This window comes from Centroberyx affinis, unplaced genomic scaffold (assembly GCF_046629955.1).
Source record: "Centroberyx affinis isolate AG114_WGS23_722 - 3 ecotype Tasmania unplaced genomic scaffold, CSIRO-AGI_Caff_v1 ptg001908l_1, whole genome shotgun sequence".
In the NCBI taxonomy this organism is placed as follows: Eukaryota; Metazoa; Chordata; class Actinopteri; order Beryciformes; family Berycidae; genus Centroberyx; species Centroberyx affinis.
Window position 1 is genome coordinate 10,432 of NW_027280271.1, and position 65,033 is coordinate 75,464.

The 65,033-nt window shown below is 40.6% G+C and overlaps 3 pseudogenes; all 3 read left to right on the top strand.

The window, feature by feature from the left end:
- Nucleotides 1-19,407: 19,407 nt before the first annotated feature.
- On the top strand, nt 19,408-26,556 carry LOC139653277 (uncharacterized; annotated as a pseudogene).
- A 21,916-nt stretch (nt 26,557-48,472) lies between these two features.
- On the top strand, nt 48,473-52,562 carry LOC139653278 (uncharacterized; annotated as a pseudogene).
- Nucleotides 52,563-55,769: 3,207 nt separating this feature from the next.
- On the top strand, nt 55,770-58,747 carry LOC139653279 (uncharacterized; annotated as a pseudogene).
- Nucleotides 58,748-65,033: the final 6,286 nt, after the last annotated feature.

Genomic DNA, 65,033 nt, shown 5'->3' on the forward strand with positions numbered 1-65,033 from the left:
GAATCCAAACGCCACTATCTCTGTTAACAAAAGGTGTTTTATAGCCTGTGTGATTGTAAAATGTTAAGTTGCTCATTTAATTTTATATTTCCAAGAATGTGTGGCTGAGGATATTTAATATGAAATCATCTTTCTTAAAACAGAGTCTTCCTCAATCAATATTGAGCCACGTCATCCAATAAAGCAGTCCGTTGTGTGTGTGTGTGAAGAGGGGGACTCCATGAACCAGGTGCACACAAAATCTTAATCAGTTTGAAATAAATTCTGTAATTATTTTTGTAAAAATTCTGTTCAAAACGTCTTATATCGCCGCAGGTGGGTTTAAAACACAACAGACACAGTAGCTGTGGGTTAGACTGACATTTTTTTTATACAGCTAAATTCTTGATGTCAAGGTTTATGTTTAAACATTTCAGCATAGAAAATACAATATTTTTAAAGATCCCCTCCAGACATGTTGTAAGATGTATAAATGTTGTGAACATATATATAAATACTCTGCTTGGAATAATAATATGTGTCTCATTATCATTATCATTATCATCATCATACATATGGGTTTTCTACACAAAAAGTCCAATTACCTTAAAATGTCATCTACTCCTTGTCCCTCTTTGAAAAATCCATAATCTATGAATATGCAAATATTTTTAATTTCAAAGGTTTTCCTGCTGGACACCAGATGTCTCCTACTTCACTATAAAGTCCATTCTCAGTGTATGTGCACTGGAGGCTTCAAGTTTCCACGTCACACTTGTGTAAGTTGAATACTGGACCAGGATTGGCTCCAAAGTAGTTGTGATTTCACAAATCATGCTCTTTAGGCCCACCATTTAAAATCAGAGAAGTTTTCCACCTTCAGCAGATTAATGAGAAAACAGCCTTCTAGTGTCAAACTCTGCACATACATCATTCTGCACAATGAAGCTCAAACATCCAACTGAAGGAAAAAGAAGAAAAACACATTTTTGAGTGGAGGGGGACTTTAAGGACCAGGCCAACACTCGGGCAAGATACTGAACCCCAAATTGCTCCCGATTTTCCTCAACTCCTCACCAAGAGATGCCTTCTGAAGCTGATTTCCAAGAACATATGGAGAGGCTGTTGAACCCCCCTGCTGGTGAGGGAGAAAACCCACTGCATATGGAGGGCTATAATGTGAACATGCCACTGCCCTATCACAACAGCAGAAGTTTAACATGTGATTGACCACCAGCTAAAAGGAAAAGGAAAGGGCCCTGATGGGGTAAGCCTAGGCGTGTTCAAACTTCTGCCAGGTGAATGGTTAATATTTTTATGCACACTTGTAAACTTCATCTTTGTGACTGGCTATCCAATGAGCTAGGCCCCTGCTAGATTGATCATGTTATTCAAGAAAAGTAACCCCCTTGATTGTGATAATTACCGGGGGATAAGTGTGATCAACAGTGCAGTAAATTGTATGACTATGTGCTGAACAGACTGATGGCCTGGTATAAGCCATTCCAGGAGCAGGAAGGAGCCCAACCCAAAAGAGGCTGCATTGAACACATTGTGGCACTTAGGCTTATAATGGGATATTGTGTCAGAAAGAAGGTTCAACTGTACATTACTTTTATAGACTTATCCAAAGCCTATGACAGGGTCCCAAGAGGAAAACTGTTCAAAATCTTAAAAAGCTTGGGGTGTGGAGTTACTATGATTTTGGCTCTGGTGTCAATGTACAGTGTAACAACAAGTATCCTGGGCTCTACCACAATAACATCGTCCATCGGGGTGAGGCAAGGATCCCCCACATCCTGCTTCCTGTTTGTGATGTTTGTTATCAGAAAGATTAAACAACAATGTGGACGATGGATTCCTGAAATGGCTCCATGTTCTAATGCTGATGGATGACACTGTTATCCTGGCAACATCAAGAGAAAGGCTGACTGAGAAACTGAAATATTTGGAGGAATACTGTGATGAACATGGCATGCTTATTAATGAAGGTAAAACAAAGTTTATGGCCATTTTGGGATCTGATGAAGACAGGCAGCCTATTCAGCTTGGTTCGTTTATAGCGAGGCATTGTGACAGTTATACATATCTTGGAGCCATCTTCACTGCTGATGGAAATGCCCAAACCTCACTTGCCCTACATGTAAAAGAGAAGACAAAGCACTTAAACAAATTAATCATCTTCTTATCGACGAACTATGATGCCCTGTTTTGTGTCAAACTAAAGGTTTTTGAGGCTGCTTTCTCATCAGCTATTTTGTATGGGTGTGAGGCTTGGTTAAAAGTGCCCTTAAAGTCTGTTGAAACTCTCTACATGACTGGAGTGAAATCCCTACTTGGGGTGAGGTCTACTACGTCTAACAACCTGCCTGTTGGAGGCAGGACTCCCGTCAGTGCAAGCATTAGTGAGAGAAATGCAAGACAGGTTTTTGACCAAGATGAAGCAGCGTCATGGCATGCTTGATGACCCCTTGTGGTATGTTCTTGAAATAACTAGAAAAGAGAACCAAGTCATGAACTCAAATTTATCTGAGACAATGGAGAAACAAGATTATATTGAGAGTGATCGTGGGGAGATGATTGAGAAATTACGATCTAAAGAGGGAAGAAGATACAAGACCTACCAAGCCATCAACCCAGATATATCTGTCCATCCACTTTATACCAGCAATACACTGTACATTGAAGACCATTTGAGAGTAACTTTCACATGGTTCCGGTTGTCCTCTCACAGACTGTGAGTGGAAATGGGAAGGTGGAGCCGTACACCACCTGAACAACGTGTGTGCTGCTATAAGACTGGCATAAAAAATGAAGAACACATACTCGTGTGCCCTCGCACACAGGATATCCGTGCAAAATATGAACATGACTCCACTGAACTGAGCTCAGTCTTTGTGGACACTGATAAAAGAACTTTAGTTATGTTACACGCTTGCCTTACACTATTGGAGCATCAGCAAGTTTCTATAGACTGAGTGATGGGATTTTGTGTTGTTAATTGTATTACCTTATAATATTTTAACTTATGGGTTTATTGTATATATGTTTTTTTTGTGTGTATTATTTGGACCCAAATGTTTTATCTTTTTGTGTCAATAAAATACAAAATCCACTGTCGGTATGTTTTACACAACCACAGCGCGCTGGTTAGGCTAATAAAACGAAAGCTGTCTGTATGTAGCCTAACTGTTTATCTTAGTTTCCAACTAATCTTAAAATCTGGCAAATTCTTGTAAACTTAGCTACTGGCTGAGACGGCAGCCTCTCCTCCCAAACCAGCCCCTCCTCCCTCTACCAGCAGCAGAGGGAGGAGGATGAATGACTGATAGTGACTGATGTCTGTTCTTCATTCTTTCTAAACTTCACTCAGTATTTTGATGTCAGGAATATTATTTATTTTATTGACATTTTAGATTTGTTTCCAGTGAGATATTATTGAGTTTATATAGTGACTTTATTGTTGCTGCTCTAGAAACAATATTTACCGGTAGTTATATTTAATATACAAATCAATTAATCCCAACTAATCCTGTTCTGAATTTATTCTTTTTTTAAAATAATATTTAAAAAAAAAGAAATTCTTTAATAATGAAAAAGAACCGATAAGAGTATCGATAAAGAAATGGATCAATAAGGAGTATAGATAAAAATAGTAGTATCGATAAAATCCTAACGATACCCATCCCTAATTATGATAATGCAGCCAATACACATAATTCACAAGGACTGCAACAGCAAACTACAAATATAACATGAAGAAAGTCAAGAAAATGTATGCCTCTGTTCATCCCAGTATTAAGATAAACCTGTTTTTAATTCAGATTGTATTGGCTGTATTACATATTGTATGTCGTGAGATGACAAATTAGTAGGCAGATTTACTTAATGGTTAGGGTGGATTTTGGTGTTTCGTGATAGACGTAGCTCTCCTATTGACTGTGTCCTGCCAGTGTAGCTCCCATGAAAAAAATAGTGAAGACCACTGGTCTAGCATGTGTCTGTTATATCAGTAACACTATCAGACTATCATTAAGACTTCATATGGCAACATCATACAGAAGACAATATAATGTATCGTTTATCTTCCAAAATCTGATTTGTTGTTGTCATCACAGCACAGAGTCTACCATGCACTTTGCACTGTATGTTACACCTATGTTCACAGCTCCATGTTAAAATGATGATTGGATGTTACTACTTATACTAACAGTTAACTGAATTTTGTGAATTTCTAAAGCACACAAATACAACACTTTGCTTACCATCTCCTTGCGCTTCCCAAGGCAGAATTACATCCTCAGAGAGACTGCATGCTGCTTCTGTGTCAATTTTCTCTTCACATGCAGCGACGGTGTTGTAGTGCATTATCCTCTCTCTGAGATTCTTCTTGAGCTCACTCAGTCTCCTCCGTTTGCGTTGCCTTGTTTGGTTGCTGTCTGTAAGGTTACAAAAATATTATTAGAAAAAACAACAAAAAAACTTAAATTGTTGAGTGACATAATAGCAAATACCATTTTGTCAATAGAGATCATGCTTCTTTCTTCGGAGGGAATAAATCATCTCATCGATTTCTCTCTGGAGTTCTTCCTGGCTACTATGAGCTCCATGTCTCTCTTGGAAAAATGAAACAAGCAAAGTTGACCATTAAAAAAAAATAGTATCATTGTAAAGCATGTAGCCAAATGTATGGCAAGAGAGTACAACATTTATACACCAGCGACCATATTAAATACCAGTGGCTGCCCATTGCTTGACATCCCACACCCACCGCTCCGTGTCCTCCAGAGAGATGTTGAGCTCCTGCTTGAGACTCAAGATTGGCTGCTTCCATTTCTGCTCTGTGTAGTCTATTTAGAATGTTTAAAAAAGAAAAAAAAAAAACCTAGATAAGCCCCAAGGTGTAATCTCAAAAGGTAGTTAACATGGGCAATTCTGTATTAGAATACTTTAGTTAAAGATATAGGACAACTATTAGTTACAAAAACATTTTAAATTCAGATGAGCACATTTCCTGCCCGTCCTAGTGCATTTTAATATGGCTAAAGTACTTGATAGTGTCAGACAAAATAATAAAAAAGGACAATATCAGTTAGTTTTTCTTAAATCATGATTGAAAAAACTAAATGACAACAAACAAAACAGCCAAGCACAAATTTATATCATTCATATTAAACTGTAGTGAGCAAAGCAGATGTCCTATTGATAATTTTTGTTCACAAGTATGTTAGATTTTATTTCAAACATGCATACAAGGCTGCAAGTGGTCAACCATTTCACCAGTTTGTTGAGAGGGTTGTTTGTCCACATGTCCTTATATTAGAAAAAGACTGAATTCTTTAATGTACAGTTGCTGACTAAACAACATGAGAATGCTAAAACCCTTTCCCTCAGGCTGGCAAGTACCAACTCAGTGTCCAATTTTTAGGATTCAGCAGAATTAATATTGTTACTATTTAGAAAATAGAATGAATAAATATGTAGTTCATTTTTAAATAAAAAAAACAAAACAAATTACTGTCTTTGCTGATCAGTGCCATGGCAGCAACAAAACAATACAACTTTAAAATATTAGCGACAATTAACATCTGAAATATACATTTATTTTTACTAGTATCTGGTATCTTTTTATCTTTGGCATATTTTTATTCAAGTATCTATCTACTGTTGAAAAATATAATGTTCGCTAAATAATTTTCATTAATCAACATGTGTCTAATGCCGGTATTCAAAACTACAAGAAGTAACCATAAAATGACAAATGTAACATACAGTATAGACTTCTTACTTTGACAAATCTCTTTGCCAGTGTCTTGTGGAGACTCTCCACCTTCCTATGGTTCCATCCCATGGCAAGCACAGTTATCATATCTGCTCTGCCTGTAAAAAACAAAACAAAAATTATCAAATTAAAATCAATTTTACAATCTGGTTCTGTGTCAAAGCATACAATTTTTTTTTTAACCAACCTGACTTGGTTATGTATTTTGTAGTCATAGCTGCCCTCATAGAGGAAGTTATTGACCTGTTCCACCTCCTCGCCAACAGTATTTCCTGCACCATCCTGACTTCTGCCACCCCACCTCACCTGCTCCAAAACATAAACAATAAGATCAAGATATTTAGCATTAGAATCATATTTCTTAGGCTGTGCATCCTCAGTTAACTTTAGTGTCATGAGCAAATTCATAAAGTCTAAAATGTTCTGAGGTAGAATTTTGCTCTTTACCACAATGCCTGCAAAGCTATCATAACTGTTGTTGGTTGAAGCTTTAACCTCTGTTCAATGAGTATTTTTATATTATAGATATAAATAATAGATCCATTTCATGGGTTTTGGAAGTCTATCCTGCAGACGGCCCTGCTGTTTTTGTAACAGTTTGCTCACCAACTGTAACCCTTACAAGAACCTTTACAAGTACATAACAGCGTTGCATATAATATACTAAATGATTTCACTAATGTGGACTACCGTTTCTGAAACACCTGTACTTGAAGAGATGAAAAGCAAGCTCAATGTTTCCTGTGCAAGAGACTGTGGGGATATGTAAAAAACATCTTGTGACACAAACATTTAACTTGCACACTGTACCTCACATTTGCCAGTGTGAGCCTTGGCATGCATTACAGAGAGAAAAGGCTTCATCACTGTAAGTGGTTGGAGCTCAGGCAACTTCTCTGCCATCTTCTCTAAATATGGCCAGTACCTGTAATGGGAAAACCACTTAGTATTTGGGGTGCATGATGGCATAATGGTAAGGAGACAAACCACGACCTAGGAAGTCGTGAAATGTTCTCCTTTTGAATTTGTGGAACTGTATATTATGATTTGTCATGTGGCCATCCTGGCTGTTGTTGCTGTCTAGTGTCTTGTAAGCCCATATGGGCTGGGCACCATAAATGGTGCAGGACACTCAAATAAACACATCAATCAATCAATCAATCAATCATGTACTTATTGTATGTACTTTAAATAGCCTACATCTTTCTTACAGGTAAATGATCTGAATACTTCGTCCACCACGGCAATTAATGTATAACCAATCCATTTATAAAAACCTACATTTAAATTGCATGTTGAGCCATCTCGTACACTTTTGAGGCAATTGAGTGGTAATGGAGTTAAAGAATAGTTTAAACAGAAAAACAACATTTTCTAAGTATCATTTTTTTAGATAAGGGGTGTCAGGTTTGTAAATAATGAGTTACACATACAGTAGCTAAAAAGGACATGACATAGGCTATCACATCATCTCACCTGGATTAGCCCCATACAGCAAAACTGCACAAGGCTTTTGTCCAAAAATCCTCCATCAAATATACCGTTATCTTTGAGGTCTGTCAATAGGGCTATCCAGAACTCCATACACTGCTTTTGTAGAGATCCCCACCAGGATTCTATTCTTTGGTTGGCTGTGCTAGCCCCCTCCAAATAACTGTCAATTCTTTGAGCATGGTTGGACCGAAGAAGACACTAAAAGTCCCGCACATGTCCATCGTTGTTGGTAGTAAAGGCATTGAGCCAGATGATTTTTCTGGAAAAGCCATCAGTAGAGCCATTAACACAAATGCCGAAAGGTTTGAGTTTATCATAAGTGTCAATATGCCAGATGAAATTTGGTCCTTTTGAGAAGTAATTCCACCTCTGGAGACGTCTCCTTTTCCTCAGTGAAACCCCTCTGGGATCCAGCTCTTTCATAATCAAGCGGACATCCTCTTTTCTTACTCGTAGGCCATACTCTACATTTAGAATACATCCATCTGTATCCGTGCAGTTGTCCTGAGTACAGTAACTGGTCACGAATGAAACCGACAGCATCCTGCAGATTACCGTACTGCTTTCTTCTGGAGAGACCTCTTGATCTAAGAATTCGTTTAAGTTTACTTTCACTAATTACATAACCATGCCTATTGAGCAGTAGTACTATATCAGCATACTTAATGCCCAGTTCAAAGTAAAATTCAATGAGCTGATCCATACCAGGGCGTTGCGCTGGGAGCAGCTGAGCGGAAATAGACATATGGCTCAGAAGGAATGGAAGAAGAAAAGTATTGCGAGGTAACGCAAAAGTATTGTGAGAGAACGTAAAATTTATTGCCAGAGAAGGCAAAACATATTGCGAAGGAACACAAAATATTGCGAGGTAACGCAAAACATATTGCGAGGAAACGCAAAAAAAAAATCTTGCCGTGACCCTTAGATTACAGACATTCTTTGTGAGACGTATCCGAAGATGTCTGAACCGGAGGGGGCCTGGATGCTTCACAAAGCCATGGGTAAAAAGCAAGAGATTGAACTTGACTTTTTTTTTCAAAGCAAAGAAAATGTATTGATTTTTTTTAGTTATAAAGTTGTCATTTTTGAAAAGTATGATCCTTCCAACAAGGGATAGAACAGAAATATTTGTTTAATATTTAAACCCAAACAGGAGGATCAGGTCAACGGAAACTCAACCTGTTGTCACCTGAAGAAGAAGGATACACGGAGGCCAGTCTTGTGAAGACCTGGGGATGCAAGGGTTGTCTATACATTATGCCCATCTAGCACACACTGGACATTTCTCTGCTGCCCTTCACAGCTCTGGATTTCCTGGCCGTGTCAAAAGCCTGGTGTGTGTCATGCCAGGAGTATGTGCCGCTGCAGTTCCTCGGTCTCCATGTCAAGACATGTACCCAGTCTAAAGTCAATGATGAGGTATGGCTTGCTGACAGGAAACCATAACATATTGATGTTCTTTCTCCCTGTTCGATGTACAGGTTGGTGTCATCAACATGTCATCTCTTAAATTCCACAGCAACTATTGGATGGTGGGACCATGTTAGCAGTGTCCCCATCAGCTTACCCCAAACTTGCTAATAAGACACTTTTGTTTGTAACTATTGTTCTTTGTAATTCCTCAGTCTTGATGTTTAATTTTATAGACCCACTTTGATGACATTATCAACTTTGATGATGACATTATCAACTTGGATGATGATAAAGTGGTAAGCTATCAAAACAAATCTTACTCTTGAATCTAGAGATCATACATAGCATTTCATATTATTGAGCCATAGATTTATGATTTTATTTCCAAAATATATGATGTGAACAACGCAATGACGTTACAGGCGTCCACTGATGTGCAGCCAGACCCGGCACCAGCGGAGTACCGACGAGGGGGCGTTTGAATACCGACAGTGGGCGATGACGTAACGCAAAGTATTCCCAGCTAGAAAAACATATGCAACCCGATTGTCTTATCTTAGATACACCAATTCAGCGGTTTTACCGTGATTACAGACAAGTTACAATGACACCGCCATCAAGTAATTCACTGTGCCTGCTTTACTAATATTGCGACCCGCCATTGATTAACAGATGCATAATAATACGCTAGGTTAGAACAGCCTATACCGGTGACATAAACAATAACAATACAAATAATGAAATAACCAGCCCTTACCTTTACTCAATAGAGCTGCAGTCTTCTTCTATTCGATGAGTGGAACCTCCTCAGCAGTATCTCCTTCCATTCGTCTTTGAATTTTCTACTGAGGTCATTCTCAAATGCCAGCTGGATCAGATGGGCTTTCCGTCTATGCAACATGCTGCGTCTGTGCTCAGAAAATACGTTCTTCAACGTGGAGAAAGAGTTCTCGCACATAGCAGTTGATGCCCCAAATGTCAGTGCATGTTTGAACGCAGTCAGCACCACTGGCATGGCACTGAAAACGCTGGAGTAATTTGAAACAAGTTGGCCCAATGTCACTTTCTCGTCGTCCTGGCCTGTGCACCGAGTTTTCAAAAACTCATGTGCAACAGTGAACTGTGACTCAACCATTTCGGTCTTCGTTAAATCCAGTAGTGGTTTCACTTTGCCGGCATCCAAAAAATTCTCACTGCCAGGGTCCAATGCATCCAAAGCTGCCATGTACTTGCTATTACGTTCGCTGAAACGCACGGCCATTTCACCGAGAATAGAGTCGATAATGCCAAAAAACAGCCGCTTGCACTCCTGTTCAATGTTCACTTCACGCTGACCAAGACTCTCAGTCATCACGTAGTCTTGTAGAGACTTGCTGGCCTGTCGCTGCCGCTTTAGGGGAGCAGGAACCGCATCATCTGCACCTACACTGTCAGCCCACAGTTTCTCAAATTCAGCATCCAATCGTAGATTTTCAATGCAAGAGGAGGCGCTTTGAATGAGCCGAATTGCAGTGATTAGATCCGTTTGTTCGGCTTGCAGCATCCTATTAGGTGGGTCCATCAGCTCCAGTACTTTGTACATCACACAGGCAAGAAATCTGAAGCTCCGTTCTGTGATGGCCTTGTGAAGTCCAACAGCTTCAATTTTCACATCGGCACTTGTTCTTGCGGTTTCGATTTCTTTCAGGAAGTCCACAAGCGTGGTGTGTGATTTCAGCACCACGGACACCGTGTCAAGATGTCCAGTCCACCGTTGATCCAGTAGCCTTTTAAGCTTCTCTCCATTATACTGTGCAGCTACAGTGGGCTTTCTCAGAAATTTATAAAGTGAATTGCACACGTCAAAAAAATCCCCAACCGCGCTCTCTGATGAAATAGCATGCACGACCACCAAATGTAATTGATGGTTAAAACAATGAATGTAGGGCACTTCTCTGTTTAACTTATTTTGAATAAGTTTCTGCATGCCTCCTTCTCTTCCAGACATGACGCTGGCCCCGTCATAACACTGACTTATTATTTTGTTTGTGTCGAGACCAACATTTGACAGCTCTTCAAGCACCAAGTTAGTGAGTGACAGGGCATCACACTTTTTTGTGGTCTGCATCGACAACAGCCTCTCTTGCACTGTGCAGTTCTGGTCTACATAACGAACAACTACAGAGACATTCTCACTGCCTGTTGGGTCCTTAGTTCCATCCACCTTGATTGTAAACCATGACTCCCCGACATCTTTAACGATTTGCTCTGTCACGATCGTACTCATCAGTTCAATGATATTATTTTGAATATCATGTGATGTGTATGTAGCGTTTTTTGGAATTGTACTGAAAGCCTGCGCTAGCTCTTGGTTTTGTCTCACGGTGTAATCAAATAGTGACAGAAACAGTCCACTGCCCACTTCACCTCTGTTATCAACTGAATCAATGGCACCCCTCAATGGCAGTTCGTTTGAGACAAGGAATTCAATAATGTCTACAATTGCAGACACGTACAGGCGGTTTCGAGAAAGCTGATCGGAATTAACCAGGGTTGAAATCTCCTTGCCTGTGGAACATCGCAATTGCTTCTCTTTCCAAATAGCCACGCATACTTGATGATCTTTACTGTTAGCATGTCTGCTAAATCCCTTTGCCTTATCAGTAGCATGCTTCCAATTGCTAAAACCAGTTCTTGTGAAAACTGAGTCACTCCCTCCAAATTTCCTGCAGGGAAAGCAAAAGGCAGAATCTGCTTGCTCTGAGTATTCAAGCCAGTCCCTCTCGTTGTACCAATTAACCGAAAACGATCGCTTACAGTCATTCTTATGCTGTTGTTTCTTTGGAAACTGCTTGAGACGAACCTGGACTGGCTTGTCATCGCCGAGGTCATCTGCCACACTAGACTGCTGCGAGTGCGACGCCGTCGGCGTCGGCGGGTCCTTGCTGCTGGCAGGGAGCTGCGAGTGAGAAGGCGGGTCCTTGCTGCTGGCAGGGTGCTGCGAGTGCGACGGCTTCGGCGGTGACAGAGTGGTGACAGAGAGCGACTGGAGCGGGCCTGTGTTGTGGAGCCCAGGACCAGAGGTAGTTGTTGCAGTAGGAGGTTCTTTCTTTTTAATCCATTTCCGAATGTCCATGTTGAAATTGGGGGGAAAATAGCTAGCTAGCCAATCTTCATCATTGTCTGTAGTTCTTCTCCGTGCGCGGGAGTTAACGTCAAAGTCAACGTAACGCAACGTAACTTGCATCTTGACTGAGGGGGCGGGACAGTCTGGGTGAGGGGGCGTCGCCTCACGCCCCCTCGTGGCGCCGGGCCTGTGTGCAGCCATCATATTTGGAGAGTAAGGTGAGCAGACTGCAGTGCTACATCAAAGGGCTTCTGTTTCTTTTTAAAATATATTATTGGATTTATTCAGTAGGTGGATTGTTTTCATGGATTGCTTGTCCTTTGTTTCTTTGTGCTGTGTTTAACATGTAAGACGTAGGTATTTAAGAAAGAATGAACCAGTGACATGTTTAGGGCTGGACCCGAATATTCGACTATTCGGATATTCATTTGTTGGGTAGGTATTCGGTTTTCAATGTTGGGATTCGGATATTTGTTTTTTTAAATGTAATTTTATATGTAATCCGTAAGCCGGTTGCCATTGACGCTGCAAAGCAGTTTCTTTTTTTTTTTTACTTGCATTCAAACGTCAGTCACATTTCCTGATCTCCATGGCGGCACAGAGAAAAAACTACGACCTGAAATTCAAGCTGTCAGTTTCAAATTTGCTGAACAAAACTCAGGAGAAGCAGCAGCAAGACATTTCTCCATTGATCTTTTTTCTGCTTTCATCCTTTCTAAGGTAGGCTACCGGTATTTTGATACGGGGCTCTCTCTCTCTCTCTCTCTCTCTCTCTCTCTCTCTCTCTCTCTCTCTGTGCTTTAGAACGTAACCGCTGTGAAACAATCAGAAAATAACGTTTTATTTCTCTGATTCACCGGCTTTCTCGCTACTACCGCTCCCTCTCTTCATCCACTTTCTAGCTCGCTCGACCATCTCTCTCTCTCTCTCTCTCTCTCTGTCTGTCTCTCTGGCTATTAATTGAAGTTTTATGTATGTTAAGTATGTTTTCAGCGCTGTTTTTGTGAGGAGGAACTGTGTCTGTGTGAACTTTGTCGGGTGAACTGTTACCCGAGTATGGAAGCCAAGCAGTTTGAGAGTGTGTGCCCCCCCCCCCCCACACTGCGGCCGAAGCTTCGAATATTCGCTGTTGAATACTACTGAAGCTCCGAAGCCCAAAAAATGGTATTCGGGACAGCCCTAGACATGTTTTACATGATCTATACTCATCAAAGAGCACAATGTTACATCAGACCTCTGAAACAGTACTTCTACATTTCCTTTTTGTTGTTTTAAATGGATATTTAACACAGTTATTTCTTATTTTCATAGGTTGCATGTCCATTGTGCAGTCATCTATTTATAAAGGATGATGATCTATATACATGCCAGTGTCTGCAGGGAGAGGTAAAAGCATTTCTAACTAATGTTATAATAAGTTAAGTTTCTTGTTAGTGTCTTTCATGTATTCTGTATCCACTTCATTCAAATTCTCAACCCCTTTGTAGGTTCACCTTATCTTTCCCCCTTTTACCAAGGCTGTCTTAGATTTGGACAGCTGATGGATTCAGGTTATCTGTTTATGGAAATTTAAAAAATTATTAACAAAGTTATTGTTACATCTTTACAGCAACACAAATGAGGGACATGCCGATATTAGTGAGGACACCAATGAGCGCTTCAGCAGGTATGCAGTAGAATAGAGTTTTTAATGTGATTGGATAATGATGCTTGCCTTGGTCTGTGGACCTGAATTGTCAATAATATTGTTTTGATATGGTTGTGTAGCTTATCAGACATCGTGATGTCACTTGAAAAGAAAGTTGACACATCCCGGACAATCACCATCAATGTGACAAGGGAGGACCTGTTTCAAAGGGGGCTTAAACAGTGGGCCAGGCAAAAACAGGCCTCCCCAAAGAATCTCCTCCGGGTCTCTTTCATTGGAGAAAATGGAATAGACCAAGACGCTCTTCGTAAAGAGTTCCTTACTGGTATGTGTTCCCCACCAAGGCCAATACAAATGATGAAATGCAAATTTAAGAAATTACCAATGTGAATAATATCTTGCATTTGACAGAAGCTGCTCTTTCTTCTTTACAGAAATGGTGTGTGGAATTGAGACATTTCTTTGAAGGAGATGGAGAAAGGGGCAAAAACCTTAAATACAGTATCTGTGACTACCAGGACAACAATTTCAAGTATGTGCCACAGTGTGTCATACATAATATAAGACATTGTATTGTTAAGTAGTAACAGTCCAAAAAGATTACAACAATGCCATTTTGTTCAAAATTGTTTGCATCTTTGTCACAAAAGGACTTGTGGGGAGATTTTTGCCACAAGTGTGGTGCAGGGGGTCATGCACCAAACTTTCTCACAAGATGGTGCTACCATTTCTTGTCCCATGGGGAGATGGACAAGGATGGTGTGTCTGATGAAGTGACTGATCTGGATATTAAAAACCTGATGCAAGAGGTATTGAAACAGTTTCATACATACATACTTTTTTCCATGTCATGCCCTAGCCCTAGGAAAAAACATCTAAAATAACATACCCAAAATGAATCAGGAATTGCTCCTTAACCATAAGGCTTATATGCATATTTCTGGTCTCCTTTGATAGGTAAGAATCTAAGGAATATGAATCCATTGTAAGTAAACCTATTACCATCCAGAGTAAATGGATATGCAATAAAGGAAAAAATAAGATTTTACATTGAAATAGTAATAAACACAATGAATATTGATCAATATTCATATATGACTGAACAGCTCTGTGCTATACAGGCAGATTAATGGAGAATGCAAGGGTCCTCAGTGCCAAGCAACCTATCATCAGTTTCGTCTGAGTCAGAGGAACAGAATGGTATAAGGCTCATTGGTGTCAGTACTTCGATACAGCCACCAGATGGCGATGAAGAGCCAGAGCTCCCACCATAGAGCTCCAGTCTGTCTGGACTAAAATGGCTGGGGAATCCCCCCGATGATCGCTGTGACTCCTGGTTGGTCCAAACTTACGGTAGAAACGTAAGCAACTGAAATCTGCCATTTTTGGCGAAAATAGCATAAGCCTTGGTGAAATATTTTGACAAGAACATAGATTTATGTCAGTGTGACTAAAATGTGAAGTTTGACTGCTACGTTTCCCCGGAAGTAGCGGATGTTCTATCGTTCCAATCGTGGTGTGTTTAGGGTCATTGGAAAGCTCCGAATTTCTAGTTTCCAGCGATACCAAGCATGTTGTTGTGGACTGACGAGAAAATTATCCCCGATCTTTTGATCACAACTTGCTCTTATATTTACGAAGTTTATATTTGTATGACTTTATTGTTAAAATACTTTGTAATAAGACATAGTTTGGACAACATACAATTGGTTTACAGATTCTGAAAGCTGAAGACCCCATGTTTTCAAAACAGAATTCATATATCCCACTACTATAATTGTAGAGCAGTTTGTGTGTTTGTGTGTCCCACCATGGAGAAGAGGACAGGAGAGGAGACAAGGAGAGGAGATAGGAGACAAGGAGGTTATAAATTCTAGTTCTATAAATAGACCATCTTCCATCATGATTTTTCTTAACTAGGGGAGTGGGGTGGACCCGGTACCGGGTCCGTCGGGCTTAACAAATCCTATACTTCATTACTTGTCTAGATAAATCGAAGTGAATCAAATCACTATTTATCTGTCTAAAGCCCTGTTGATGATTAAATGTATAGTATACAATACTTAATCACTTCACCTTCTATCTATCCTGGTAAACAATTATTAGAATGATTTGGCTATACTATTAGGTATTAATTTTGTCCAAAGTTATGTATTTGGAATTTGGAATGTTAAAAGTTACTGTAGCCTATATCTTCTTTTTTTACATTTAGAAACCTTAAATGGCCAACTTATAAAAACTTATTTTATATTTTTTGTTTCTTTATGTGTGTGATACATTCTCTTTAGAGTAAGAGATGACCAAGGAGTGGAAAATGTTGGCATAGCGCAAATGCATGTTCACTATCAGGGGCTATGGAAGGGGAAGTTTCCTGTAAGGAAAGAGTGTGCACAATCAAAGGTATATATTTTTTTATAATATTCGGTGGAAGAAAATCATGTCAGATGTTGCCTTCCACAGAGTCATACTTTGTGAAAGTTAAAATATACTGTACAAACTTGAGGGTAATTTGATGTTTTCTTTTAACAGAATAGAGCGTTTGTGGTGAGACGCTTGGAGGGTTGTTTCAAACGTGCACTACGAGACTCTTCACAGCCTTGAAGGTGTTCTAGATCCTTCTGATAGCATCCACCTGTTCTGTGCCCATCATGTATTTCTTCCATGCCTGCAGAGGGATCTCGATGTCTTCAGGGTGGGTTGGGATAATCACCCTCTAAGAAAAGAGTAAAATCTGTCCCCACAACAACTGTGGACAATGGGACTCCTCCAGAATGTTATTGATGCTCCAGACTTGGCAGAGGTACTAATTAAAAGTTTTTTTAAGCAAACATGGTATTGACTGTTATAGTTTTGGCCAGTGTTCCTATATCATAGAATAACAATGCTCACACCATTTCATTTGAAAGATTTTAGACAGAAGCATTGTGCTTAAAACAGATTTACAACACTGTAAAGGAAGCCCTCAAAACTTATACCGTGAAAAAACTTGGAAGTACAACTGTATTTTTCACTGTATATTACACTAGTAATTAAAATTTGGGGTAGGAAAATTTCATGTTAATTTTTTAGTATTATTATTATTTAATGTCATTTATAAAAACAGATGTTTTAAAGTGGTTTCCAATCACCAGCAAATTAAAGAAATAAGAAATAATTAAATAATAATAATAAAGAGATAACAGAGCTAATTTTATTCAAATTCAAATTGCAGAGAACTTAAAAAAAGATGCTTAGAGGAAAGGGGAAAAAAAGGGGAAATAATTATATAAGATCTAATTATAATTTTATAGTTTAAAAGAACTAAGAACTCAGGTCACTGGGGAGGGGTGGGAGGGGGTCAAAAAGACGGATGGGAGGGCGGGGGTAAAGCGGGTTATGTTGTAATCAGTATCATAGGAGGGCTAAATAGAGGTTTGATAATAAATTGCGATCAAATTATATTTGAAATTTTGGCTAGGGCATAGCACACCAATGTGCTTATCTTGGGTTCTTCTTTTGCTGTATTATTCACATCATTTATTTTTGTATTTCATTTCATCTCACTATGTGAATGTAAATGTATGTAGCCTACATTTATAATGCATATGTGATTACCTTAGTATATAGATGTAGATGTGTTATGCAATGGCAACAAAATATTTCAGTTACTTGATTATGATATGTAATGTCTCCTCCATAATGAAAGCAAAAAAGAAAAAAAATGTGGTCACAAAAAACAAACAAAGATGCTTACTAATATCAAGGTGATGCTTAAAACTATTAAAATTCAATATATGCACAGCATATAACTACATTAAATATGCATTATGTATAAAGTTAGACCTCTAAATAGCCTCTTTTGATAGGTGAACTGTTCAAAAGCGGAACAAGGCTTGTATTTCTTTGGCCACATTAAAAAAAAACAAAAGTAAATACATAATTACTATGCTGATGCAAGTATGAACATAGTATCAGTTCTGTTCACATGTTGATCTACTTAAAATCTGCTTGCCTTTATAGTTTTACTTTATGTGCCCTGATTTCAAAATGACAAATTATTAATTTTGAAATCTGCTTTTTTTAAATGTAGGAAATCGAGGATGTAGATCTTGATTTCAACACTGCCAGTGAGCTAGATGCGACCAGTTCTGGAGTGATTCTTCCACCCGTTGGATGTCCCCTCTGTGAGCAGGATATGGCAGGCCTTAGGACCACTATTGATGTTACAAGACCATCTGAGTCCACGGCTGAGACATTTATTTAGCTGTTTTGAACTATGTACTAAATCATGTACCCTAGATGCAAACATTATATGTGTTTGAAGGGTTTAACCAGTTTAACACCAACAAGTTTACAATGAATATGTTTTAAATGTTTATTTGTTGTGACTGACAACAGTGAAGCCACATGGTAAAAAAAAAATCTCAAACTGCTTCTCAGTTCTGGGTAGCAAAATGTTGGTGAGACAACATGATGACAATTAGCCAGCCATCTAGAAATGATGTAAGGAAATTAATAAATCTTATTAAATCTTGTTGCAAGATTTACTTCCAAAGGTCAACATTTGATTGTCTTTTATAAATGTTCAACAGTACTGCCATCAAACAATACAATGTTTTTATGTTTACTTGACTAATTTCTCTTTCCAAATATGGCAAGATCTTGCAACGCAGTATTACTAAGAAATGTGTTTCTTTAATCAGAACATAGGGTAGTAAAACAGTAGCAGTTGGTGCTAAACATTTATCAACTAAACATTTAGGTTGTAGTTTAACCTTGAAAAACAGAGGCAGTTAATGGCAATTGTTTAGTATGGGAGGCCGTTTAGGCCATAAATCATTCTTACTCTCACACACACTACTATTTTCTTTTAAATACATTATCAATCTGTCACACACATCCTATCACACTCTCTCACATACACTATCATACCTTCTTAACTGTGTGTGTGAGAGAGAATGATAGTGTGCGAGAGAGTATGATGGTGTATCTGAGAGAGAATGATAATGTGAATGACAGAGAATGATACTGTGTATGAGAGAGAATGATAATGTGAATGACAGAAAATGATACTGTGTATGAGAGAGAATGATAGCGTGTGAGAGAGAGTATGATGGCGTATGTGAGAGAATGATAGTGAGAGAGTATGATGGTGTATGTGATAGAGAATGATAGTGTGTGAGAGAGAGTATGATGGTGTATGCGAGAGAATGATAAAGTGTGAGAGTATGATGGTGTATGTGAGAGAGTGATAGTGTGAGAGAGAGTATGATGGTGTATGCGAGAGAGAATGATAAAGTGAGAGAGAGTATGATGGTGTATGCGAGAGAATGATAGTGTATGAGAGAGAGTATGATGGTGTATGCGAGAGAGAATGATAGTGTGTGAGAGAGTATGATGGTGTATGCGAGAGAATGATAGTGTATGAGAGAGAGAGTATGATGGTGCATGTGAGAGAGAATGATAATGTGAATGACAGGATAGTGTGTATGAGAGAGAATGATAATGTGAATGACAGAATGATACTGTGTATGAGAGAGAATTATGTGTATGACAGAGAATGGTAATGTGAATGATAGAGAATGATACTGTATATGAGAGAGAATGATAATGTGAATGACAGAGAATGACACTATATGACAGAATGATAATGTGAATGACAGAACGATACTGTGTATGAGAATGATAGTGTGCATGAGAGAGAATGTGTATGACAGAATGATATATGAATGACAGAGAATGATAATGTGAATGACAGAGAATGATAGTGTGCATGAGAGAGAATGATAATGTGTATGACAGAGAATGATAGTGTGCAAGAGAGATTATGATGGTGTGTGTGTGAGAGTATGATGGTGTGTGTAAGACAGTTTGATTGAAACGGAAGGTAGTTTGATTGCACAGGAAGGCAGTTTAAATTCTCAGTTCCTGATTGGCTTACAGCCTTGTCACACACAAGGCCCGCCCCCTCCCAATTACACCAGCATGACTTGAGCAAGTGGCAAAATGGACAGGGAACGACTCAATGAAGCTATTGGCCTATTAAGTAATATTTTAAATTCTCCAAATACAGCAACAACAATGTCAAATTTGTTAAACCAAAGACAGCAACCATCAGCGGGAACCACATCTACAGTTGATGACGAAATGCGTCGAATGTTTACGGTTCCATCGGGTGCAGCAGCTAGCGGGACTTCTGCAGGAGCTAGCCAAGAGATGCGCCCCCGATACCAAACTCAGCAGTATTTTGGGACATGGGCTTCAAAGCCAAGGAAGAGGTGAATCAACAGTCTCGTGCTTTCTTCTCAAGTTATTACATTTATATTACACTTAAATATATCATTAATGATCTAATGGCGTCCCCTTGTTATTGCATCTACTGCTAGCTACGTACTAGCAATACTGCTAGCTGCCTACTAGCAGCCTAGCTGCTGTCCGTTGTCATCGCCGTTAATCACGGTAGTCAGAGTCACAGCTCTTATGCCATTCATATTCAGAACCTTGCCAAAATTGATGGTTCTACAATACAAATTAAATACAGTGGATGCACATTTTAAGTCTTGAAATGATTATAGACACTTCTGCATAGTCTTGGTAACGTTGGTAAATTACACAGAGAACACGATATAAAAACTGGCTTTGATGCTTCTTTTGCAAATGTCAGATCATAGAATTTTACCAATACTGGTTATAGTAATCGACCGCTATCTTGGGGCGGTCAAGATCAGTGTCTAACGTTACTTATTAAACCAAAAAACGTAAATTGAGATATGTAAATCCCACCGATGTGTAAATAATTTGTGTAATACACAGCTTGAGCTATAACTATACAGATAACGATAAATTATAACGATACATTGTTGGCCAAACATTCACACTACTTATTTTGGCGCTGAATATTCAGAGCAAAATGGGGGATGATTACTATACAGACGTGCTTTTATTTTACTAGCTCTCTAAAGTAAATTAACGACACCCGAATGATTTGGGTTCACGAATTGTTGCAAAAGAGAGAGAAGCTGGCAGAATCAATGCTCTTTTATAGGCACTGTCTTTACATTATTGTGCTTTGTTTATATGAGAGCAAATGATAGTCCCCAAGTGAAGCTATTCATTTCTTTACCAGTAGGTGACTCAACACCACACTACTGCGGATCAAAGAGTAAAGTATCCTGTAACCCATGTTGAGAGCAAAACCTGTAACGTTACTATACGGCTAAACGGGTTTTCAGTAGACTGAAGGGGAAACACATGTTGCTGTCTCCCTGTCAGAGACATTAAAAATATATGATAATGGCGCAATTTCCTCGGCAGGTAAGGACATGATGCTGTTTTACACTATTTTAGTTGGCGAGTTAACTAGCTTGTAATGTAAACAAACATTGCTAAATCCCAAGAGCTCTTCCGACCGCGACCGGTATGGCACGTTTCTTTTCAATATTTTTAGAGGTGATGGTCTTTGTCAAGTGCCGGTGTTCCGGTTGCTCTGGATTCTGTAATCAGTTCCTCAGCAAGCAACGCCATCACTGCAGTGAGCTACTGAATTCTACCACCTGCTTCCTTTGTAGAACTTTATTTTGATTTGTTGAAAATGTTTTATCATTGTCTGTAGATCCAAAAAATCGCTCTGAACCAAGAATATAATCATATCGTTTTGGATGTTTTTATAGTAACAGTTGTAGTGTGAACACAGACATTCTATTTACTGAGAAGATTTAAATCTTTTTATAATTATAGTTATCTTTATAGTTATCGTTCCAGGTGTGAATGGGCCTTTACAGCAGATTTTAACTGGGAAGTTTGCATCCCTCAATATACATTTGTTTGTTTAGACACGGACATCGCGGACATTGTGTAGCCTATTTATTTTTCTAACTACACGCTTGTGATAGTGCTTAAACTTAAAAGACTATACCCTGTTTTGGAGTGTCTTTTGCTAATGTTCTGTATTGTTCCTCTCTTTACATTAGCTACTCCCTGTCTACATGTTGCCCATATTATTAAGTGTGCCAGGAAGCACAACATTTATCCCACTCGTTAAGTAGCTAACGATTAAAAGATGGGAAATGCATTGATTGTGTTTAATAATTTTCAGGTCTACCACCCAGCATCACCCTGCCTTCAACAAGGATGTCATCCTGTTACCCCATCCATCATGGGGATCAGTGTGCAAGCACAAAACCAAAAGGAAGCTCCATGAAAGTGGCTATATTTTGAGTGGCTTTGAAATAAGGAAAATATGGGACTCCAGAACTGTCATCCAAGAAATAAGAGACGCATTCAAGGATAAAATTCCAGAGGATGTCAGGTATTATGTTGTCCAAATATTATAGGCCAAAGTATAAGATAGTTAATGGTTTGATTGCTGCCTTTTGATATAAATTAATAGACCCATTTCATAGCACGGTGAACACAGCTGCAGCTAATATAATTGCTAATAGGAAAGTTCTAAAATCTTTCTAGAAATGGCACTGGCTTGCTAGAATGTAAACAATATAAAAACGTCACTACAAAGTTCACAAAATATAATTTGGATGGAGAGCTTGTGAGCTTGTCTCATTTGTGATTACTACAGCAGAATAAAATGGAGCTAATATCGCGATTCATTTTTCTGCCCCACTATACGTATTGTCACATTTTTGTATTGTGATACGTTGAATTTTGATAAATTGTCCCATCTCTCTAATTGTTGCTTGTGCATACCTAAATCAAACTGACCTATTATTAATTTTGTTAGCTGCAGCTGTGTTTACCCTGCTATGTCAGTGAAAAGGGTCCATCAGTGGTATGGAATGTTAGTAGCAACAGTGTATTTTACTGATTCTTTTAAATTTATTTAAGATGTATTGGAGTCGTACAAATTGCATATTATATAAACTACCAATAAATGTGCATTGCTAAAGTCCTACTGTGGAAACACTCACTGCTGTTTATTTCCCCTGTTATGTTTGTTTGTTTGTTTTTTTAAGTGTGGAGCTTTTGATGCCATGTGGGAACAAATTGGTTTCGCCAAAGTTCCGTGAAGGCCAGGAGCTGAATGGCTTTATGATTCATAAAGTGTTCAGATCAAAGTCCATGTACATTAGGCCATCAAGGTCTCTTCTGGTACAGGTAAGTCATTTAAATACTGTTATGAAGAGCAGTGTTTCAGTGGTGTTTTTGTACTTGCCTTGCAACTTACAGTTTTTAGTTCATGAGCTAGCTTTGTTCTGTGTCCCTTTGTTTTTTTTCTTTTCTTGTTTTTTTAAGTTTGACTCTTCAGATTCAGATGAGAGTTGTGTGGAGGTAGACACCACATCAACATCCAGTGACCATAGAACTGCCATTGCCAGTCAGACCACTGCATCACAAGAAGCCACCAGTGATCGTATGACTACAAGGGCCAGGCGTGACAGGATCACAGCAACACAGGAAGTTTCCACTTGTCATATGACCAGAAGGGCCAGGGCGAACCAGACCGCTGCATCACAGCAGGCTGCCAGTGACACCATGACCAGGGCGAACCAGACCGCTGCATCACAGCAGGCCTCCAGTGACACCATGACCAGGGCAGACCAGACCGCTGCATCACAGCAGGCCTCCAGTGACACCATGACCAGGGCGAACCAGACCGCTGCATCACAGCAGGCCTCCAGTGACACCATGACCTGGGCAGACCAGACCGCTGCATCACAACAGGCCTCCAGTGATCGCTTGGACAGCATTGCCACAGTGAGCAAAACCCCATCAAACTACAATGATGACTATACTGCCTACCTTTCGATCTTGGACACAGTATTAGTTGTTTCTTCAGATGAGGAGGAATTGAACCATGCAATAATGGCCAGTCTTGAGAGTCAAACCTAAGTAATGCATCTCTAAGGGGTGGGTGGTAAAACATTGTTGCAAGAGTTGCAGTGAGTAAATGCAGATATGACATGATTGATTGAAGAGAAGTCATGCATAGGGCAAAGCATATAAGCACCTTTGGGGAAATATTGGGCCTATGATGCTGATGTTACTGATGTGCTTTACATGGCTAACATTTTACGCTGATGTTAGTTAGCTGCTGTTGGGTTTTAAATTGTGAAAACTGATGACCTATTCCTGTGTTATTGTAGTTGTGTGTAGATAGCAAAAATTTGACCAGTGGAACAGCTACATGGCATTATTCCCATCGTAATGAATGTTTCCATGTATTTTGTTTTATTAGGACAGCTGACTGCTCAGGCACAGTATCAGCACGTGAATTGCTTCTCAATGTTGCATCACAAATTGACAGCAACCAAAGATGCAAATTCAACATAAATAGGTTTTCAGTCTTGGACGGTGCCATACGGGGCTTCAAACGACTGTCCTACAATCCAAATCACATGATGAGCATCAAGTTTTCGGATGATATGGGAAAGGATGAAGAGGCTGTGGACCTGGGTGGGCCTAGGCGAGAATTTTTAAGATTGCTTATGGAAGCCCTGGCACAGTCACCAATGTTTGAAGGAAGGGAGGACAAAAAGAATTTGGCTCTGGACAGTACAGGTAAGTACGTTGATAGATCTGTGTATGTATCTATTTATTATATTGAAAATGTTGTCAAACTTATTTTCTAGGGGTAATTTGCTTTTAAATGTATATGCTTTGTCACAGATTGCACATCCCTTTTAACCTGTGCTTTGTGTTGTGTTTTCTCCAGCTTTACGAGAAGACCGGTATTTCATCGCTGGCCGGGCCATTGCTGTGAGCCTTGTTCACGGTGGTCCTTCACCAGGATTCCTCTCTCCAACTCTCTATTCTTGTCTAGTTGGTGGCAAAGACTCCGCAAAGCCTATCCTGGAAGACATTGCTGACTTTGAGCTGTACGAAAAAGTTAAAAAGGTAATAATGTTCTATTCTGTTGATCTGTAGTGCATTTGACCTTCATTTTTATACATGTGTTTGCATGGGCATGTTGGTTACAGCTCAGTTATAAGTAATTTGGTTATATTGTTTGGCGTTGTAATAATACAGAATTGTGTAGAGCCAGTAAATAGAATGTTGTCACTGTATAATTAAAGACCATGCTTGACACTCATTGACACTCCATCCTGCTACTTCATGTTCTGCATATACAGGGGGTGTACATATATGAAACACCTTACAATATAATACAATCCAAATACAATAGCCCTGCAATAAATACTAGCTTTGTGGAGCCCATAATGTTCAGGGTTTTTTAGAGACTGTGTCACAGAGGTGTTGATTTAACTCTATGGTCATTTTTGAGGCCATAGTCTGTGGTATTTAGCAAATATCCCTTTAAGTGTCCTTCAGTCAATGTTGATGAGGGTCTAGTTTTGACCACTCTCCTCTATGTAATTGTGATTTAGTTACTTCAAAGTTAATGTCCTTTTTCATGTGGTGTTTATTTTGTCCACCCCTTGTAAATCTCAATTACAAAGGCAGTTACACAAGTGAGTCTTTAAGTTCTCCAAAAAAAGTCTCAAAAATCATGCCAAACAGGCACACTGAATTGGCAAAGAGGAGAGTGGTCACAAGTAGACCCTCACCAAAGAGGTTGAATCAACACCTCTGTGACAGTCTCACAAAAGCTGAACATTATGAGCTTTACAAAGCTGGCATTTACTGCAGGCCTATTGTATTGTATTGTATTATATTATAAGGTGTTAGTTATTTTGTACACCCCCTGTATGCACACACCTATTCGTACCTTTTCTTTTGATGTTGGTAGTCTTTTTTGAGTGAAGACTCACTGACTGACCGAATCATGCTAGGCACTACAAATCAATTCTTTCTTTCTTTCTTTCTTTTTTTCATGTGTACTGTTGTTAGGTGTCAGAGTGTACTTCCCTGGACGACCTGCTACTGTCCACGGAACCACTGCAGGATTACCTGGCAAATGCAGGTTGTCTGAGGCCACTGACCTGCATAGAGGACAAAGACCTGCTGGTTCAGGATGTCCTCATGTTTCAAGTGGTCCACAGAGTCTGGGGGACTTTTGAAAGGTTTGTCTTTCTAATACTATGTATTAGAAAGACAAACCTTGTCTACTTTGTAGACAACAATTTGTGTGTTTTTCTTAATTGTATCATTGATACCTATAAATTTTAGTCTCTAAAATTTAGTATGTGTTTTAGACACGCAGAAAAGCTGTAAGGATACTATCTTACCATGTTTTTATCCTATGCTTTTGAGGGAACGCCATGGCCGACATGACAAAGTTGTTGAGGTATCAGTAAAGTATAACTAACCATATTACAAATACAAAAAAAAAAATACATACAAAAAAACAGCTGACCCCCCCCCCACAACGGATTATTGGATTATTAAATTTGAAGTCTAATGCATATATTTTTTTTTGTCTTTTTTATGCTTGTATTTTTTATAGATTTAGAGATGGGTTGAAGTCACTTGCTGTTCTGGATGCGATCCAAATGCACCCGGAGAGCTTCAGGCCTTTAATGTGCCATGAACCATCTCCACTGACGGCTGACCTGATGGATCATCTTTTCCATATCTGGCTCTCTGAGGAGGGGAGCAACAAGAGTTGGTGCTTCCATGTCTTGGTGTTTTCTTGCTTTAGGTTGTTTTTAAGGTGAGAGGTGTTGACTCCCAGCTGTGCTCGCTGCAATTTGCTCCGTGTATCATTTTTGTGTCACTCAGATGGTTATTATTCCAAGCGAGGGTCGCACTCTGTCATGTAGTGTTTCATGTAGTTTTCATGTAGTCAGGCTATCAGGCCTTTACAACACACTGATGAAGGCCACATGGCCAACAACGTTCTATGTATTGGCATAATGTGAACGATTAAAACTATATGAAGCGCTACATGACTGAGTTGCTCTGTTAGTGCTAGTCCAGCTAGAATGTTTTTTTGGATGTTGTATATAATTTAATATAAAAAATCTTTGTTGTGTTTTTTTATCAGAGGAAGAAGGACCATCAAAGCTAGGGAAAATCCTAGCCTTTGCCACTGGTGCAAGTGTCATCCCACCAATTGGCTTCTCCCCTCAGCCCTCCATTGATTTCCTGCATGAAGACTCCTCCAGCACCAAACGCCATTTGCCTATGGCCAACACATGCATCAACTGCCTCAAGTTACCATTGCTTGCCACATATATGGACTTCAGAGAGAGCATGGACTTTACATTAGGGAACACACAGGGCTTTGGTAGAGAATAACTTGGGAACATGCTGTTTGTTGAATTGTAATGTATCTTGTGAATTGTATCTTGTTGGAGGTTAATGTGATCAGACAGACCTATAGGATGCACTGAGAGCATATGAGCTCGTCTCTTGGCAAAAAATACTAAATTCTGCTATGCCTTTCATGAGATATTAATTATTGTGGGAATAAGAATGGAGCACATGACACAAAGGGCTTTGTTCAATCAGATCAAGCATAAACAAAAGGTTTAATTAACTATTAATGCCTGCTGTAAATCATAACGGAAATCTGAGGTGTGTCCATTAATTAAACTCATGCAGTCAACAACAAAACTATAATTACGGTAACCGGCAGCCCTTTAAACTCTAGGCAAATATATATACTGTAGACAAAACAGATGAAGCTCATCTGTAGAATCTAATATACCCTGGTTCTCCATGAAGGTGAACAAGTTACTGAAGTGGAATGACACCACCCGAATCAATTCTGCCCACAACCGTTCTATCCTCTGGTTATGAACACTGCGGCCTGTGATAACACTTCGCCGGTTTAACCCCCTTCTCTCTAACATATAGCGAGCAACCCCTGTGTTCTCCATGCCGTGGTCACAGCGTACTCTTGAGGGAAGGCCAAAGCTTTGTATACCACTGCAAAATAGTTCCAAGACACTGGAAGCTCTGTTGTTGTTCAGGCACTGTAGGTATATGATGGTCCTGCTATAGCCGTCAACACATCCATGAAATACCATCCTCCATCTCACGAGTTTATGGTTTCCGTCTATATGCCTGTAAGGAGAAAAAAAACCTGGTCAGTGCAGCAGGGGTGTATAGGAATACCACTCCAGCAACACTCCAAGTGCATCCCTTATCGCTCAACTATCAGCTATCCAACCTCAAATTGAAATCAGGGGTGGCAAGTGAGTAATTATAAGTAGCCTACTCTTGTTACTGTAATAATTGAGTAGCTTTTACATGTATTTGTACTTCTTTGAGTACATTCTAAAATCAGTAATTCTAATTCACTCAAGTAGCCTAGATTTTCCCAGGACGTCCTACAATGCACTTCTGGCGTGCTGAGCGTGACGTCACCGGGGGTTCCCCGGGATTTCCCAGTGATGCCCCCCCTTCCAGGGACTGGGCAGGGTTGGCGTGCAGGGGAAAACGCAGAGGTAATGATGTTATGGCACCGGACAGGTGATGTTGCAATCCCTCTGTTTAATGTAAAGCCTCCTTAACACTTCCTTCAATCCATCCGTCTTCTGTCTGGAGTTTGTAGACACATCCTGATCTTCGTAACTGTTATGTTTATCCTGTAAGTGTGTGACTGCGGAGTCCTGACCGGACGGGTACGCATTTCTGTGCGGTCAACACGCGGAACAGTACGGAATATACAGATCTGTAAATTGTTGACACAGGCCCAAGGCATGGCGCAGCATAGAAGAGCGAACCCATCGGATCAGGACACAGCGGTCTACACACACTTAAACAACACAGTCTCGAAGATCAAGACAATCTAGACAGAGAAGGCAGATGGTTTGAAATAGGTGTTAAGGAGACATTTAACAGAGGAAAAAGTGTGTTGGGGGGGGGGGCCGCAACATCACCTGTCCGCTGCCATAACGTCATTACCTTGGCTTTTTCCATGGCAGGCCAACTCAGGCCAGTCCCAGGCGTCAGAACTGACAAAGTCATTTGATTGAAAGGCGAAACGTCTTCAATTAATTAATATCCAGTACAGTATGATTGAGGTAGTATTACATCTGCTACATCGTGATTGTAGCCTAACAAATAAATGACAAACACAACCAATATTTTCCACAATTTCCTAATAATTTCCTAGGAAGGAACTCTTAATTTCTTGTCAAGTTTCCTGGAAAGAACCATGAAATGATGCACTAGTTATATAGGCTACAAAATGTCAGCAGTCTGGTGAGTCAAGATACTGTCTATTTTCTGAAAGAGTTTCCTGGAAAGAACTGCAAAACTATTAACTATTTACTGGAAAAATAGAGGTCAATTTGGTAACCCAAGTCATTATTCATATAATTATACAATATAGTTATTTGATGAATTCCTTCCTCTAATTTCAAATTTTCTATATAACTGCTACATCATTTCAGGGTTCTGTCTTCTGTCTCAATTAGTAAATAATGTAATGGTTCTTTCCAGGAAATTTCCTAAAAAATTTGTAGTTCATTTCTAGGAAATTATTAGGAAATTGTGGACCCAGAAAATAAAGCGTTACCCCAATGAGCTGTGTGTATTGCAAAGTGCCATATTCGTAGGAAATGTATGAGACATCATGGGAATACTATGAATACTGCATTTGGACATCTTGCTACTTGGATGACTGAGATTAATCTACACAGAGTAGCCTACAGTTATGTTGTTATGGCACAGTCAAGAAGATATTCAATTTAAGTTTCCTTTGAACCTCTTTTCCCTCATAAGGCAATCTTGACAAAGCTTTCTTATACAAACAAATTAATGCAATAACAACAAACATCACTCACCACAATGGGTTAGGGGTTTGAACATTGTATACCCTTCGGCGAATGGCATGGCGGCGTCGGATGGCCCGTCCAATTGGGTCAAGCTCTTGCAGGCAGTGTCTAACACGCCAACGTTGTATTCTGATGTTCCGTGAACGAAGGCTTCCTAACACATACCTTTCACCAGCATTTGGGGTGTTTTGTAGGATCTCCGCAACTACATCAATAAGCGCATCATCGGACATATCTGTATAAGTTAGTGGTTGGATTTCAAGTTGCTGTCTATGCCTATACAGTGTCCGCCTGCTGATCCCAAAGCATAGGGCTATTCTTTGCCAAGTCATCCCAAGGGACAAACAGTGAGCAACTTGTTCATGTAATATGTTGTACCGAGGGCGACCAGGATGACCAGATCTAATTGTTGGAGGAACTAAAGAATTGATCATAGCCCTATGTGTCACTTCAACTGATCTTGAGTTTTCATATGAATTTAATATGGAATGAAAACATATGTACACAGCCTCCAATGCACTTACACACTCTCTACTATCACCCTCTTCTAACTGCTGGCAAATCAAGAGAAAAGCAGATATTGTGTGTGGCCCTCACAGTATAATCTTGCCAAAACCATGCTGTCAGGTCCCATGCTGTCAGTTTCCCTTATAATGTCCTGAACACATCGCATTGTATCGGTAAAAAAATTAATAATGTCGTCCTCATTGCCATTCACTCCCAGAAACAAAAACTGAGCTTGACAAAGAAGGTAAATAATCAGAAAAATCATTGTGATCTTGCTATCCTACCAACAAAACGTATTAACTTACGAATTAAAAGTTTTCTTAGCCGATTTAGTCGCTTCCGTTTCAAACAAACTCTCTGTAAATGCTGCTGAGAAGCTGCAGGCTTTGTCCTGTGTCCTCAGTTCCTGATTGGCTGTAAACCAATCAGGAACTGAGAATTTAAACTGCCTTCCTGTGCAAACTACCTTCGGTTTCAAACAAACTCTCTCACACACACCATCATACTCTCTCTCACACAGACCATCATATTCTCTCACACTGACCATCATACTCTCTCACACACACCATCATACTCTCTCACACACTCTATCATACTCTCTCACATACACCATTATACTGTCTCTCACACACTGTCATACTCTCTCAAACACAGTATCATTCGCTCTCACACACGCTATCATTCTCTCTCATATACACCATCATACCCTCTCTCTCACACACACCATCATACTCTCTCTCACCCACTATCATTCTCTCATATACACCATCATACTCTCGCTCACCCACTATCATTCTCTCTCACATACACCATCATACTCTCTCACCCACTATCATTCTCTCTCATATACACCATCATTCCCTCTCTCACACATCATACTTTCTCTCACTCACTATCATTCTCTCTCATATACACCATCATACCCTCTCTCAAACACTATCATTCTCTTTCACACACTGTTATAGAGGGTATAATAGTGTATGTGAGAGAGTATGATTGGGTGTGTATGAGAGATTGATAGTGTATGTGAAAGAAAATAGTGTGTGTGAGAGTGCATGATGGTGTGTGTAAGAGTAAGAATGATTTATGGCCTAAACGGCCTCTCATAGTTTAGACCAGTGATTCTCAACCTTTTCCATATGAAGGACCCTAATTTAGTCCACATTAGAGCCACGGACCCCCATTTGATGAGAATTTGTCTCTCAGACCCAAATCTGAGAATATTTTTATTGTCAGATATGATTTTGTCTAGAATCCTATGACTATCTGTATTGTAGGTAGAGAGATAAACTGATCAGAACAGTCATTCTTCTACATTCTCTAATCGTGTTAACTTCTTGTAAATTAAATAATAGTGAAGTTTAACAATTCATCAATTTGCGGCTGACCCCCTGGAACCCCCTCAAGGACCCCTGGTGGTCCCCGGACCCCACGTTGAGAACCACTGGTTTAGACATTGTGAAATTCTTGGCCTAGATGAAAAGCCTCCATTAGAACCTTTTTGAATTGGTCATAGGACCTCATATGTCTTACAGGTAGCACAATACTCATGGCACATGCTGACACAACAGGTAACAGACATTGTGATGCCCAAAGTCTGCACTGCAGTCAAGGTTAAACTTTATCATTACAGCAAAATCCTTCTTCTCTGAGGGAAGAAGTGGGATGTGACCTTGGCCTGTGATCCACTGCAGAAACCTTGCAGCTGTGATGGAATGTGGGCTATCTTTGTCATCTACATGCCCCTGATCTTCAGCTATGAAGCAAATAGATAAAAAACAAGTGTTATGTGACAGTTTAAATTTAGTATTCCTTTACTGCAATGCAGTTCTTTAATTTAAAGAAGTGAATTAGACAGAGGTACTCTCAGCCACAAAAGAACAGCTGATCCAAAAAATTAAATCAAATGTGTGTGTAATTTCATGAGGTTTGGAGATAATTGACTCTCAGCCAAGCTCAATGGTTATAAATGGCATTCTGTGTTATTTTATTATTAGCAATAAGTCTTTCTACATAGAATGGAGATATAGATTGGCCTTTCTAAAAGTTTTCATGAAGAACTACAGGTTTAGGAAAAAATTAACAGAAAGTACCCTGGCAAATAATACCTATTACCATCATCAAGATTTTTCAAGGAGAATAAAACTTTAACCTGTTCGATACCAGTATAACTACAGGTGGCAGCTGGCTATTTTTTTAAAGACTACAAGCAGTCATAAACTTCAATCTTTTGTCACGAAAACACTCAAATTTGACAGCTTTTGAATTTTTGATTTGCAGGAAATCAAAAACTATATACCTTCAGCTTCATAAAGGAAGTCCTGAATAAAGTTGATCATCTCCAGCTCAACCTGATGCCTGGTAGTCCCTTTGTCACTCAGTTGTAGAAGAATGAATGCCATGACAAACTTTGCATTGACCTATGATGAGATAAATCAAGATGTAAATCATATCACCCTTTAATTATGAAATTTCATAGCAAGTAAGTGTTTCTTGTTAATAATAATAAATGTCACTCTTGTTTTGCTCACTTTTACATCTTCCCCAGGAACAAACAGGGGCTGGCAGATATCTGGGTACTGCCTGATTAGCGAAAGAAGGTCATACAGCTGCAGGCCCTCCCTTAGTTGTTCCAACATAGGCTGCAACCTCAGCACTGCGTGGAGTATGATGGCACTACAACAGTAGAAAGGAAAAAAATTCCTACAAAACCTTACTGATGTATTATATTTTCCTATACAAACAGAAATACATGTCCTAGCATACCGAACAATGGACTCCTTGTTGGCTGGACCGCAACAGCGGGGCCAGCCCTACAAACGCAAATGTCTGTCACTGACTGACTGAGTGACTGACTGAGTGACTGAGTGATCAAGTTACACCATTGGTCGGCCATGGCACGTGGCACATCATAGGATCACAGAGCCAGAAAGTTCAGTTTCGTTTTCTCCGCGTCTAGTTTCTCCGCTGAGCTCAGGAGCCCGTTTCTCCCACACAGTAAGCAGGCTGACCAATATCATGCATGTAAGCTGAAGCTAAAGTAGAATCTATACAATTATATCATATCACCGTTTATGTCGATGCATATGCGCGAGCTCAGTCCACCTGAAGCCCCTCTGTTCTGAGAGAGACACAAACAATCACGGAGGTTTCATCACGCCGAGGGCTTATTTCCGACCTTCCCGAAGTTTCCCGGGGCCACGGTTCCAGCCAGTGCCACTAGCTGGCCGCCGATTTGTTCCCGATGATCCGGCCGAGATTTCGGCCGGGGTCCCGACGACGATGTGCCCCTGGTGTCCGGCGAACAGCGTTTTCGGCACCGACGGGTAACAGAGCGCCTGGCGCTTGGATCAGCAGGATCAATGCGGGCCGTGGGTGGAGACAACAGCGGTGGAGAGAGAGACGGGACGCACTGGAACAATCAGTATGGATGTATGGACTATTATTCTGTATTAGCAGTCTACAGCGGAGTTAGTTACACCATTGGTCGGCCGTGGCACACTCATACACGGTCCAGCCATATACTAGGTATTGACCTAGTCTTGTTTTGAACTGAGATAGCTCCAGTATATCCGCAGTTTAAAGGTACTGTTTGTAAGATTCAGAAAATGCTTGTTATTAGTGACACCTGTGGCCGTTAAGGTAACTGCAGTCAGCATCCTGTTGCTCGTGCTCGCGCATGTGCCCGCACTCCGTAGGCGCGAGCAAGCATCCTGTGTATCGGCCAAAACAGTGACCATATGAACGTGATGGACCGGCATCATGTTGATAGATGAGAAAGCAGTTTCTTTTTTCTTTTTTTTTTACTTGCATTCAAATGTCAGTCACATTTGCTGATAGCCATGGTGGCACAGAGAAAAAAGTACGACCTGAAATTCAAGCTGTCAGTTGTCAAATTTGCTGAACAAAACTCAGGAGAAGCAGCAACAAGACATTTCTCCATTGATCTTTTCCAAGGTAGGCTACCGTTATTTTGATACGGGGCTCTCTCTCTCTCTCTCTCTCCCTCGCTCTCTCTGTGCTTTAGAACGTAACCGCTGTGAAACAATCAGAAAATAACGTTTTATTTCTCTGATTCACTGGCTTTCTCGCTACTACTGCTCCCTCTCTTCATTCACTTTCTAGCTCGCTCGACCATCTCTCTCTCTCTCTCTCTAGCTCGCTCGACCATCTCTCTCTCTCTCGGGCTATTAATTGAAGTTATATGTAGGTTAAGTATGTTTTCAGTGCTGTGATTTTGTGAGGAGGAACTGTGACTGTGTGTGAACTTTGTCGGGTGATAACGTTACATTGGCTGTATTTATAACATTATAGGTCGGCATTAGCTTGCTAGCCAGTTTTCGGCAATAGTTCGGCAGTAGTTTCACCGTGAGGCTCAGCAATGTCGCTATCTGTTATCTGCAATAACGCTAACTGTTAGTGAACTACACGGAATATGTAACGTTATATGTATTCATCATTTCCTGAATGACTGTAGTTCACCTTGCTGTGTCATTACAGCTTACCATTGTTTATTTCACCGTTACTGTAAATCAGCATTGTAGTTCACTGTACAAACGCCAGATCCATGCGGCGTAGCTAAGTTACAGCTAGCTGGCTAAACTTAGCATAGCTTTGTGTACAGTTAGATAACGTTATTTGGCCGCCGCTGCCGCACACGGGAGAAGTTTGCCTTCAGGGCTTTCTGCCAGAAAGCCTTTCTGACAGAAATCCACGGTTATGGTTTAGGTAGGGGTTAGGGTTACCCTAAGGCTTTCTACCAGAAAGCCCTGAAGGCAAACTTGTCCCGTGTGCGCCGCTGCCTTGCATCGCTCTTGGCTAGTAGAAGGCAATCGTTATACACCTTTGCTTTGTAACGTTACATCATTTATTGTTGGCTAAAATCAACACTATTTGTCATAATAGCTACATAAATTAGTATCATGGATCATGTTAGCTGGTGAAGGTATTTGGCAAGCTAGCCAACTAACATATCCACTCAGAAAGTATTATGTTACGAGCAAGCAAGCTATAGAAGTAGTGAAGCTGAAGAGACTAGCCACGGGAGCGCGCATAACGTCACATCCGTTGGAGTCTCCCGGAAAAAACGGCCCGAGTCCTTCACATAGAATGTAGCTTTACACACTGTTACAGGCAACGGAGAAAGTCGGCTGAGGTCTCATTTTTTAAGTTACGTTACAACCCGTTCACACATTGGCAATAAAAAATGATTTATACATGTTGAAAGTTTGTAAAAGTTACATATAGGACCTTTAAGATTTCATCAGATAGGTCTTCAATTGAACGCTCAGTCGACAACTCAACTCAAAAAAATTACCAGGAAGAACATCTCTGTGCCATATTCCATGTAAACATATGACAATATCATTTGACGGAATGCTTTTTTTCATTAACCCAGCATTTCCATCATATAGAGGTCATACCTGGTCAATTAACCCTTGAAACTAGACATCTGCCACTGCATCACTGTTGAGAACCGTCGGGTTTATCTGCCCACTACAGAGGTAACTGTAAGCCCATGGGCTGAAAAAGGCAGGGGCCCGGCCACCTTGTGCCAAACTAACAGCCAAAATCTCTCCAACAGTCCTATTTACACAAATTGAGCATGAATGTATTACTTATGTTAGAAAACATTTAACAAAAAGGAACAGTTTGTCCTTACTTGCATAAAAATAAACACACCTGTAGAAGCCACTTACTTACAGCATTTACTGTGGTGCTCAAGGGCCTTCTGTGTGAAGTAGTATTTTATTATTGTGTTGTTGTGGCCTTCTAATCTGTGACAGCACAAAAATGAACTACTAGCCAATTACTTTAGACTGGAATAGTTTAATTGGAAGTTCAACCAAAATATAAATGTAAAAATTGTCTGACTATATTTCTATGTAGCCATCCAGATAGTTTTAGTAGGGGTTGTCTAATTTGGGTTGTTGAGAAGACTGCCAATACTCTAAATTAATGGGGTTATATAATTTTTTTTTATGTACATTATAGAAAAACTAACAATTAACAGCATAACACACAACTCAAGGACAGAGGTCCTTCGATAAGTAGGATATATATAGATAAAAGTGTAAAATTTCTTCATGAATCTTGGGTTAGCTGCCCTTTTAACCAAAGTATGACAGACATCATTCATAAGCTGAAATCTAAAACTGTTTCAATGGACTCTGATTTTCCACTTGCTTTATAAGAGTCTATATAAAAATGCAAATATGTTAGTTTTTGTTTTACCTGTGAGAAATTCTTTTCGGAGAGCACCTGTGTCCACTCCTGCCTCCCCAAAGAAGGTCACTTTCAGAGTAGCAGTGGGTGAATTTTTTTTTTACGTTGCCACTGCAGAAGGCCTCTCTCCAGAATGTTTGTTCTTGAGATTTGGATGTTGAACTGTTTCTCTACGTCAACTCTTCGAAAATTGGTGTCCAATACATCATCAACACTGCCAAACAAAACTCATAATTAACGGATGTAAACTACTAATGTTGAATACAAAAGCTCTGTAGAAGTAAGTAAGTCATAAAGTTGACTTACTTCTTATTGTTCTGTGATTGGATAAAAGAGACTTTGAAATCAAAGTGGAGCATAAGGATTATGTTTTGGTCAAAGTCTGTTACCAACCTGAATATTGTTGTGAGAAAAAATAACTAAACTTTATTTGCAATAGAGATTTGACATCTAGCTTACAAACCTCTGCATATAATGCATTTAAATGTGTCTTGGACAGAGGTGGCTTGGGCTGGTAAAGGCCATGGTGGATACTTTGCTGGCCTTGGCGTATTCGGCCAGCTCTCTCAATGTTTGAGATGTGGCTGGCACCAGCTCCTCGACCTTTTCAGCCGTGTCTCCAGCCTCAAGGCGACTGGGGGAACAAGCAAAATGTACAAAAAGTGAATTGAGAATACGCCCTTGACTCTCCAACTTTAACTCAGTTATGATCTAGGTAAATTTCTGCAGAGAACTGTAAAAGTATTATTCAAATGTCTATATTGCAAATGGTAGGGAAGCACTCCTAGCTGTTTGAAAAAGTTTACACAATTTGCAAAGGGACTACTCCCCTTGATAATTGCTTATTATAATAACATATAATTTAGAATGTAAAATCATGTGTCAAAATATAAAAAGTGTATATTTAAAGGAGGTTCACTGAATTAACACAATTCTCAAGTAATTTTCTTACATTATGAACAATTCATAGAATGATTGCTGTAGTCTCCCACTAATCAGATAATTGTTTATGGTGTGTTATGCTAGCCCACTAACAATCAATTGAGGTTAGGGTTAGTGTTTGCAAAAACACTTAAGTTCACCAAAAAAGTGTTCAACTCATTTTTCATATCGAGGAGGCACTGGTGAACAATGGTATGTTCTTACGAGAGTGCCTTCGTTTTACTCATGTAAGTTATTTAATTTAATTTTGATGCAATTCATTATATAATTTAATTTCATAACTGGTATGTAAAACGAAGATCCTCTCATAAGAAAAACTGTATATCGTTGTTTCCCTGTGGCTCCTTGAGATTAAAAATTTGTCATCAGTTGAACATCAGTTTGGTGAATGTAAGTGTTTTCGGGTGGCGCAGTGGTTTGAGTTGCCCAGTGAGGATTTGGTTCCAATGCATTTCACCATCGTCCCGGGATTCAGTACAGTAATTGACCAAATACTTTTGGAATTCACTTTGTAAATAATAATAAATAACGTACCTGTTGTCCCGGTCCCCTCTAGAATCCTGTTGCCTTGCATGTCACATAGAATGACGGTTTCCTCTGTCCTCAAGTCACACTTGACTTTTTCCGTGATGATGGGGACAGTTGCCTCACGCTCTGTGAACTCGACAATCATTGTACCACTGTCATGGCACACATTCTGTGGCCTTCAAAGTCGTTGTAAAAACGGTGATAACTGTAAAGTGTTTTCTTAGTGGTCAGTTCAGATCATGTGACTCATAGGTTAGACGTCAACCAGGAAAAGACTAGTGTGCAAGAATTTCTCCATGTGGTCAGACCAAGCCCCCAGGAACAGCTCTGGGCTGTGCGGCGATTTTGGCGTAGTGGCCAAGCTCGGTATTGCAAGTCACGTGACGCCATGGGGCCCAAAAAGACTTTTTCCCATAGAGATACATGGGGAAAGAAGCGCCTGTAAAACTCCGGGAAAATTTTTCTGGGTATCACACATAGTCAAAATGGAGTCTTTGAATTATCAATTTTTAAATCATTGGGTCCATTTTTCTTTGGAAGCCACCAAGAGCCGTATAAAGCTGTATTTTCTGGAGCTCCGTGAACGCGCCTCTAGGCCACGGGAACGCTCCATGCGCATTCACCGCTTCTACTCCACTGTTGACAAGCTATACAGCTAGCTGATTGTTAGCAGAGGCTTTTAGCTGTATGTGATCAAACTAGATCACATTAAACTCAACCTACACGTCCGCCGACACTTAGGTTTAACAGGCAAGACTTCAGAACAATAACGGATGGTTTCTAATTTGTTTTTATTTCTCTCTTGATTACATAGGTCGCTTGCAAGCTAGATAACGTTATAACAGTGCCGTAGTTAACCAGCTACATGTAGCATATGCAGTTCTATGCACCTACTTATTATTGTATATTTATTTACATCTCAAAATTCTCTGTTTATAGACTATGCCTATGTACTTTTCTTTATCCTATTAAAGTTATGAATATATTTGGGATTTGATGGTTGTTTTAATTTCTTGTACTGTCTGTAAATTTATATTTAGATGTCCAATTTGAGTTAACCTGCTTGAGTTACTGATAATGTCTATTATGTAAATGGAATTGAGTCTTCTTCCAACCACTGCATAGGGAGATCAAGCTTATAGAAATGTTGCTATGACAGAGTCTAGATAGTGTAACACTTGCAAACTCAAGTAAACCTTGGTGTGACACAACAAACCTAGAATATTCCCAATGATAATAATTTAACTGATTTTTTTTTCACTAGCAAACCTTACATCTAAGTTGCATAATGCAAACATACACTGTTTATATAGGACTGTGTTTGATAAGAGTACCAATATTTATGTCATGACTAAATGTTGTGAGGTGACCCACCTTTGATCCAGTGTAGTTCAGTCCCATGGATTAAATCAATACATGCAGCAGAATGATAATGGCTACAAGTAATACTATCTATACATTGAGGCAACAGCATGTTGGTTAACTTGCAGTATGTGGTCTAGATGTGTGGCTTTAGTCAATATTGTCAGAAATTACTCACACTGTTAGTAACATAATATTGATATATGTGACTCGAAAAACATAATGCTGGTAAAATGTAATAACCAAGGTAAGATGGAGATGGAAAAGTAATTTGAGGGCAATAGACTACAGAGTGATGACAACTAAGACTTATTCAAGAGATGATCCAAGACAAACTGTTATATGTAAAGTAAAGATTTATTTCAAAATACGTTCCATTCTACATGTTAAATACATGTAGACATCATAAATAAGTTAATTTCTTTGGGAGCATTTTCCAGAGAAGTGTCAGTGGTTCTTGAAGAGCAGGAGTTTCTGTAACAGAAGAAACTGCCGTAAGTATCTGCGGCTCAGTGTCTTACAGAAAACAGTTAGCATACATCATGATGATGATTACAGCACAGGGTGAAAACTACTTAATTTGTGAAGCACTGGCTCCAGTACAGGTGAAAAAGCTACCAAGTCATCAATGACCGATGTGAACCATCTCACATCGAAAATGCTCTAAATTAAGTTCAAAATAAATCTCCTCACCTGGTTAAGCGACATGGACCTGGCTAGCGATGTGTGGCATGAACTCGACTCCCTGTGAGAAATACAAGATAATGTTCAACACAACAAGTGGAGCAACACGAGTGGAGCATAAATCACAAATGCAAAGTTTAGTCTATGATCTAATGAACATTTCTCTCTTTAACTAAGTTAACTTGTTTGATGTTAACCCATGGATATGTTAGCTGACTCCGTCTCGTTATGCTAACCGTTATTACCAACGTTAGCTCAACTTTATCCAGACTGAATCACTTCACATCGGATGTAAGATTTATACAAATAAAGCAAATGTTCTGTGATTGAATAAATGATAGAGTCATACCTGGACGGCACTTGACTCATCTGGGATAGGCGGGGCCAAGAAAAACACTACTGCGCAGGTGCTGTCGGCCACGGAAGTAGGAGTCGTAGAAACTTTTTTGGCGTATGCGCTGGGTGAGCAACTTTCATTGGAATGAATGGGCCGCCATCTTTGAATGCCTGATCCATAGTTTAATACATCCATGGGTCAGACAGAAAGCTCCTCTCCTTTTTTCCTTTGCGTTCATGCCTTGGAGAGCCTTTGCTTGTAAGTTTTGTTACCTTTTCTGTGCAAATGTGCATATAAATAATTTGGAATTCATATGTTTGGATTAAAAACTACTTGTGATAATTTCATTTGCTAAGTTTAAAAATGCTAAGCTAAGCTAAAGGTGGCTTCTTGTTGTAGGATGTGCATGGAGGCTATTTGTAAGCAATGAAAATTCATTTGTGCTGTATTTTGATAACAGTCTGTAACCAAAGCATTGTAACTTTGTATTTATTTCAGTTTTACAAAGAAAAGAGAAGAGAGGACTCAGTAAAACATCTTAACTTTACTCCCGTGTTCGACTTTCTCTGAATCTTGTTTGTTAGCTATCTGTCAGTTTGTGCGTAGATGGAACACGCATCAGGGACGGAATAACCACCATCTAGAAGGATTGCACCTGCCTCCACCCTTCCTATATAGATGTTCCTTTTGAGACAGAGAGAGAGGGAGAGAGAGAGAGAGAGGCATTACTGGATTGATAGGGCGGGTATAAATAATGGATGGATGGATGGATGGAAACTGTATTTTGCAGTAACATACAAGTGCCACAAGATGGCATTTATATATTATATAGCTAAATTTGAAGTACCGTATGGGAACCGTGCAACTCACTGAATTTTCCAAAACGCGTTCCTGCAAATTTTTCACAATAAAAGCCTTGTTAGGAAATGAAGGGATTCTGTCCACTGAAACGTTAAAGGGCTTTTAATTTGAAAGGGATACAGGAAGTATTGATTTTGTATTAATAGCATAATGCCGTAACTTACGGTAATATTACCGTAAATTCTCTAATGACTGACTGACTGCATGATCTGAAAAAGCTGTGTGTTGACCCGGCTGCACCGTGGTAAAAAAAAACCAACATCGAAAGTGTCTTAGTAAGGTGTTGGGCCACAGCCGCAATAACAGCTTCAATGGGCCTTGGCATAGATTCTACAAGTCTGGAACTCTACTGGAGGGATGGAACATCATTCTTCCAAAAGATATTCCCACATCTGATGTTTTGATGATGGTGGTGGAGGCCGCTGTTGAACACGTTGGTCCAAAATCTCCCATAGGTGTTCAATTGGGTTGAGATCGTGACTGCAAAGGCCATAGCATATGATTCACATCATTTTTATGTTTCTCCACTCAATTATTCAGGGTTTCCTTTTAATTTATCACCCGTCTGTATAGCAGTAGTGTTACACAGTGTAACTTTAAAGTCTGCTATTAAAATCTATTTCTCTCACTGTAGAAGTGTAGAAGACTTTTAACACCCTGTGGCTCAAATGGATATCATAATTTTGCTAGCTCTACTGTGATAGAGATGTTGCAAAAATTACTGAAATGATTTGTGTAGGCAACAAAATAATCTACTGATAATCAAATGTATGTATTTTTATATTATTTTGTTACTTGTGTTGTTGTATTGTCATGATTCATATGTCAACATGAGGAACATACGTACATTGTCTATGGCCTCTGCAATGGCCATCTCTAGGTGTTGATCGGAGATGCACTTTCTGACGAGTCCCCTGTCTAACCGGAACTGCCTCACACTTGAAGCTCCCCTCCGCACCCCCATCTCCATGATTAGATGGTTGGAAATTAGCTGGTCCGAAAAACCGTTTACATTACATACATTTGGTGTATGGTCTCTTCATGGGCCAACAAGCTAACCATAGTCAGATATTCAGATACACCTACACCTACCCTTACACCTGGCTACACCTACACTGTTGGCGGTAATTATTATTCTTCTGTAGATTTTATGGCGGGTCGCCACCTACTATGAGGTGCATACCGCCACCTACCATCACGGAGTATAGATTACAACGTCAGGGAGTCAGACCCTCCCCTTCAGACCAGTCATGAAATCGAGGACAGCTCGACGGCATTTGCTGTACATCGAGTACAGCAAATAATAACAAAATAATAACAAAAGAGCCTCATGATATTTTAATAATACATTTTATTTGTATAGCATCTCATACAGGGAACTGCAGCAAAGTGCTTCACAATAAGAAAAAAAGAAAAACAACAAAATGTAGAGCAAAAGGCAAATACTCATAGAATAAACACTATAAGTTAAACAATTAAAATGATTTAAAAAGGGGAGATTATTACATCGTTAGGTAGAGGTTTTGTTATGAAAACTGTTGAGACAGTTATGGAATAACTAAATTGTCTCAGATGGGGGTCCCTGAGACAACATCTACTATCTAACTATAAAGGAAGGAATCTGTCTGTCCTTATCATATCTGCATATCTCGAGAACCGCTCATCCGATCGACTTAATACTTGGCGGGTGTATTGCTGAGGACCCAAGGGAGTGCAGTGTCGAGTGTGAAGTCGATCGGATGAGCAGTTCTCGAGATATGCAGATATGATAAGGACAGAATGACAGACAGACAGACAGACAGACAGACAGGTTGGTACTGTCAGGATAGATCACCCGATGGCCATCCCATAGACCTTTTTGCATACATTTGTCGCAGCCATAATAGCCTGAATAGTGCTTCATGGACTTCACAAGCGCTTTGGCTGGGGCATCACAGGTCACTCAACGCAGATTCAACTTAATCAGACCATTGTCTGTCTCTAGTCCGTTTTCCATAAGGTTGTAAAGGTCACCAACAACATCATGAACAAAGTCAAGATTGGTTGGCTTTGATACACCAAAACACAAAGCAAGAGGAAAAACTGAGGGAGGAGACAGATTCAATTTGCACAAAATTGGCCACAGCGACTGACTGCTGCTTTTGAACAGTGGCAAACCATCGATGTTGAGTGAAATGTCAATGCAATCCAACTGGTTTATGGATGCAGGTGGGTACATTTCCAGGTGTTTCAAAAGCTGGTCTTTGCAGCCAAGGTATATGTACTCCATTCCTGATTTCACCTCAAAGTCAACACTTTTGGGAGTCTCAAGCAAGGTTTTCACTGTCCTAGGTAGCTCTGGATGGCCATGTTCCCTCAAATTTTTTAAGACAGAATCAACTGCATTGTATTTGACATGAAATTCATTTGCCCACTGTGCAAGACTGTGTCTGAGGGAGGGGCTAGTTTCCACATCACTGCTATTACTGCTCTGGGCCATGAAATCATGAAAATTAGCATCATCTGCATACTCATCACAGTATGCAGTATGCACATGTAGCGGGGTTCACTCAGCGTTGTGTATTTTTGAATGAAGATGCAACGACGACCGGGTAGATGACGGCATATTTATTGTCACCAGCTTGCATCTGTATTAGAATAGTAGTAGAACAGTGATGAATACACAGGTCTCTGTCATGAATATGCTCTACTGCGCCATCTCTCTCAAAGTCCAGAAGCAGAATGAACGCATTTTGGGTACACTCACACAGCGAGTGTGACAACAACATATTTACATTACATGTACTTTTTTCATTAAAATGAATATGTACAAAAAACACTCAAAATGGTGTACAAAATAGTGTGCAATTCTCCTTTAAAATAAATTAAATTAAATAAAAACAAAATAATATAAACCCAACATACCTGTATTAGAATAGTAGTAGAACAGTGATGAATACACAGGTCTCTGTCATGAATATGCTCTACTGCGTCTGTTAATCACCAACAATACTACTCTCAATACATGACAGAGGTGGAAATCTTGTAAACAGTGCACCCTCTCACTATATAGAATGACTGAGCAACGTCAGGTGCGGCAAGTTCCTTTCGTATCTTCTACAAGTTTGATGCACAGAAATGAACAACAAAATGCATGAGAATTGCAGCACAAAACATGAACTAGTTACGGTTATCATCATTACCATCGATGGTAAGTGAGAATACTATTTACATAGTAGTTAACAAAAAAAAATTACAGAACACAGGAATGCATACCATCTCTCTCAAAGTCCAGAAGCAGAATGAGCGCGAACTAGCACGTTACAGAACTTCCGCTCACAACGGAAGAGTCCATCACGATAAATTCTTCCTAACACTAAATATCAGCTTTGAAATGAGATGCACGAATTCTATTTACTTTGTAATGACTTCCGAAATGTACTTTTGTCCATTAAATAACACAGTGCCTTGTAAGAAATTAGTACAAAAATCAGGAAGTTACCCACACAAATAAACCGGTTGGTTTGGCCACTCTGCTCCTTCAAAATAAGAGTCCTCTTTATGCCTAGTAGTGCGGATCAAAATAAGAGTCTCTGCTTACAATCTAGCATAACAACATCACACTGCCACACACAGGATCTTCATCTACTACAGGTGTATGCTCTTGCTGAGGGGACAGCAGTGCATGACATTGATAATCATCACTGCTTGGTTGCAAAGACTCAGATGGAAGTGTTTCAGGACCTGCACTTTTTTCTTGCAGCTTTTTTGCCCTTTTCCAACGGGCAGTATAAGACTTACCCGACATCTACAAGTCTACAATAACACACACACCACACAGGAATTTTTCCTGGCACAATATATGAAGCAAACATATGTCTTTTATTGAAAAAAGATAGGGATGGAACTAATGCAGCTTCTTATAGGCCTTTAAGCTTTCTAAACAATGACCAAAAGATAATTGCAAAGGTTTTAGTTAACTGATTGAATAAACATATTGGCTCCCTCATACATCCTGATCAATCAGGCTTTATTCCTGATAGATACTCTTTTTCAAATGTTCGCCACCTGTTAAATGTAATGTACTTGGCTAAAGCACCTAATTCTGCCGTAATTTCTCTAAATGCACAGCAGGCGTTCGACCAAATTGAATGGAAATATATGTTTGCTGTTCTTGAATGTTTTGGATTTGGTGAAAAATGTATGGCTTTGCTTAGAATGCTTTATGCCTGTCCCAGGTCTGCTGTGTTAACCAACTATGATAAATCCACCCAGTTCCTATTACATCGTGGGACTCAACAGGGATGTTGTCTTTCTCCGTTGCTCTTCGATTTGGCGCTCCAGCCTTTGGCGATTTCTATTAGGAGTAACCAACAAATAACAGGAATAAAATTGGGCACTGTGGAGTCCCTTATTGGCTTGTATGCCAATGATGTGATCCTGAGTCTCTCTGATGTCCAGACCTCTCTTCCTCCTCTTCAAGTCTGATTGGGGATTTTGGTAAGATATCAGGTTTCTCTATTAATTGGGAAAAGAGTCTCTTTATGCCCCTTACTGATGATTTAAACTCAAGTTTTCTTAACAACCTGCCCTTTAAAATCTCGACTGATCACTTTGTCTATCTTGGTCTGAAAATTTCCAGGAATCCAAAGCATTTATTCAAGCTCAATTACCTAGATATGGTTATGAAGCTCAGAAAATACATTGAAAATTGGAAGCTTTTACCATTATCAATGATCAGTCGGGTGAATGCTATAAAGCTGGTGGAACTCCCTAAATTTCTTTATCCTTTTCAAAATATACCCATTTTTCTTACATCCTCATTTTTTAAGACCTTGGAATCTATAGTCTTGCCGTTCATCTGGGCATACATACGTTTTCAACATTATTATTGGGCTTGTAATGCCAGAGCCATGGTATTCTGGCATCTAGGCTCCCCTTCTACTGGGGTGGGGGATAATGTATTTCCAAGGTAGCTTGATTTGGAGGCACATAGGGCTGTTACACTGGCTAAGTCATCCCTGTCTGCTGTAGTATTCTCTAAGGTCAATCCATCATTAAAGCAACTAAAAGATGATTTTATATTGAGTAACTCAATAAGGGTTCTCAGGCAAATCAAGGGGGTGCTGACTCTCTCGACACCTCGGTGTACACGCCAATTTGCCATAATCATAATTTTAAACCAGGTCAAACGGACACTGTTTTTACTGCCTGGGCAAAGAAGGGCTTATGTGTAATTAAAGATTTTTATGTTGACAAACATTTTGCATCGTTCACTCAATTACAAGCTAAATTTGGTCTCCCTCATAGGCACTTTTTCTGTTTACCTACAGGCCAGAAACTTTGTAAGGCAGTCTCTTGCTCAATTTGACTCGTTGCCTATCCACCATGTCTTTTACGACCTTATGTCTAAGGCCCCTACCTCCAAACACTTAGTGTCACAGTTTGTCGATCTTTTCACAGTGACCACCCCCTCTAACCATCTCAAGGAGGCATGGAGTATGGAAATCGGTTCTGAGATATCTGATGAGCTTTGGGAAGAAGGGTGCTAGGCTCCAGTTCATACAGTTCAAGGTTGTACATCGCATACACTTTTCGAAGACCAAGCTGAATAAGATCTACCCTTCTATTCCAGCCACATGTGACAAGTGTAAATCGGGACATGGGACATTAACTCATCTGTTTTGGTCGTGCCCCAAATTGCTGAAAGTTTGGGAGGAAGTATTTCAATGGTTTAGTGTAATAACTGGTAAGCAGATCAACCCCGACTGTGTTCCTGCTATTATGGGATGTTCTGAGAGTGCCTTTGAGCTACCATACGAGACCCAACAGGCTCTCATGTTTGACATGGTTATAGCTAAAAGGGTTATTTTGAGAGAGTGGAAATCAACCTCCCCTCCTTGCTTCAAGAAATGGCTTAATGACATGGTTTCCTGTTTGTATTTAGAGGAGATAAGGTAATCCAGATCTAATTCTCACTCAAGGTTTCTGAAGATCTGGGGACCCTTCATTGATCATTAGGGGACGGGGTGTTTGATGTATGGGTCTTGTGTATGTGTTGGTCTATATGTGCCCTGATGAGTATGCCCCATTGTACATTTAATTTGTTTATCTTGATCTAATCTACTTTGCATTTATTTTTCCATTGCATATTCACTGGTCATCTTCTGACCATGGTTATGTATGATTTCCTCTGACCTCAGGACAATTTTGGATCTGGTGGACATTCAGTTCTGGCAGCTACAGACATTGTTGACAAGGACTATTCTAGCATGCACGGATGATTAACAGTCATCCATGTTATACAGCTCTTTGTGTTTTGTTTGTACTTTTACACAATCAACATGTCAAATTCCTCCGTGGTTGTTGGGATAGCTTCACCCTGGCTATTACATGTTTTAAATCTCATTTCTAGCCCACAGAGTCACCAAAATGTTTATATGTATATGAAAGCATATCATAGTACATCGAAGTGCGATCCCATTATACAAGCACAAATCCTTACAACTTTGAGCATAATGGAAGGCAATAGCAAATCTAAAATTGGTTGATACAAAGACAACAACAGCAAAAGAAGAGGAATCTAGTGGTAGGAGAGTCAGCATCAAGTGTAAAAATTAGAGAGTGTACCTACTGCTGAGCACAGGAATAGTGAACTTTGTCAGAGGCCCCTAAATCAAGCAATTGATTGGCACTTCGGCTCTTGCAACACGACACCCTCCTCAAAAAAAATAAAATAAATAAAACTCATGGACCTGTGCAAACCACAAGGATCAACAATTTCAATTCATAATGCCAAATTTTGTCGAAAGGCGATGAGTTTGCAGCCATGAAACTCTATCGTTAACGAGCCCACTAGCATGACACTATTCTAATTAAAACTGTTTACTTTCCCTTCAGAATCGCGCAGTTAACCATCGAAAAGGTTGTGTAGGCCTATCGAGCTTTGGTGACTGGGCAACAGAGTTCGTGGAGCAGGGCACATACATTAGCAAGCAGAGCGACAGGGAGAGATCCCAGTGAGCATTTTTCTGTTGAAAAGACGTTTAAAAAATGACTATGGTCACCGGTGAAAAGACGTTCAAAACAGGTTCAAAAATGAAAGTTTTTTCACCGACTATTTGAAGACATTGATTGAATGTTCACATTTAGACCATATTTCACCGGGATATTACACCGGTGAAATATGGTCTAAATGTGAATGTTCAACATTCAAAGACAGGAAAAATAAAGGGAGAGAGAGAGATGGGGGGCGACATGCAACAAAAGTCCACAGCCGGATTCAATCCACAGATGTTGTAGTTATGAGGTATATGTTTTAACCAGTAGACTACCGGAGCGCGCTGCATTTTGTGTTGAATATTTTAGTATATAACCCTTAGTATATACACCACTTAACTATGTCAGTGTCAGTTGTAGTTGAAGCTGTACCACCTAAGTATTTGCGCATGCGCGTTACAGCAGTAAGCGCAATTTCTTATTTTGCATTAATGTATAGAAGTGCTCCCATTACGATGTCCTGGAAGCTTCTTGTTGGCAGCACACAGCCTATATAGTTATAGTTATAGTTAGCTAGGTACTCACTTGAGTACTTTCTACGAGTCCTTCTTTTTGTTTTCATGGATTCATTTTGATCTTCTGATGATTCGCTTGTGGAGGTTGATTCTCCAGCTTTCCTTTTGCAACCTGATAGCCACCGCTCCATTTTTACTCTTCCCCCGCCAATGATGAGGTATTCCCTCAATTACAATTCCCCACCAATGACGAGATATAAGATATGTTCCGGCCGGATCAAAAATAGGTCAGATAAATGAAGAATAACACGTAATTTAAATCCCATGGCTTTGTTTTATTAGTGCTGATTACTTTTTTTAATGCAAATATTTAATCATAAATACTTTATGAGTTGATACGTGCCATGTTGTGAGGATCCCACTGCTTTTCTGTTGGTGAGTTGGAGGCTGTGTTTTGATTTTCTGTTGTGATTCTGAAAAACGTCGACATGGTAGATCAGAGCTGCTGCATCAAGAACTGCCATAGTAGGTCACACCATCGTTCAGGGAGAAAACTGGACAGTGGAATACGTTTTTTCACCTTTCCTACATGGAAAAAACACGAAGGGAAGCAGGTTGAGGAGGTGACGAGAAGATGCCTGATGGCGTGGGTAGCTGCAGTAAGAAGGAAAGACATTACTTTTAACAACATTCCTGCATCAATGAAAGTGTGTTCTCTGCATTTTCAGTCGGGTGAGTTCTCTGGTCTCTAACTTTGACCTAAATTGTACAATATTGTCAGTTTTTATATTTCTTAAAAAATACACCTGCTCTCATTACCTTTCTTACGATGGTCTGTGAAGTGTAAACATAGGTGTGTGTGTGTGTGTGGAGCAATGGGTAAAATCAGAAAAACAGGCAAATGCAAAACCACAACAAATGTTCAGGGATGCAACGTATTTATTACTTAGGCTACTTATTCTCTGTCCTGCCAGGGAATTTCATTTAGTTCTTCTGTCAGCATGAGATGTTGTTGAAATGATATTAAGATTTGCATCATTGTGTATAATTTACAAAATTCCTGTATTTACAGGACAACCAGCATATGAAATGCTGGACACCCATCCTGACTGGATGCCAACTTTGCTTTTGGGCCACAATGAAGTGAAAGTGACACACAAAGAGAGGTTTGCATGTCAGTTAAGGAGACACTTGAAACATGAGAAGACTGGGGACAGGGCAGGAGAGGAAAAACAGGCAAATGCATCCAAGCCGAGATATCGGCTTGGATGGAGCACCACCTTCAGCTTAACTTGTCAAAGACTGAGCTCCTTGTCATCCCAGCTAGTCCCTCTGTACAACAACAGATCAGTATCCAGCTCAAATCAACTCAGCTCATTCCCACGAAGTCTGCCAGAAACTTGGGTGTCATGATTGATGACCTACTAACCTTCAAGGAGCATGTGGCTTCTGTTGCTCGGTCATGCCGATTTGCTCTGTACAATATCAGGAAAATCAGACCCTACCTGTCTGAGCATACAGCACAACTCCTGGTACAGGCGCTTGTAATATCACGCCTTGACTACTGCAACTCCTTACTGGCAGGGTTCCCGGCATGTACACTCAAACCTCTGCAGATGATCCAGAACGCGGCGGCGCGTCTGGTCTTCAACCAGCCCAAAAGAGCACATGTCACTCCACTATTCATATCCCTCCACTGGCTCCCAGTTGCTGCCCACATCAAGTTCAAGTCCTTGATGCTCACCTACAAAACAGCAACCAAAACGGCTCCGACCTACCTGAACTCCCTCATTCAGGTCTATGCTCCCTCCTGCTCACTACGCTCTGCCAAGGAGCGGCGCCTGATGCTGCTACCACAGCAAGGCCCTAAGTCACTAGCTAGACTCTTTTCTTCTGTGGTTCCCCGGTGGTGGAATGAGTTACCAAACTCCATTCGATCCGCAGAGTCCCTCTCAATCCTTAAGAAAAGGCTAAAGACCCAGCTATTTAGCGAATACCTAATGGCCCGTGTAACCAAACCAAAAAAAAAAAAAATTTAATTTTTTTTTTGCCTCTATGCACTCTATGCATTGCCTCATAGCACTGCCTTGTAGCACCTATGTCCTGTTGGACCAGCACATAGCTTTATAGCACTTACTCTCGTTGTTTTCTCCTAACTAGAACCTTGCTTGTGTTGTATGAAAAGCTCATGTGTAAGTCGCTTTGGATAAAAGCGTCTGCCAAATGTGAAATTGTAAAATTGTAAAAACTGTAGAGGAAGTGGAGGAGAGGGTTCAACAGGAAGCGGACAAGAGGGTTCGACAGGAAGCGGAGGAGAAAACACAAGAAGAAGAGGAGGAGGTGGCACAACAGGAAGCGGAGGAGGTGACACAACAGGAAACGGACACAGCACAAAATCCTGATGACCAGAGTGTAGAGGAATGTGTGCTCTGCAAATCTAGGCATGATGAAATCAACCGTCTTCTGGAGGAAAACAGGCATCTGAAGCATGAACTTGATGAACGGAAAATTTAAAATATTACACTGGACTTCCAAGCTATGCCACTTTTCAGGTTTTGTTGTGCCATATAATGCCATTTCTGCCTCAGGGAAGAAGAAAGTTGACACCTTTTCAGATGATCCTTCTTACCTTAATGCGTCTGAGAATGGATCTGCCGATCCAGCACATTAGCCATCTATTTGGTGTGCACCGACCAACTGTTAGTGCTGCATTTCAGGACACAGTGAGTGTTTTATACTCACGCTTGTCTCCACTGGTGCATTGGCCAGACAGAGAGAGTTTGTGGGTCAGTATGCCGCACCAGTTTGTGGAAACATTTGGAAATCATGTCGCTGCCATTGTGGACTGCTTTGAAGTTTTTATAGAAAGACCATCCAATCTTCAGGCAAGTGCACAAACATTTTCAAACTACAAACACAGTCACATACTGAAATACCTCATTGGCATTACTCCACAAGGAGTTATTTCTTTCATCTCCAAAGGGTGGGGTGGGCGCACTAGTGACAAACGAATAACAAAGAACAGTGGTTTTCTATACAAACTACTGCCAGGTGACAGTGTTGGCAGATCGAGGTTTCGACATAAAGGAGAGTGTGGGAATGATTTGTGCTGAAGTGAAGATACCAGCATTCACAAAGTTGCATTCAGTTGAATGCAAAGGATGTGGAGGAAACAAGATGCATTGCACATCTCAGAATCCACGTGGAGAGAATTATCAGTCTTGTACGCAACAAATACAAAATACTGTCTTCAAAAATTCCAATCAATATGGTTCTGCCATGTGAGGGTGAGAATGTGACATTCTTAGACAAAGTTGTCGCAGTTTGCTGTGCTCTGACAAATGTGTGTCCAAGTGTTGTGCAGGGATTGCTAAAAAGTAAGCTGCAGCCCTGTGCATTTGTTGTGGTTTTACACTGGTCAGTTTTCCCAATTTAACCCACACACACACACACACACACACACACCTATGTTTACATTTCACAGTGTATGATTGATGAGAACAGGTGTATTTTCGATGCAATGAAAATATTGAAATTATGCAGGAATAAAATCTGTGACCACACACCATACTGTGACCAACTGCAGGGGACACCGTAAATGAACACTTAGAAAAAATGTACTGTTGTAGCTCTGTCCATGATAGTAGTCCCATACCTGTGTTGTTGACCCTCAGCTACACCTGTCATAATCTCAGGGGATGAACAAAGCAGAGGTCATGTAATGGTATCTCCCTGAGAATTCCCAGAGAATCCCCCCCCCCCCCCCCCAGTTTTAAAAGGCAATTTGACTAGTAGGATAATAATTGCTGTTGTTGAATTCATGGTTCATGTTATCCAGACAATATGGAACTACAAGACAATAAAGCAAGGCCACATTACATGAGTCAAAATAAATTTATTTCGAGTGTTTTCAATGAACAGATTGCTCACAGATTGCTTTGTTAAGGCTCTTGTTTACATTTTTTTTAAATGCCTTGTTTCTATTGTTTGTGAAGCAACTTTTTATATAAGAGCAAAATAAAGACTTTAAACGACTTTACTCTGTTTCTTTAAATACAGAGTGCTTCCACAAAGATCCTTTGTGACTGTATACCAGCACGGCTGTGATTCGGTCGTAGGTTGGAGATAGGCTGAAGATAATCACAGCTGTATGTTTACCTCTTGTCCACTCATTGATGTTGTTGCTTTGCGCTTTGAGTAATACATACACTCACAACCTCAGTAAAATCTCAATGTAAAATGATTTAAAAAATAAAATGAAAATTTGAAAATGAAATTTTGAAATTGAAATTCAATTGAAACAAGTTACAAATAACCCATGTGTCAAAAGGGGTGTATGGTTCTTTAATACTGACAGAATCCACATGAAAACTATTAAAGACTAACTATGTTTATAACTTAATTTGTAATAGGAGTTTGACCAGAGTCCTGTCAGCCCTCAACATGAACCTGCTGGAATTGTGGTCCCACCTGTGGCATGCCCTCTCACAGACCAGACCCTGGCAGACCTCAGAGCTACAATCTGTCCAACTGCAGCATCAGACCATTATGGACGAGAGCTGTATATTTCTGCTCTGAATTATGTACTGCTTCACAGCACTGTGTAGAATGCATAGCAAAATCAAAAGTTGGTAAATGTATAGAAATTGATCCAAATGGATCTCTATTGCACCTGATGTGCACATAACGTCATGCTGATGGCTATGTTCATGGCGATGACCAGCAGACCAGCAGCATTGTACTTAATCCAACAGAGTGTTGTTGTGAAAACAAAAATTAAACTTAACATTCCAGACTTTGCCCCAGACTCTCCTGTGTTAGTAACATGGAAACAGTAACCTGATAACTGATCTGCTGCTGCCCTACACACTTTAAGGTAGGTAATGGTATTACCTTGTGATATTTATGTAGTGTTAGTGGACCTGTACAGGATGTTTTTGTTTTTTGTTGTTTATTTACTTCCTGTAGTGGCTGACCAGCCAAGCCATCCTGACTAATGATGGAAAGGACTGAGTTTTAGGCAGAAAGTTTCAGCTGCACTTAAAGCTTATAAAGAAGCATAAAGCATATAAAGAAATCTGCCTTTCAAGCTGAATGTTCATGGTTTTAATGTAAATGACTGGTCTGTAGTTCACAGGGGAGTCTGTGTTTCAATTAAAAACATACCATTAAACAGTAGTATTTGATTTCAAATATTCTTCCTTTGTCTTGGTTCTGCAGGAGTTTGGTGATTTAGTGATTAATTTGGTCATTCAAATATCTATGAATACAAGCTTCAGTCTTAAGGGAAAAAAGCAGATTAATTACAGAAAATTTTTAATTTTTTAATCGTTTCCCAGCCCTAATTTATTAATTTTGTGAAAATGAACACATTAATTTTAAATGTTAAATGTGTTTTTTTCCCATGGCGCAGCTGGGGACATCAGGCGACTGACAAAATCAAAAGTGGGTCAATGTATAGAAATGGCTATTGATAGCCTAATCTAGCTGTGCATGTAAGAATTTTTTTTTAGTATTTTCCTGTTAAAATATACTACACATGCCCTAAATTCATACAGAATCACACAAGGCCGAATACTGCTGATCCACTGCCAACTCTGTAGAAAAATTGTTGTGTCTTTATTCATTGCCGTTTACCTGTTAATATTTTAACAGGTAAAGTAGTGGTACTTTACCTGTTAAAATATTATTTCAATGTATTGAATCAAGTGTAAAAATTTCACTAAGACTAACATTTGCACTAAAGAGTTGTACAAAAGGCTTTATTTTAAGAAATTGAATGTACAAAGCTCAAAGATTAAAAGGAATACCTCACAGTTGTAGCAAAGAGGCTTCATTTTAAGAAACCACTGATTTGTTTGAAGCGAACTAAGGTAAGATTTACACAGTCACAACTTTGGATTGGCCATTCAAAGCCATTAACTGGGGATTTTAACTATCTGAAATCAAACGGTTGAGCATTGTCCTTTAACTGTATTTTTACTGGTTCAGTTTTTAGTGTCCCGTGCTCACCATAGGCCTGTTGATGTCCACTGGTGTTGTGTGTCACTTCATCTACTCTCCTCACCAGGTTCATTCTCGCTGACAGGGACCGCCTGAGTAGATTGTTGACTCTGTGTCCACAGACTACATAGGCTGTGAATGGGTAGTTCTTTTCCTTGTAGTTGACCGTAGCTTGGAAACGGCCAAGCTCACCTCCTGGGCTGTCCAGTGGAATGTCTGCTGGTTCCAGTGTTCTCTCTGGAGTGAGTGTGTGGAATGTGTCCTCACAGATGATGTTGACATCTGCCCCTGTGTCAATTTTAAATTCCACTGCAGTGGAATCCATATGTACCTGCACAGTCCACTCTTCCCCCATCTCATTTGCATTACACCCTGAACCTAAGAAATAAGAGGGCTGGTCGGCCTTCTCTGTGACCTCACTCACTGATCTGCTGTTGTGGCACACTCTGGCCCAATGTCCCATTTTATGACAGTTATGGCATGTTGCTTTCCCTGCAGGGCATCTTTCCTCTTTGCTATGTTGTGCTTTCCCGCATTTACCACACTTCTTTTCATTTCCCCCCCATTTTCTGTCTTTTGACTTGCCTTGTTGTTATGGTTTCCAGTTTTGTTTTTTTCGTTTGAATGCGACCTCCTGTACTGATTCCACAGTATCTCCCTGCATGCTTACTTGTGCGGCAACCTCCTCCGATTGTCTGACGGTCTGTATTGTCTGTGCCAGCGTTAGGTCTGCCATCAGCTGTAGCCTGCGTGAGAGTTCTTTGTCCAGTATCCCGATGACAATACGGTCGCGGATATTTTCGTCTGGACTTGCACCAAACTCACAGTGCTCGGACAGTTCATATAGAGCTCTGATGAAACACTCCACTTTCTCCCCTGGCCACTGCAGTCGCTGGTGAAAACATGCCCTTTCGTCGATAATATTCCTCCTCGGGAAAAAGTACTCATCAAACTTCCTCACCACGATGGCAAAGTCATTTCGATGTCCGTCCTCAGTAAACACGAATGACTTGTAAATGTTTTCTGCCTCGTTACCCATTGCATAAATCAGGCAGCTCACCTGCACTGTTCCTTCTTCTTTGTCTAGCTTCGTGGCGATTCTGTATCGCTCGAAGCGTTGCTTCCAGTCTGGCCATTCTGTCGGCTTATCAAAAGCAAGGTTCGTTGGGGGATTAAACTTCGCCATTCTGTCGCCTACCCTCTGTTATCTTTATTCTTTCTTGACTCACCAGGTCACTTCTGACACCATGTAGAAAGGTCAAGCGTCGAGTTACTTTTATAACTCAGGTTTATTTATTAGCATCAACTGCATCAGCTAACATTGCGACTTCCCAGATCAAGCATGTGTCTGTCTGCCGTAACCCATCACCATGGAAACTGTCGTAATAACTGTCATAACTCTTAACATGTGACTAATGGAGCTTTAGCGAAGGTTCAGTCAGGAAGACTATATTTTGCATGCTTATGCTGTAGTTTCACTTCTCATTCCATACTGCCATTCACTTCTCTCACGCATGCTCACTCATTATTTCCTTGCTGTCTTTCCCGGGCTGTCAATTGAGATATCAGCTGTTCACATCAGCTGGTCACATCTATCCAATAGCACAGCGACACACCTCTATTGTTAGCCTATCATTTTGCTGCTGTCTTTTTAAATATGTCTCTCTCTCCGCTGTAGTCCATCCATGCTGCTGTTATGCATACATCTGTCATCGCGCAGGTCATATGGCGAATGTTAAATTTGTGTTACTAGTAATTCTCTGTCTGTCATCGCATCTCAGGATGTCAGACTCAGAAACGGAACTGTTCGATGCAGAAATTATCGAATCGGGTTCTACCTCATCGGCTGCTCGGCGCAGTGTACGGATTGCTGCTCGTCAAGGAGAACCAGCTTCAGAAATTCTGGAGTTGTTAAGAGCTCAAGGCATTACTCCGGCTCCGGGTCTGGAGCTCTCGCAGCTCCATGACCTGGCTAACGAAGTCGTTTGCGAAACACCAGTCCGGGATGAGCCCCCTGCAACTTCTGGCCCTCCATCAGCTCCTGGTCGCAAACGGTCAAAGAAAACCCACCATCTAGCTCCTCAAGCCAAGCGCAAGAACGTCTCTGCCAGCTCGGCTCATCCCGATCATCCAAATGCTGCCCTTGCCGTCACATCTACTCTTCAGTCTCTGGTTAATTCTATCCAGGCAATTGATGCTCGCCTCCAGTCTCTGGAGAACAACCAAGCCTCATCGTCTGCCTCTGCTACGCCTACGGCCTCTCAAATCCCGCAGTTCCACGCTCCAGCTCCGGCACCTGCACCCGCACCTCAGCCAGTCTTTCCCACCGCAAGTGCCCCAGTCGTGCCTCAGCATTCTCTGGCCTCTGCTGTCTCTGCCCCGATGCTAGGTAGGCCGTATGTTCCTTCTGGAGCTAACATCTCTCCTTGTTTAAGGTCCAAAATCTTGCAGGGGAAAGACATTAACCTCATCAGCCTAATACTCCCATCTCCTGAATGTGAAAACAAACTTTCCTCCGGAGAAAACTTCACAGCTCTGATTAAATCTGCCGATCCCAGACTGACAAGAGATATGTCTATTGGCGAATTTGTAGTCGCTTTTGGTTTATTTCGCGACGTGATATGCTCCGTCTACCCAGAGCGTAGACAAGAACTGGATTCATATTTGGCTCTGATAGGCGACTTAAATTTGAGGTACGGGAGAAATATTTTTTACCAGTACCACAAAGGTTTCTCCAGCAAAGCAGCTCTCTACATCGCTCAATCAAACATTCGCTTGAACTGGTCTGTTCTGGACACTGAACTGCTGGTCATGCTAGTGGGTGGTTCGCAAGCAGTGTCTTGCCTTACTTGTGGCAATATGGGCCATTCAGCTTCTCTCTGCCCTCTAGTTCCATTTTTCCCCCAAGAGCACAGGGCCATGCCGAAAGCTAATCATGATCCATCTCCCTCTGAGGGGGAAAAAATTGACAGCCGCGGCCGCAAGGTGCATATCTTTAACAAACAGCCCATATGCAATAACTTCAACGAAAATGTGTGCACTTACCCCAATTGCGTTTTCCTTCACATCTGCAGCAACTGCAAAGACGCTCATCCAAGATCAGTGTGCCCACGCAGGTTTCGCCCTCTGCAGAATCGTCGTGGTTCAAAGACTTATTGAAAATCCACCCTTCTACTCCAATAAATGTCCCAGCTCTTGCATCAGAACTGTCTTCTCATCCTGACTGTATGTTTGTTGATCATTTGCTCACTGGTCTTTCCCAAGGGTTTCGGGTAGGGGTTGTCTCGTCCCCGGCCTCGTCTTTCGTGTCAAAAAACCTCCAGTCCGCTCTAAAAGAGCCGGTCATAGCGTCTCAGCTTCTTAAAAAGGAGCTCGATAAAGGGTATCTAATTGGGCCATACAACTCTTCGCCATTCCCCGTGTTTCGCACTAGTCCTATAGGAATAGCAACAAGAAAATACTCCGGAAAGAAAAGACTCATATTCGATCTCTCTGCTCCCCACTCCGGGCCTTTTCCTAGCGTTAACAGTCTTATTCCAGCCGAGCCTTTCTCTCTGCATTATTCCACCGTGGACAACGCTATCAAGCTCATAAAGCTAGCTGGTCAGGGCGCGTGGCTTTCCAAAGCCGATATTTCAGATGCCTTCAAAATCGTTCCAATTCATCCTTCGCAGTGGCACCTTTTCGGTTTAAAATGGGAATCCAAACTGTATTTTGCAGTGCGCCTCACGTTTGGCTGTAGAAGCAGTCCTTTCATTTTCAACCAAGTCTCCGAGGCTCTTTGCTGGATTCTTTTAAATAGAGTCCGAGTTCCCTCTCTTCTTCACCTTCTCGACGACTTTCTGCTGGTTGACCCTCCGCACGACAATTCTGGCTCCTCGTTATCCAAATTGAAACACCTGTTCAATCATTTAGGCGTCCCCCTCTCTGTCGAGAAAACTATTGGTCCAGCTACTCGCCTCGAGTTCCTGGGCATTATACTGGACACAGCAGAAATGAAAGCTTCTCTTCCAGCTGAGAAACTCGAGCGCATTAGCGAAATATCGCAGTCTTTTTCTGCATCAAAAGAAGTTACCAAACAGCAAATGCTCTCTCTCCTTGGTCATCTTAATTTCGCGATGCGCGTTGTTCCCTAGGGTCGCCCGTTCATTTCCAGACTGCTGGACTTGGCTTCGTCCGTGCCTAATTTGCATGACAAAATTTCATTGGATGACGGTTGCCGCTCCGATCTGAATTTTTGGTCTTGTCTGCTGGATCAGTGGAATGGCGTAACGTTTTTCTATGATGATTTGGTTCATTCCTCTGATTCGCTGAAGTTTTTCACAGATGCTGCGCCCTCTGTGGGATTTGGAGGGTATTTTCAAGGCCAATGGTTCGCCAGCAAATGGCCCCATTCCTTCCCCAAGCTCGATTCCTCCTCTGCACTGTTTGAAATTTATCCCATTGCAGTAGCGTGTCATGTGTGGGGGAAGTTCTGGCATCGCAAACGCATTGCAGTCCAGTGCGACAACCAAGCAGTCGTAGGCATCATTAATAAAGGCCGTTCATCCAGTCTCGAAATCATGCCATTCATGAGATGCATTACATGGCTATCCGTCACGCAAAATTTCATTATCACAGCCCGTCATGTGCCAGGTCATGCCAATCTCATTGCTGATTCTTTATCCTGTTTTAATTTCCAGGTATTCAGGAGTCTTTGCCCAGAAGCCAGCCCAACGCCCATAGCAGTCCCCCCTCTAGAATCATTGGCCCTCTATTAGATCAGCTTTCCCTGCAGTCATATTTAGAATCTGCCAGGTTTTATATGAGGAAGGGTCTAGCTGCCTCTACCCTAAAATGCTATGATTTTGCTTGGAAAACCTTTGCCTTGTTCTGCATGTCTCTGAATCTACCACTAAAACCTGTTACAATCAGTGTTGTTTGCGCTTTTATTTGTCATTGCATGGATGTGCGTCACTTTAAGCCACAGTACATAAGAGGCCTGGTTGCTGGTATCCAGTTTAATGCTAGATGTTCCGATCCATCTTTTCCCAGCCTATTTTCCAATCCGGCCATTAAACTGTTACTTAAAGGCATTTCAAAAGTTTCCCCCTCTAGCTCTGACAAAAGACTCCCTATTACTCTTTCCATCTTGCATAAAATGCTATCAGTCTTGAGACATGGTTATATTTCTCCCTATGTCGACTCTCTCTTGGATTGTTCTTTTTTACTAGCTTTTTATGGGTTTTTAAGGAGTGGAGAATTTACCACTTCTTCAAATTCATTTGATCCAAGTAAAGACGTTACCTTTTCAGATTTATCTTTCCACCCAGAATTCTTTAGTCTTTTCCTCAAACACTCTAAGGCTGGAGGTTCTTGCGCTGTAATTATTGCGCGCATTGATTCCCAATTCTGTCCTTTTAAATCAATGTGTACATTTTTAAAAAACAGGCCTCTCTCTGACCCTTGTACCCCTCTTTTTCTGACCCCAGATAACAATCCCATGTCTAAATCTTGGTTTAGCTATCATTTAGAGCAGATTCTTCTGAGATGTAACGTCCCCCCCAAGCATTATTCAGGTCATTCATTTAGAATAGGTGCTGCAACCTCCGCAGCTGTGCAAGGTCTATCAGCAGCTTCCCTTCAACAACTGGGCCGTTGGTCATCCTCTGCCTATGCCTCCTACGTGCGTCCTGATGCCACTGCAATCATTAAAGCTCAAAGATCTCTAAAGCCTTAACAGCTATGGTAAGCAATTGCATATAACTGGTGGTTGGTGGTTTTGGGTTTCGTCTCGCCATTATTTTGCTGCATTCTCTATTTCCTTATTTTCAGGTTGCTGCTGCTCTTTGGCCAGGTCCAATCGTTGCTGAATCTTCAGGTTTTCATGTCCATTTCTGCCTAAGCCCATCATTTTTATCACAACCTCTAGCCATTGCTGGCTAAGCAAAAAAAAAAAAAAAAAAAAAAAGTGTTAGCCGTCCAGGGCATTGCTGTCATTAGCCATTGCTGGCTGCGTTTCATTTTGTCTTACGATTATGATTAAATAAGATATATTGCCTGAGAGATATTGTGCTTGTAGTTGTGTTGTCATAAGTGGTGGGCGATGGTGTCATTATTGCTTAATCTTTACTATTTAAGTCATTCCCGATCACTAGCCATTGCTGGCTAAGCTCAAAAATTGTTAGCCATTCAGGTCACTGCTGACCTCTAGCCATTGCTGGCTAAAGCCCATACATTGCAAGCAGGTCACTGCTGACCTCTAGCCATTGCTGGCTAAAGCCCATTCATAGCGAGCAGGTCACTGCTGACCTCTAGCCATTGCTGGCTAACTCACTCACTGCGTCCTAATCATGCTGGGTGTGTTTGTTTCTGTCCATTTATGGTTCACCATTGATTTTAATCACTTGAACTATTGTCATGCTCATTATTATGTTTCATATCTTAGCAGATCATGCCTTCTTTGTATGATTAATTGTGGCCTGTTCCATTCCTGCTTGGTAAGTTATCATTCTTTGGGGGAAAATATTAGGCTGTGTATTTTGGGGCTTGCACCCCTTATTTTTGGGGGATTTATCTTGCTGCTGCTCAGGGCTGGTGCCCCTCGATTTCAAAAATCTCCCTGTAGAGTCTAAGCGCCAAAGACTCTTGTTAAGTCCTAATTCTCACCAAATCATCTGTTATAATAAACTATCATCTTTACTTCATTCACTCGTCTCTCCTGATTGAAATGGAGCTTTAGCGAAGGTTCAGTCAGGAAGACTATATTTTGCATGCTTATGCTGTAGTTTCACTTCTCATTCCATACTGCCATTCACTTCTCTCACGCATGCTCACTCATTATTTCCTTGCTGTCTTTCCCGGGCTGTCAATTGAGATATAAGCTGTTCACATCAGCTGGTCACATCTATCCAATAGCACAGCGACACACCTCTATTGTTGGCCTATCATTTTGCTGCTGTCTTTTTAAATATGTCTCTCTCTCCGCTGTAGTCCATCCATGCTGCTGTTATGCGCACCCCTCCTCCTCCCCGTCTCCGCCCAGTCTTCGCAGATCCATCAGCTTCATCAGCTTCTTCACTCATCAACCTCACCAGCTATCAGTTTCAGCAGAAGTCATCAGCCACCACCACCAGTGTCTGGACTCCACGGGGGGATTTATCTTGCTGCTGCTCAGGGCTGGTGCCCCTCGATTTCAAAAATCTCCCTGTAGAGTCTAAGCGCCAAAGACTCTTGTTAAGTCCTAATTCTCACCAAATCATCTGTTATAATAAACTATCATCTTTACTTCATTCACTCGTCTCTCCTGATTGAACTGCCCATATATATAGAGAGATATATATGACAGTGGTGTCATTGGATGGATCCACCACACTCATCAATGTTTAATATGCAATGTTTCCCAGGTAAAGCCTATATCACCCCAAGCATTGTACCACCAAAGCATTGTAAACTCTTTCATTCTTACAGGGATGTAATCAAATCTAAAGATATAACAGCATTGCCCCTCAGAGTAAAATCGCCACACCTCTGGAAGTCATTGAATGTTAATATCTAGGCTATATTTAGCTCAGTTTACACACTGTGGTTTCCTGCCCACACTGTTCCATTGTTAACGTTAGCCTTAGTTAGCTAGGCTAACGTTTGTGACAAACATTTGAACCAGAAAACATTTACTAATGTTAGCTAACTTACCTGTCACTTTTACGATGCTGGCCTCATAGACCGGCCACCCTCCTTTAGGAACCTTGTTCCCCTTCCTCCACTCCACCAAGTAATTTCCCTCATCTAAGCCTGCTGAGTAATCATCGTAGGAGAAGCCATTGATGAAACTTAGGGGAACAATACTGTACTCTCCCTGCTTTATATCTGTCCATCTCACCAGAGCAAACATGATTCAGGTAGGTTAGCGCGCTTGTCTTGCAGTCAGTGAAAACTGAACACAGTAGGCCGAAAGACCGTTTTTTTTAAAATGCTTGTGACGTCAACTTGGCGCCCTTTCCTGGCACTCTCCAGACACAGGCACTTAAAAAGATTTTTAAAAAAAAGATTAGAAATGTATTAGTGAATATGATTAATTAAGATTAATTTTGAAATTTAATTGATTAGAGTATTAATCGTCGTACTTATTTAATTCATTGTTGTGAACAAAACAGGCACCATAGTCCATGGGCTCAGACCCAAAATTTAACGTACCGGTACCATCTAGGTGGGCAAATTCTAGTTGTGATTTTTTAATTCCTATACATCCCTAGATTTTGTTTTGATATGATAGACCTTGCAGACTGGAAGCTTATTCATGGTTATCCCCTCTTAAAGTATGGACTGCTGTTGTTCAAAACCGGGAAAGTGCCTTCCCTGGAAATCATCTTTCTTTCATTATATCCTTTCCTTGGGGTGTGCCTGGACTACTGACTGTTAGTATTACATGTAGAAACATGTTCAACAGACATGTCTAGATATACTATACTACATAGTGTCTACTAAATTGGCACGTCTCTCAGTCAAAAAGAGTATTATTTGTGTTAATGTGTATATGAACAGCTGCATTCAAAATGTGTCCAGTCTTTCAGCACAATATTAGGACAATGCAATCTACACTTCCTGAGACACCATGCCACCCACGACGAGGTCACCATCATCATCATCGTCAACAACATCTGAGTCTGTCAATTGTGCAGCAGGCTCTTCCTCACTGTGTTGGTTGGCACAGGTTTGTAGTTTGCACAGGTTTGTGCACTTCAGGCCATTGTTGAGACATGTGCACTCTGGTGGTTTGCACGACCTCACACACTTGCAGGAGAGCAACTGCAAGACGGCATCTGGTGCTGGGGAACCGCGCATCCACTGGATTTCCAGCTGCCCCTCATCGTCTGTGGTCCACCCATGGTCCTTGGGGCTTGGTACAGATGGCAGATTCATTGGCATGAATGGAATGCATGAATAGGCAATCCTCACATGGTGGAAGCTGGCTGGACTCGACCTCTCCACGTCTGGTGCAGAAAAGTTGGTACCGAAGAAGGTTGACATCTGTAGTGTGTGTAGGGTACGGTACATACATGCGGCATGTGATTTCCTGCAGCTTCTTGAAGAGCTCATCGGAGACATCCCAAGCATGGCCGAGCTCAAGGAAGGCTTCTTGGTATGTCCTGTCTGACTTCAACTGTTTGAGGGTGCCCACTTTCCTGTGTCCTGCAAATGCATTGACAGTGTCGCAGCTGGTGAACGCGTACATGCCAATCAAGGCACCAGCAACACTATCGCCAAGTGATTGGTATAGTTTGGTGAGAAACCTTGTCCTGTTCTGTGTGCCACATTTTTGGTACACTGGGCATGGGATGTCCTTGCTCAAACCCAGAGTCAGCACCAGAACATCTGTGTCGTCAGCCGTGATGATCACCGCCTTGTAGCCAGACTCTGCTGCATGGAGAGCATGCAAGAGCATGCGGGTGTCAGCTTCTTCCGGAGAGGATTTGAGCTGTGTTACCTCCTCCCACTGGTTCTTGCTGATTTTGAAGCAGACTTCTTCACAGGTAACATATAGGGTCTTGTCTTGTAGTCTTGTAGTTGTCATTTCAAACTTGTCTTGTAGTTTCTCTCTGTGCTTGGGTCCTTTACATTCCTCAACCAAGAACTTGATCAGACTGGCTTTGCTGGCAGCGCTGCAGAGCAGTTTCCTCCACTGCTGGATGTTGTGGCCGGAAACAATATTCTTGAACTGGATCCCCAAGTCTGCACCTCTGTTGCTCCTAGCAGTCACCAGTCACCAGCCACTAGACTCACTACTGAACACGCAACTCACGTACTACAGAGATGGAATCTGGGAAACCTGGACATAAACAAAACCTTCAAAAAGTGTTGTATTTGTGTTAATTATTTCAAAATTTGAGTCGGCTTCTATTAAATATACTGTATATTTTCAATTACATAATTTATTTAGAAATAATTTATATTGGGGGGAAAGAAAACAAGAATAGCAACAACAACAAAATCTCCTACAGGCGCTAATAGGGGAAAATAACAAAATGTCCAATATGAAAAGCTGCTCTTGTGGAAAGGCTATCATATATTAATTTACTTATATTGACCCTATAAACAATTTAGTATAGGTAAGGTTTTGCCCACTCAGATGGTACCGATATCTGGACTAGCCTATGGACTACCAACTCATCCTGGCATATAAATACCGCAAGCGCACGAAAGAGGTCCTCTTTTCTCCACACACGGAAGGGGAAGGCTCTGTGCTGCCATCTCCTTACACTAGCCAAATTAGCTAGCTGATTACTGAATAACAGTGTTAAAGTTGTGTAGAACAAAATGAGTGAGCCAAGACATAAAGTGCGCAATTATGAATGGTATTTGGTCGACCCAAACAAAGGAATTCCACCGAGGACCCAGCGGAGATGGGAGCAGAGGAGACGGTAAGTTAGCCTGTTTGTCGCTAAGTTGGCTAACGTTAACGGGTATGACAACCTAATTTTTACATGATCAGAGAGTAACGCTGTTGCAAGTACGGTACTGTACGCCAGGGCTATTCAACTATATTGTTCAGGGGGCCACATTGTCAGAAAGCTAAGGGCCCGGGGGCTGGACATTTCCCTGAGCTATTATTCTCATTATGTATGTACACTCAACACAACACGCCACCACATTTTCAAAACTTTTATTTTGCTACATTGCAAAAGTAGCCTAATCATAAATTAAAAAAGAAAATAAATAGGCATTCTTTAAGTAATTAGGCCAAGTGCTTATTTTCATTTTCTTTGCAACACAAGCTGTGATATTGCCCCTAAAGTAAACACATATTTGAAACAAATGTATCCTAGCTACATCACAGCATTTCCTGTAAACATTTATAACCATCTCTCTTGTTTAGAACCTAGCTACATCACAGCATTTGTTGTAAAAACATTTATAACCATCTTTCTTGTTTAGCTACATCACAGCATTTCCTGTAAACGTTTATAACCATCTTTCTTGTTTTCTGTCTACTTCTCCATCTTTAATTAACTAAACATCGAACAAAAAGTTCGGAACTTTGTGTTTGGTAGATTATTTCTCTGTTGT